The sequence below is a fragment of the Bradysia coprophila genome, unplaced genomic scaffold (assembly GCF_014529535.1).
Source record: "Bradysia coprophila strain Holo2 unplaced genomic scaffold, BU_Bcop_v1 contig_297, whole genome shotgun sequence".
Lineage (NCBI taxonomy): Eukaryota > Metazoa > Arthropoda > Insecta > Diptera > Sciaridae > Bradysia > Bradysia coprophila.
In genome coordinates this window covers 7809274-7877038 of record NW_023503555.1, presented here as the reverse complement: position 1 = coordinate 7877038, position 67765 = coordinate 7809274, and the positions used below count along the sequence as shown (strand labels likewise).

The following is a 67765-nucleotide window of genomic DNA, read 5'->3' as shown; positions in this document are numbered from 1 at the left end:
GTATGTGACATTTTAGGCTATACCGATCCATTATTAGGCGATCCGAAAAATGCCTCGCTGGACGCTGGGCTTTTTCAAGTTCCTAATACCGTTCGACAGCCGGAAATGGATTTTAACAGAATGACTAGTGATTACTCCAGGGGAAACTCTGAACAAAGCCCTTGGAGTGGTTACGAAAGGGGTTTCGGTACAAAAAAAAATGTGTTGGGACCGAGTAGGGAGCTGCAATTATTGAACAATCAAGCCGAGCAACAACGGCTGATGATTTTAGATTTACAGAAGCAGTTGCATAAGTTTACTGTGATTCAACAGCAACAGTATCGACAGAAATTGCTCGAAAAAGAGAAGCGGGAAATGCAGATGGAAGCACAGGTGAGTTCAGATTTTTATACTCTGCGTCACACTCCAATGTGTGGTTCACTCTTAAGTCTTACAGTTTTAACCGCAGCACTGCTACTAGCACGAACATAGAAAATATTCGGAGGCTGATGAAATAATAGTAGGCACTGCGTTTATGTTAACAGATAGATGACTTGTTTTGACAAACAATCCTAAGCGGTAGCTCGTATCACTAAGGCCTCCAAATTTGACACTTGTTAATTCAGTGTTGCAGTGCTGTGTTTTAACACAATTCGTTTTCGTAGATAGCGCAAGATGTAGCAGCCAAAGAAGCAGAACGCATCCGAATGCAGTCAGAAAATGTCGAAACTGAAATTGTTTCAACGGATAATCTACCGCCACTTTGTGTCTTGAATCGACCAAACTCCCTTGACAGGTGTGTGAGTCAATGTTCGTCACTGCAATCGATTCGAATTGAAAATGACAAATCGATTTCAGACTCGAGAGCATGCAGGCACGTTCGCGACAGTGTCATCAGAAACGCACGATTACGCGGTCGAATGACAAAGTTGTGGTCGATACCGAGCAGACTCGTCAATCGAAAAAATTGTCGCGAACTCCAGGTCAGACTGATCGAGTAGATAGATCCGAAGGTTCATTACGGAAGAAGAAGCAGGTAAATTTCGACGGAATCAATTTCCGTTCAGAGTTTTTGTCTTAAGACTTAAGTCTAATTAACAACAGCCACTGCAGCTGGTCCAGACATATAACCTCACTGTTTCTTGGGTGTTTATTCGGTTTTACCACTACCACGCCGACCTATGCCTATTGAACTGTTGTAAACACGTATAATGAACAGAAGTTGTATGAGTGGACCAGCGGTCAGATGCAACAAATTGTGACACTTTGGTTGGAGTTAACTGTATCTTTCGAATAGATTAGATTTCAGTTCTCAGCTTGAAATAACTTTACCATTTTACACGTTTTTGAAATTTGCATTAGATACCTTTCTCCGAGATGTTTGATTCGTTTTTTGAAAATTTGTCGTCTCTCAATTCAGGTACGTGCAAATATACGCGTGAAAAGGGGTAATGTAGCTGCTGAAAAGGATCCCATCGTTCGTGGAAGTAAGTTCTCATTCCGAATAAGTTTTCAGCTGAAATGCAAGTCAATAAAGTCGAGAATCTTGTCCTCATTTCAAAGAATCGACAACGTACGCATGTCCAGAGTGTGACAGAGAATTTAATTTCAAATGTCATCTGATCGAACATTTAAGGATCCACAGTGGTAAGCTCATTCACCAGAGGAGTCTGTGCGTTAAAATTTAAAAACTTTAAATCTGGTTTGTAGGTGAGAAGCCATTTAAGTGTGGGGAATGTGGCAGTTCTTTCAGTCAAAAAATCAGTTTAACTGTTCACAAGAGAATTCACACAGGTGAGTAAAAATACAGAAATTTTGTCCCGTTCTGATAGAGAACCTCTGCGATAAAATTCAAACTTTAAATCTGGTCTGTAGGTGAGAAGCCATTTAAGTGTGGGGAGTGTGGCAGTTCTTTCTGTCTCAAAGGTAATTTGACTGTTCACCAGAGAATTCATACAGGTGAGTGGTGAAAAGACAGAAATTTTTTCCACGTCTGATAGAGAACCTCTGCAAAGAAATTGAATTTACAAAATTTGTTTCGTAGGTGCGAAGCCGTTCGAATGTCGAATTTGCAACGTAGCTTTCTGTCAAAAATCCAATTTATCTCACCATTTATTGATACACACGAGTAAGTTGCTGACATAAATTTTCACTCAAATCAATTTGCGATCCGAAATCGTTCACCGACAAAATTTCCACTTCAGATGAAAGGCCATTCAGTTGTGACATCTGCAAACAATCATTTCGGCGGAAGGAAGCTTTATCGGATCACATGAACATTCACAGTGGTAAGTTCATAACTCTCCGAAATTGGAGTTCCTGAAATGAATCCGAAATTTCGATTGCAGGTAATCGGCCGCATAAATGCAACGTGTGCCAAAAAACGTTTCGGCAAAGACAAGGTTTATCCAAGCATCGAAAAGTCCACGCCGCGCCGAGGAAGAAGAGTAGCCGACCGATACACAATTTCTGAAAGAAGTCCAAAATTTCAGATTTATTCAGCGAGAATATCGAAACGGGGTTTCAAACGAAGAAGCCGGCTTTTTGAAGATTTTTCTTTCGTCTTGAATTTTTTTAAACTTTGTTTTGTGTTTGTTTTTAATGTTTAACTTGAAGTACCTATTCGCAGACTGTGCCTAGCAGGTACATTTGCTTTGTTAAGAACAAAATTTCTGAATAAAAAAGTGTTTTTACTACGTAATTCCCATCTGTGTTCTCAACACACTTCGAACATAATTCGTTGTATGTTTCAACTCATATAATGAATACAAGTCATCTGTCTCTACAGGGAGCACTGTGCTGTGGTTAACCCTTTTGTTAAAAATGTCTGGAAGGAACGAACTCGAGTCTGCCGATTCTGTCAAGAACGTATCATCGGTGCGTACAAAAACGATAGACATAATGATGATATATATTTAAGGCTCGGTGTCACAATATCCCAGTACCACTCTTTACTCTCGGCTCCTTCATAGACCAAATAAAAGTTAAGGTTCTTAAAAACCAAGGGAAAGAGGCGCATAGCCATAGACTGGCAAAGGGTAGCATTTCTATCTTCCCGAAGTTATACTATCATTTTCTGTCTATTAACAGGAAGAACAGCATTACGAGACTGATTGGATTTGGACGTAGCACAATGTATTTGAACCTGACCTGAACTCAGAATATAGAATTATCACTTTAAAAGTCACAATTAGCCAATTCGTCAGCCAAATTTTCAATTTATTGAAATAAGCTATCTCCGATATTATTGAGTTATAGCTCATTCGATTCGTCGTTCAATTCTAGCGAACAGGAGTGTAATGGGTGTAATGTGTGTACATGTCATTATGATGTCAAGGGGTGGTGAATACACTTTTTTTAGCAATATCTTGAGGAAGGAGGAACCCAAAAAATTAAAACTTTGTTTGATTGTTGGCCTGTCCACGGGCGACAATTTGAGCCCACCCTGACTTCCGCCCTACCACCCATGGCCGGCCATCGGTGAAAGTATGGTCAACTTTCAAAGAGTGCTGTATTTCTGCAACATCATTGTTCTGAGGGGCCAACTACATATTATGGTAGCTGACCTCAGCCACCATCACATATCAATATTTGACCTCAGAAGTTTTGTGTTGCAGGATTTGCGGACCATTTGAAAAAAAGTTGACCTTTACGGCTGGAATAAAAGAGTAAATTTGAATCAACTCCTCGTCCAAAATAGTTTTTTTTTTATTAGTAGAGTGTCTGGGAGACGTTTCTAGTCCACAACTGATCAATTTTGAGGGACTCTTTTTGAAAAAACTCCTTTTTTTACATTTTGCTCATAGTCGGGAAGCCTCTTTGACTGTAGGGATGCAGAGTGAACGTAGTCTATCTTTAAAATGCTTGACTTGTATAGAAAGTCAAGGTCTATGTCATTCATGTCATTGGAGTTTACAGAGCGACAGTCAATTTTGAAGCAAATGGAATCTTTCTAATCTAAAGCGATCAGCGTGCGTGACCTCCTCATGTTTACAGCCTTGTCTTATCTAACATTTGACCTTAACTTCAAGATATCGTGGACAAATTTCGTGCCAAAAATTTGTAAATCTCGTCCAATCGCATATATCTTTCAAAACTAAACGTTACAAATTTGTGTGGCCTGTATTGACAATGTGTATGGGTTATATCAGAAGTCTTCTAAAAATCATCAAAATTGATTTCCGGTTGTGCTCCAATTATGTTGAACGAATGCCAATGAAGCACAATCGGCTAAAAGTCCGTTAAAAAGTTACTAAAAACGCGAAACTCAAACACATACCAACCGCCAGTGGCGCCGAGTATAGGGGGGCGAGGGGGGCGATTGCCCCCATGACAATGCAAAAATTCTTTAAATTCCTAGGGTTTTCAACCATTTTTTATCATTTTGTGCTCTTTGCCCCCCATGAGCCCCCCATGAACGAATTTAAAGTCGGCGCCTCTGCCAACCGCGTGAATCTAGTACATTCGTACAGTTTCATCCAGCAACGTTTGCTGTTTTTTGATAACCTAAAAATATCTGTTTTGACAGTGCACTTTTGTTGTACACTATCGGTCGAGATAAGTCCTCTAAAAACCCTCCAAAAATAGTTCTCATTTTCGGTTAAATTAATTTGTTGTGACAAATAAAATTGTTGAATGCACAAGCGCTTGTCTAGTGGTCAACAGTTTAACCAGCCAGCATTCAAGGTACGTTAGTTGCGTCACATTTTTAATAATTTTGTTTCGTGTGAATCTATGTCACGGCAAAGCAGATGGTTTTTAACTCGTTTTCGATACAATTTTTTTCCGCTTCACACAACGAAATCGATTTTGCAAATAAATTTGCATGGAATGCAACTCAATTGATTTGAATAAATTATCGATTTCGATTAGCCGTTCTATCATTTCGACTGGACGTGTCAATGCAATCCACAGTAACCGTAGTGCGAGCAAAATAGCGAGCTACAAATATGTTGATAAACATTGATATTTTTGGCTTGGTTACTGAACTGAACAGTGCGGTGACATTGATCTTCACTTCACACTGTTTTCAATCTGATTTCTGAGCGAGAAAAACATTTTCGTTCGTCAAAGAGGCACTGCTTGATTTAAAATCCTCCTTCTAAGACTAACTTTCCGCAGAGTAACTTTCTACCCCAATCCCATCAAATGCTTTGACTTCGGCTGCGGGACTACAGGGACCATAGGGACTAGTAAAACACAACATAAATCCATCTCAAAATCAACACTTAATCCGAATGTATTTCAGCATTTAGTTTCGCCGCAGCACCAACACTATCTCGTGCCTTCTGTCGGCGACAAGACCATTCAACAATGCAAAAGCATGCCGTTCCAATAATCCCGGTCACTATCAAAATGCCCATTTGTACGCTCAGGCCAATGTGTGATGAGTAAATGAAACTGGCTGCAGCAGCCACTGACTGTAACAAGAATGGGAGTTGTTAATATCGACCACTCTTATTACGAATTACGAGTCCATTGGCTGATTGATTTACCTGAGTAAACTTGAATAGAGCGAAGGCTGCCGCTGTATTCTTAGCGAACTCTCCGCCAAGCATGGCATAAATTTGGGTATTGAAACATGCGTCACCGAAACCTAGTAGGAACGAACACAGTAGGGCCAGTGATGCTATTGGTGGATTCAGGAAGGCGGTTTCTTTTGTATCACCGAACGGTGCCGAATCCGGTAGATTGAGGAAAATCAGAATGAAACTGACTATATGAACAACGAATCCGGCAATGACAATTGCATCACGGCCGAACTTGTTTGTCTTTGATCCCAACAATCCGAACAAAACTCCTCCGGACACTTCACCAATTCCAATGCATATGCCCGACAGTCCAACCAATTGTTTCGATGATTCGCCCAATGATAATGTGAATCCAATGCTTGGACTGTACACTCCGCTGAAGAATGAAAGTTCTAGTCCTGTGCGAAAATGTTAGGAAAAGTGAGGTGGATTAAGTTTGCACTTGTATAACGAGGAATCACTTCCAGTTTACCTGTGTAAATGAAAGTCAAGCTGAGTAGCAGCATACGAGACGTAAAAAATAGATTTATCGCCTTCTTGAACGCGTCGGTAATTCCATCTTGTTCACCGCCGTCATGGATTTCCTCTTTCCGAATATTCTCTATTGATCTGTGCACCGATGTGCTGCTTTTTCTGAGTGTGGCAAGGAAAATAATTCCGATGACAGCGACACCAATCAGTACACCGAACACTAATTGACGCGTTTCCAAGTCGATGTGAGTTTTCCCTTGGAATTGAAAGTAAACGAACAGGTTGCCCAGGAACATACTGAAATCAGCCAATTTACAATTCGTACAGTCATGGTCGTTATGACTGGGTAGAAATAGGTTTACCTTGCCTGAAGCATAGCCCAAAATACTCCAGAATTTCTGGAAATGGTTGTGCTATCACTGCAGTTCGACAAATATGTACCTTGGCCAGTCCTTCGGAATTGATTTGTCGATGAAAAAAGATTTGTTTTTCGTTGAAACTAAATTTAATTACCAAATCAAAGCAGCACCAACTCCCAACACTCCACTGGCTGCATATAGTAACCAAGTCTGTGGCCACAGGAACGACACCATAAACAAGCTACATGTTCAAATCAAACTTTAGTTTCCTTCCTTACGCCGTGTTTCTTTTAGAGTTTACCAATATGTTATCGAACCGATGAACATAGCGCCTCGGGGACCACATATTGATAACGCTGACGGTGCTAGCCAATTGCAAATTGCAAGCACACCGTAAATAACAGCTAGCGATGTGTAACCATCGCCTTTGAATGTGGGATCGTCGGCGGCAATACTGTCCAATATTGTTTTCTGGGAAAGGGAGAAATTGCGGTGAGAATGACGGTAAAAGTGGCGGAACTAAAGTTGATGGAAGAAAAGTGAATCGAAGTAAGGGACTAGTCTTAAAGGGCATCGGGATTTTTAACATTGCATGTCACACTTGGAAAGACTCCTTCCCCCTCCATGGACGTGATGGAAAGTGAAGCAAAACTCACTGTAACTCTAGCGATGGAGACCTGATTAAAATTTGAATCAGGTCTCCTTCGCGTGTCACTATGCGTGGCTAGAGCGAGTCATTTGTAAGAATAGAAAAAGAATTCCGGGTTGAACAATTCATTTCCGACATAATAATACGACTTAACCAGATCAGTGCTACTGATTATAGAAAGGGTGTTTTTAGTGAACAAACCCATAAATTGCTAAATTCAAAGTCCAAACAATTTTGTTGTTTATTGGTGTCGTTATCTGCATGCAACTGTGCTGTGGTGTGCAATGCAAATACGTATCGAAAACAAAAGTCTTTTTCGAGTTTATAATCTTGAATCAATGTGTTGCGAGTTAACACTCTCATTTCTTTGGCACAATACGAAGTACCGTGGACTTTTAGGACGAAATTGTACAAAGTTTGAAGATGGAAATGGTTTTTAGATCTTTCACTAGACTCGTAAGCAAACATCAAGGGTAATGATGACACCATGAAACCTTTCACAGATGTGAAACAGGTCAACCGTTTCAAAACAAATTCAATGAACGTCTTGGCAGTACTAAAAAATTCAATGCCCTTGGAAGTAGAGGAACAGTCGATCAAGACTTTAACACTAATATGCGTGAAGTGGTTGATAAGTCTTTGGCTCGCTTTGGCTTCTCATAGAACTTGTGGTTTAACTCTTTTTAGCACCGTACGAAGTGCTGGGAGCTTATAGAGCCGCTATGCCGTTTGTGGCATGTGGAGTTCGAAGCAGATGGTAAGGACAAAGCTTTTACCTTTGGTTATAGATGACGAATCTGCGAAAAGGAAAAAATTGTCTGTCTCTCTAAGGGGTCTTAGAGTGAGCACCTGACATGACTAACATGACCTGACCTGTCAGGTATTTGATTATTTAGGAAAAAAATTCCATTTTGTACTGGAAAAAAATTCGAATTCAGGTTAGGTCATTTCTTACAATAAATCAGGTCAGGTTCAGGACATTAAAAAAAAATCAGATCATTTCGTGTTTAGGTCAGGTCAAGTCCTGCCTGCTTCAAGATTTCCAAATTGCACTGTCGTCACTACTTTTAGCTAGTCGATTTCACGATCCTAGAAAACCTCCGGTTTTTTTCAATCGAATTTTTTCTCGTTTCGTAAGAGACTTTCCGTAACCGACGCTTGTTTTGCATTATTTCAACAATTAATGAACCGAACAGATAGTGTGCATAATGAGGCGATATGACTAAAAATACTCTGCATAGATAGATAATAAGCATATCATTGCAAATAGACGGCGCTATTATTATCGTTTCGTTAGTCATACGAATGTAACATTACTCTGTCAAACTTGGTACACACACAAATATTTTCGTTGGGCAAAGAAAAACATTTTTTCATTATAAATACAGAAATCAAGTTTCTGACGTAGTTCACTTAGTGCTACGTGATCCGGTCGAGTGGAGGCAGCGAAACCCGTAAAAATATGTTTCATGTTCACATTATAACAGTTGGTTTGTCGCCGATGGCTTTTCCATTGGTTTATTGTACTAATCATAGTCCCTAGAACACGACATTCTTGTTATGCCACCATTAGATTGTTGATTGACATTTACTGATTTACGCACTAAGACTGAGAGTTTTTTGACTCAATTACAGCTAAACATTCTCAGGTCCGGACTGGTCCTATGGGCATTCAAGCGATGCCCGAAAGGTAAGAGCCTTTCAATTTTTTGTATGTATACGAAGTACGAAGGGCACTTGCAAATTGATTCTTGTCATTCAACGCCCCAAGTACTTTTGAGTAGCCAATTCGGTCCTGATACATTCTCTTTATCTATCGATAATGTTACCTTATATGAGAAATTGCTGCCACAGTTTCACACCATCTATTATAACCAGCACACCGCGAGAAATTTTACATTATCTCAACACTTACTACAGGTCAAATTTCCGTCTCTTCGTCAGTGCTAACAGTCTCAAAACTGTCTTGCAATTGATTTTCTGCTAATCAATGTTATGTCCTCTCCAATCTCTATTTGAATTCACAGTGACGTCCAGATTCCAAACCCGAATCTGAATAACGAAATAGTTTTGTGTGTTATGGTCAAGAGCAACATTCGCGTTGATAAGATAACACGTGAATGAAGTCCTCCAAAATGTTGTTTTACTCAACAAATTGAAGCTCTCGTTACAGTACGTACTAGTGTACACTCATAACACAGACTCTGCTCAAATTTTTATTGTTATGTGAATTGGGTTATCGCTTCGGACAGTGGAAAAAAAAAGTTAGATTGACGGGTAATGCCATCATTATGGAATGATCGAAATAGCGCGACAATGAAGTTATTCAACGACTATAAAATTCCATTGGAGATTTTTTTCTACTCTTGTTATCGCAAGTTTTTATTTCAATTTCATCTGAGTTGTGACTAACTGACCAACGGTTGTCTGCCTTAGAATTTAGTTATTTCTGACCCGTATGGTATCATACATACCGTTCTTCATTGCAATTGCTATTATACCAATGAAACGTTGAAAATAAATCAAACAATTTGACTGTAGACCCTTCCTATCAATAGGAAGTACCATTTAAAGACTTGATACTGTGTAAACAAAGGCATATTAATGAGAATGAGAAAGTATCACGTCTTTACATGTCGTAAGGGAACAATGGACTTGATAATTCTATAAGAAATCTGTTGTCGTTGTGGCGAGTCATTTACAGTTTTTCTTTGTTAGCAGACTGATTCATCAATTCGTTTCTGGTACAAGTTCCAAGTGATTATTTAGTCGTAACACGTAATAGGGTGGACCAGGGAAAGGATATGAACTAAAATAATCCAGGCCCTTTTGTCGATAAAGAAGTTGTAGGCACCCTAGTCCATCCTCATTTATCTATTTTCGCTCGGGGTAACATAATTCTATGTTTTTATGAAGGTTATGAAAGTTTTTGGTCGGTAAATCTAATGGAATGTAAGTCAATTTCAACGAAAAAAAATCTTGTTCCGCTACAGTGATCCTCACTTTAAGCTAGCACTCTATTGAACATGATAGTTGTAAGAATCAAGTAAAATAACTGGAAGCAATTACTTAGTTGTATAGAGACTGTTTATCCAATTCTCAACATAAAATATGATGAAATTCGAACGCAACAAACGCGTCATATGATGCAAATGTGATGTTATAGTGTGCAATGCATTGCATATTTGTTGATGTTGCAGATAGCGTGCTCAACAAAAATCGAGCATTCGGTTAACAAATATTTAATCCTATAACGATTCCCCATTTTCGTCCCTTGCACCGTAGTAATGAATCAATTCACATAAAAATCAATTAATTTGACCGATATCTTACAGAATATTTGTGGATTTCGCATGAAACAATGTCGCATCGCTGGGGATAAAATAATTTCCCATCGTTTGAGATTAAATAATGTTGGGCATGAAATAATGTCCCAACGTTTGAGATGAAATAATGTCCCAACGTTGGACATGAAATAATGTCCCAACGTTTGAGATGAAATAACATCCCAACGTTGCTCATGAAATAATGTCCCAACGTTGGTCATGAAATAATGTCCCAACGTTGGTCATGAAATAATGTCCCAACGTTGGTCATGAAATAATGTCCCAACGTTGGTCATGAAATAATGTTCCAACGTTGGTCATGAAATAATGTCCCAACGTTGGTCATGAAATAATGTCCCAACGTTGGTCATGAAATAATGTCCCAACGTTGCTCATGAAATAACATCCCAACGTTGGGCATGAAATAACATCCCAACGTTGGGCATGAAATAATGTCCCAACGTTGGGCATGAAATAATGTCCCAACGTTGCTCATGAAATAACATCCCAACGTTGGGCATGAAATAACATCCCAACGTTGGGCATGAAATAATGTCCCAACGTTGGGCATGAAATAATGTCCCAACGTTGGGCATGAAAGAATGTCCCAACGTTGGGCATGAAAGAATGTCCCAACGTTGGTCATGAAATAATGTCCCAACGTTTGTCATGAAATAACATACCAACGTTAATCAAATGAAATAATTTCCCATCGTTTGAGATGAAATATTGTCTCAACGTTGGGCTTGAAATAATTTCCCAATATTGGTCATAAAATAATCTCCAATCGTTGGGCATGATATAATTGAGAAAATTCTTGAAAATATTTTCAAGGATTCTGGGAATTTTCGAGAATTTTAGAAATGTCAGCATTTGTAAGAATTTTCAGGAATAGCTAGAATATCCTTCTGATAACTTTTGTCTAAAAAATAAAAACACAAATCCTCCAAACCGATCCACCCTAATTTCTTAAACAACTGTTACTCAACGCCACACAATTCATCACCGTTTAACATTTAAACCGCTGGTTGGTAAAGACATCAAATACAGTGCAATCACTTTCTCAAAATTTATTTACGAAATCCATCAACAATAATAAACACGATCAACTCGAAATCAATAATAACCCGTTTTGTTCGAGCCTTTATTGTCGTATATTTATGTGTGTGTCAAAAAGACCGTTTTTCAAAAATAATAAAAATTTTAAAAAAAATATATTTTTTGGAAGAACTGGTTGGTTGATGTTAATGTCTCTCTTTTTGGGGAAATCAAGAACTTACTTCAATATTGCCCATTGTCTGGAATGCGGTAAATAGAAACATAAATCCAAATCCTAATGCTATAACATTCACAAAATTCCGTTCCATGTTTGACGTTGGTTCGGTCGTTCTTTTTATAGTTAAAAAATTAATTTAAATTTAATTCTAAAAAGGTGGTAATGTCGACTCGAAATTAATTCACTTTCGAATCGATATGCAAAAGCACTTGTTTATATCGTCAAAAATGTTGGTGTGTAAAATACAAATTTTTTTTTTTTCAACCAGCACACTTGTTGATTCAATTAATAAAAACCTCTCGCACAATCCGCAATACACGTTGTAGTGCTAGTATACACGTCTGAATTTCTGTATATTATAACTATCGACTGTGATAGTGGCCGTATCGTTACTCTCGTCAAACTCGTATTTGGTTGATCATTCACATTTGACTGACTTGTCGAAAATATATAGATTCCGATTAAGGTTTCTTTCCTTCTTAAAAAAAAAATTGAAAAATAATTTCCCTCTCAATGCGATTTATGGTGAGAGTTCCACTCAAAAATCAAGTTTGAACTGATCGTAACACTCCCACTAAAAACTCTAATTGCCACTGAGAGGTATTAAAAAGCATTGTTTCGGGGATATAATGTGCTCGTTTGATATGCAGCGCATTATTATCACTAAACGTTATTCATTTTGTTGTTGCGAATAACACTATGATGAACCGAACTCTCTGCACATGTCAATAAGTTATTGTTTGAATTGATTATGAGCTCGGTTTCCAACGACTTTTTCGACTTAATTGCAAAAGAGATTCGTGTGTCGATATTAAGTAAATAAATTATTTGGTTGTTCTCTTTGCGCGTTCGGCGTATTTCGATTAAAATAAATTTATTTTTCTGGTAACATATAGATACCTACTGTTGTACGGCTAGATCCAATCTTTTTGTTGTAGCAACAGCATTATCAGACCATTTGAACGTTACTATTCAATTAACTTTTGACTTTTTCTGGGCAAATTATACTTGGAGAAAATAGATAAGAGCATATAACGCCAATTAATTGCGCTGTTGTAGGTCGATCGTCGATCGGAAGTTTTTGCGAAAGTTGTGGAGTTGTGGGCAAATTGGTTGGTTAAGTATTTTCGATTGATTAAGATATTGTGTGGGTGTAGAAGAGTCGGGATTGGACTATTTTTTAATAATGAGTAAAACGCCTGACTTGTTTAGTGGGCCAGTAGTTGAACAACCCATTCTTCTTCATTGATATATAGTTATTTGTTTACCGAATGAAGAAAATAGGAAATTCCAATAAGATCGAAGTTTTACGGTTAGAGCGAAGTGAGTGCCGCAAATCGCTCGAGTTGGAATTTCCGATATTTCGCAACGTTTCTCGTAAGTGCGAGGTGTGATTCCGTTTCTGTCCACGAAACCAACACATCAATTTGTTAAACCAAATTTCAAAACAAAAGTGACTGTTCGGGGTAGAAAGTGTCCATTTCTCTCCTGTCAGAACAAGAAGGGAGAAAATAGAAATTTTTTCCCTGAACTGTCATCAGACGAATTGTCAAAAAAACATCATTTTCTCATGTCCTTTTGAGAGGAGAAAAAAATTTGTCCTACAGCTAATCTATGCGCCCATCCTATTTCTTGTATTTTTCCCACCATCTCAAAGTATTCGTTAGTGAATTTTCTGAATAAAGCTCAGCAATGCACTTCAACAGAAGAAATTCCTCCATTAGCTTCTTACATCATTGAGCCTAACATAAATAGACTATCAAGCCAGTCCAACAAGTGGATCAATCTAATCATATCCGTTTTTATTGACTTATCTCAGTTTTAATTCTTTGTGAATGTATTTTGATTTTGATGAATCTTGATTTACACTCGAGTGCTGATAAATTGGTTGAAAAATGTGATTTATTGCGAATGTATATTGGGGAATAAAATATGGGCAATATGGACTGTACGGCGTACGCAACGAGTCACTTAATCTTTTTTCTCGAATAACTAGGGTTTTACTAGCTCAAATTATAACCCCACTAAAATTTTGACTTTGTCCAACAAGTAAGGCCACTAACGTGGCACTCCCGTTTCTCAATTTTATCGATCTGTTGTAAGGGGTTGTGGGCAAACAAACCCTTTTTTGGATCAGCCGTAGACATATATCGTAAATATTTGTAATTAATCAATAGAGATAAGCTCATCATCGGACAAATAAATAAGATAATATTTGAAAAATATTTACAAGATTCATTTTCGATTTTCTTACAACTTGATTTGTGACAATTCATCAGATTATACAATCCTAAAAAGATTTTAATTCATTGGAAATTACAATTGACGATTTCATAGTATAGACCGAGGGAGACGTTTGGGGCTGTTTTCAAAGAAAAGCATCGGATATCCTACGGCTGAATCCTAAAAAAATGGTCTTGAAGGTCTTATCGGCTAAGCTGTGGGAGGCCGTTTTCGAAAATAGGCCTTGCAGGTCTTGTCGACTGACTTCTGGGAGACCGTTTTCGAAAATAGGCCTTGTAGGTCTTGTCGACTGACTCCTGGGAGACCGTTTTCGAAAATTGGCCTCGTAGGTCCTGTTGACTAAAATCTGAAAAGCTATTTTCGAAAATTGGCCTCGTATGTTTTGTTGACTGACTACTGTGAGGCCGCTTTCGAAAATAGGCCTTGTAGGTCTTGTCGACTGATTCCTGGGAGACCGTTTTCGAAAATTGGCCTTGTAGGTCATGTTGACTGACATCTGGGAAGCTGTTTTTGAAAAATGGCCTCCGACGCCCTGCCAGCAGACCCCTGGGAGGCCACTTTTGAAAAATGGCCTCCGACGTCCTGCCGGCAGACCCTTGGGAGGCCACTTTAGAAAAATTGCCTCCGACGTCCCGCCGGCAGACCCCTGGGAGGCCACTTTTGAAAAATGGCATCCGACGTCCTGCCGGCAGACCCCTGCGAGGCCACTTTTGAGGCCTGCGGACAAACAAACTCAAAAAATATTTTTTGGACCAGGCCCAGACACATAATAGATAATCGATAATAGAAAATAAATATCTGATAGATAATAGATAGATAGATGGATAGATGGATAGATAGATAGATATATGGATAGATAGATAGATAGATAGATAATAGGATAGTTAATCGTAAGATAGGTAATAGTTAGATAGAGAGATATATAATACATAAACAGGTAGTAGATAGATTGTATTGATAGTATAATGTTGGGCTGCGGACAAACAAACGCATTTTTTTTTTTTGAAGACCCGTTTCTCTATCGAGAAACGGGAATAACAGACAAAATAAATTGAGGTAGTACCTTGAACGTCTAAAGGACGTCTGTATGTTCGGACACTTTTCTGAACCCCTTCCCATGGCCACAGTTTTGCAATACCTACAATACAACATGATGTATCCGCTTTTTCTAAGTCCCTTCCCCCTACAAATTTTTAAAGTTTCAGAACTGGCTTTGGGGTGTATGTACACAACACCAACACCAACACCAACACCAACACTGACAACACTGCAGCCAATGCTACATTGTAGGTTCGATAAGTCTTTTTACAGCATTTTTACAACTTCTTCAGGATTTGGGCTATAAAATTGAAGTAGTGACAAAAGCAGCTGTAACAAGAAACGTATATAGCCAACAATCAAGTCTTGCCTACAGTCAGTGTTGCCAGACTACGTTTCTTACAACTGCTTGGAGAGGCCGTTAAAAGCATGTAAATAATGCGGTAAATGGCTCATTACTTCATTAACGACAGCTTTAAAGCTCTTCTCCCGGGGGCTTAGTGAGTAATAGTATATTACTTCCGAGGTTCCAAGTTGTAAATTTGATAAGTGGGGTGTTACAGCCCGACCCGAAGGGGAGGGCTGTATTCCCCGCTTGTCAAATAACAACTTGGAACCTCGTAAGTACAATGCTTTACGTGATTAGGCAATGTAAATGAAAATGAAACATGCCGTAACACGTAAAATGATTGTTTGTAACGTTTTATTTTGCCTTGTGTGGTGTTTGCAGCTCGAGCTGCAACAAAATGTTCCAAATAAGGACATAATCTATTGTATGCCACTGTGTCCTCCTTCAATAAAAGTTCTTTCCAAAACGAAATTTACTTCTATTTGAGTTACAGTCGAGGTTATAGTGCCGTTTGTTGCTGCAACCCGAATTTTGCTCAATTCATCATTAAATTAATGAGAAATTCTTATTATTATTTAACCGATAAAATTTGACATGATAACAAAGTGATATGATAATAAAACTTTCGAACAAAAAACAACGCGTCGTGTATTATACCTATGTTGCACAATTCGGTGTGTGTACCATTAAATTATATGAAACATGAATAAGATGTATGAGGTTAGATTATGTTTGAATATAAAATGCGCGGCGCATATTATTCTCTCTGTAAGTAACAATTAAGACAGGAATTGCGTGAGATATAAAATTCAAATGTCAACAGGTAGGTAGGTAAGAGATACAGATTCGGATAAAATTGAGTTCATGATGTAAATTTTGTCGTCAATTGTGTTCAACTGAAATATAATTTAAGTATTTATCCAAAATGAAATATGAAAAAATGAAAAATCGTAAAGACGACAAGTAAAATGCGAGAATATTAAAAATGAATTTCGGTTAATTTTATGGGAAAAGAAACTGTTTATGGCGCATGCACCATTCACAATTTTATTTAAATATTAACCCAAAAAAAATTGAAAATCGTTTCATGTGAATTGCACAATCGTTCGTTTTGGTATATAATCAAATTATCGCGACGCGACGATTAAATTGGTAATTTGTGAGTTTTTATTGGTTCCTCTTCGTCTTGCAGCTTTGGCGAAACTTTATTTTGCAAATTTGCTAATTTGATTTGATATTATAAAACACACCTCCTACCAATGCATGAACTTAACAAAAGACATTTCCACTATAAGTTCAATGCGGTTCAACGACATTTTTTTTCGGAAACAAACATTTTGCTAAAATCTCTTTCTCAAATTCGAGGATGTTTAGTGGCGGTGCATAGCGGCGGATACTTGTAAATTTAGTTGATAAAGGATTTTCGAAAAGAAAATCCTCTGCGAATTTCGAAGGATTTTCTGAAGATTTTGTGATTTTAACAGGATTTTCCTTACCGTTTTTGTTCGATTTTAAAGAATTTAGGACTTTTCTTTGTTTTCCATTGATATTTTTTAGTTTTCGCAGTATTTTCGGAGGATTTTCTAGTTTTTTAAAGATTTTTTTTTTTCGGTTGACAGATGATTTTCTAGTTTATCCCCACGTCGGTGCATATGGTCTCGTCGTGAAACCATACCATCTTCAACAAAACAAGCGAACACACGAAATTCCTAGGCCACTTCGTGGAAAATTCATATTGATGTCAAAATGAAAGGTCCCAAAATTAAATAAAAACCTTCTTGGAAGGGCCTGTCTTAAAACGCAAATGGACGGTATGGCTAAGTGCCTACATAATCCGGGTTCGATTCCTGTGTCAGACACTTGCTCGTGGAATTTTTCTTCTCGTGAAGTCCTAAAGTTCACTCAAACTTACAATTTGGTAGTTAGTGTGCTTGGTGGATGTAATGATGGTACACGAATGACTCGTATGACGTAACCAAAATACGATGAATTTGTGTTCATAGGTCTTAGCGTACATTTAGGCGAAATATCAATTGATCACCTAAGTTTCCTCCGAGCATACATCTAGGCGCTAGTGTAAAAGTCCAAAATAATCATAAAAACTCCCACTTCAAATTAGTAGTCGCCTTCGTCAAGTGCAAACGTGCGCTTTAAGGCGTGGCTCGGAAGACACGTTAAGAAAGGCAGAATTCGCCTCCAAACAAATCAAGATTAAAAGTTGTCTAATCCTAAAACCTTTTCAATTACAGATAAATCTACGGTGAACACATAATGACGACAGTAACTGTGAAGCTAAGCGACATTGCCGGTTTGGACGGTCCAAATTGCCGGATCAAAGATCCAAAAGTAGTGGAACACAAACTCAGTCAATTAGCTGGTGGTGGCGTTGACCGGTTGCAAATTGTAGCCGATTTCGATTTTACCATTACAAAGCGTAAACTGGAAAACGGCGAACGAGTGCTGAGCAGTTTCGGTTTACTGGAACAATGTCCGTCGTTGCCGGAAAGTTTTCGCAAACAATCGATTGCACTCAAAGACAAATTCATTCCCATCGAAATCGATCCGCACATGGACAAATCGAAGAAAATCGAAGCGATGGTCGAGTGGTGGACATTGTCGTGTAATTTACTTAAGTATGTAGAACGTAGGACTCGTTCGGGTGAGAGGCTGATCATCGAAATTGTTTCGTATTTTACAGGGGATTTCCGTTGACCCAAGAAGAAATCGAATCAATAGCCCAGCGATACAAGGACGCGACAAGGGATGGAGCAAAAGATTTATTTGACAAACTTTACCAAGCAAACGTTCCGATATTGATCTTTTCCGCCGGTCTTGGCGATTCGGTCAGAGCGATGCTCAAAAATTTCAACATGCTGCTGCCGAATGTAAAGGTATACATCGTGATACATATATCTTACAGGTTCGGACTGACCATGCTGTTGAATTTGGGTAATTTCGGGTCTTTTGGATTTTTCAATGAAAATTTTTAATTGTTTGAGCTCTTTTGCGAATCACTTGTTCGAGCCAGTCCGGCCTGGTCTGGTATACACAGCATACAACGATCTTTAAATACAAAATCATTTGTCTTTTGTTATTCGTTCGTGCAGGTTGTTTCAAATTTCCTGAAGTACAAAGACGGACAATTGGATGGCTTCGATACGCACAATATGATTCACGTTTTTAACAAAAACGAAAGTGCACTTAAGGGCTCTAAAGACTTTGACCTGCTCCATGACCGTAATAATATCATTGTGATGGGCGATTCGCTCGGCGATGCGGGTATGGGTGATGGTTGTGTTAGTGGAAAGGATGCTCATATATTGAAAATTGGTTTCCTCAACGATCACGTGAGTATTGACGATAGAAATAGAGTCGTCTTGCGTCGAGGGCAGCAATGGAACCGAGGTGAATTTCCTTTATCATTTTCAGATCGAAGCCAATCTACCCGCCTACTTGGACGCCTTTGATATTGTGTTGATGGACGATCAAACAATGAACGTTCCCAGAAAGATTGTCGATGCCATAACTGCCTAGCAGTAGCGGACGAGGTTCTATTTTCCTTTTTTTTTATTAAAAAATAATTTGCATTGATTGCGAAGTAAATGAAGATTTGACAGAAGAAAAACAAAATTGTTTTTCCATTTTTATTGGTTGTAGTGGATGACATCCTCCATCACCAAAACAAGTATTGTAAGTTACTTAGTATGACATCATTACATCATTGTAAAGCACTCATTGACGCGTCGCGTCAGGATTATCAGGATTATAATACGTGAATGCCACACAATTTTTTATAAGGAAACGTCATCAAGTTTACAGGCTCAATAGCTCAACACCTAGAGACAATGTGCCAGTTTTGGTGCATTGAGTGTTTTTGAACAAGTTTTGTGCATGATCATACCGAGATGGTCTGACTTAGTTAGGTATTTGGTTGACCCAGCTGTTCGCTTAAGAGCTGGCTACGGCCCTGGTTTTAATTATCTCATCCTTTCGAGCTTTAGCTGTCATTTCGCTCAAAAGCAGCTTCAGGTTGGAGCACAAAATAAAAGTTCGTTTTTAAACATTTTTGATTTATTGGCATAGCATTTAAGAGTTGAACAGGTATCCCCTATACCTAAAATAGATATTCACATCACATGTAGCAACGCACTTCAAGCAAAAGTGCCTTGAGTGACAGCTGACAAATTAGAGTACCATTTTGTATGAAAAATGTTTCCAGATTTTCTTACAGTGCCAAAATTTGTTCGATACACTGTCCCGTTTCAGTACTCTATTCAGTGCTGCATTGAGGGAAACACGAAATTTCTGAATAAGTGGGAATTCGTGTACCGGAAGAATTATTTATTTAGAATAGTTAGCCCTGGAGGCAACACATGGATGGATCTAGGGTGATTCAAAAAGCACTTTGTTCGACTTTTTTGGGTAACCATAGAAATTCTGAAAGGGTAGGGCCAGAAACTAAGATTGACACAAAAAATCGGTCGCTTTTTGGGTTAGCGCAAAATCAAAATGTGAAAAAGGTGCTAAATGTAGACCTGTCAAATTGTCATTTAATTGAATTTTTGTTCTTGAATGGTCTTAATGTATTCACTTGAGTCCAAAGTATGCAACAAGCGGTCGGTTATTGATTTTTGTGTCTGTCAATCTTAGTTTCTGGCCATGGCCTTTCAGAATTCCTATGATTACTGAAAAAGTCGATACAAAAATTTGAACCACCCTAAATTAGGGTCCCTAATGTAGGGTTCCTATTCGTCCTCTTTTTAGAGGACATATCCTCTTTTTTCGTCTCGTTCTTCTTTTTTACAAAAATTCTAAGAACATCACTTTTTTGAAGAAGACGTCCTCTTTGTCCTCTTTTTTTCATGTCTTCTTCTTTTTTAAGTAAATTTGATGCAGCTCATACCTAAAGAAGAAAAATTTTCGTTGGGCGGCATTAACTAATAATCTTCTTTGTCGTATAATATCTGAAAGGTAATACAACGAACTCTTCATCACAAAAAATTTTTTAGCTCGCTCCACTCGCATTCTTTACCATACATTAAATTAAAAGTTAGTCATTTTACAAGGACACTGTAGCATTGTGTGAGATACCAAAGATCACGCAAGGATAAGGTAAAACGAAGTCTGTTTTCAGGTAATATGAAGTGGATGCTATCACTGAGAAGGAATCCAAAAGAATATCAGGAAGATTTCAATGCATATTGCACAAAGCATTTTTGATTTTTTTGTTTTCAGCATGAACTGTGGTGTAAATTACACAATAGTTGCACAAAGTGCATGTACAGTCGCTGTAATTCCGCGTCAGAAATTCACTTTTCGTCCTCTTTTTTGAATGTGAAGGCGTCCTCTTTTTGTCCTCTTTTTTGATTTTGATTTTTTTGATTTCAAAAATGAAAAATCGGAACCCTACCCTAATGGATACGTAAGCAAAAATAATTCTCTCGATGTATGAATTCCAACACACTGGAATTGAGTGGTTCTTCCTGTGATGTAGAAAATTGTATTTTCATGCTTCTGCACCGAAAACCGTTCGTTTTCGGTGCCCTCAGCATGTATAACATTGTACGTAACTCGGCTTCGCCTCGGATCAACTTCACTCAAAAACGTGCCTTTTCGACTTTTCCTTGTGATGTAAATATCTATTACGCGTGTTATGATAGGAAAGAGACAAAACAAAAAAGCAAAAAGATATTTAGCTCCGCCTTCGTATCCATTGAAGAGCAAAAGATCGTTTTCGTGGCTTGGAATGTTTGCAAGTAGTATATCGGCCAATTCCCCTCCTAGAAAAACAATGGTTTCGCATAATTTCATGTGTTGCCATATCAGAAACGGTACATAGCCAATTATAAGAAAAATGAAATTTCGTTTCGAATAGTCTGACTGTGTCAATAGTGGTTTTTTGACAGACGTCCCACATGTCCGATTTGTCCGACTTTTTCAACATTTGTCCGACCTTGTACGATTTGTCCGACTTGTCCGACTTTTTCATAAAAAATTGTCCAACTTTGTCCGACTTCTCTTCAAAAATAAAAATTTATGAAACTTTTTCTTCAAGATAAAATTCGTTAGTAACATTAAATGCTTCTGATGCAAACTCGAAAAAATTCGCTCGCTCCGCTCGCATTTAGTTGTTTACAAATTGTCACATTGTACATGTAACTATAAAATTAAGGCAGTAAATATATTACTGTATTGACTTGTTATGTTGACCACATAGAGGTACCATGGAGGTTTACTCACATATTTACAATTTTGTATAAGTTAACTTACAATCAACAGACAATCGAATTTATAAGTTATTTATATTCCTTCTGACTTGTTACATCTAAGTTATAAGTTGTAGGTAGACAGGGAGGTTGTTGAACCATGATTGAGTAATAAGACTTCAGGAAGTGACATGCATCTGTTAAAATGTCCATAAAGTTCAGACAGAAATCCAAAATAGTCTTTAAAAAGCCTGCGATATAGACCCGAAGCAGGATCTAATGAAGAGTTTTTGCAGCGAAGCAAACTCGCTAGAGGTGTTTTTTATCTTTTAGATGAGCTTCATTCCTGACGCCTCTAAATTCAATTTATAAGTACGATTTATCCAAAGTATATAAACATACTGAAGGTAATGCAAATACACAAAAACTCACGGAACCCTTCTTTCGGGTGAATATAATTTTTATAATGTTGGCCCTAGGCTGCATCTTTATACTCAACACAAAAACTCCAAACATCACGCAAGCAACATAACGCGTCTTATATTCACCCGAAACTTAGGTTCCGTAAAATGTGTGATCCGCTGAGCATTTGCATTACCTTCAGTATGTTTATATGTATACTTTGCGATTTATCGACGAGAAATTGTCCGATTTTGTACTTTATTGAAAAAATACAGGTACTTTTCCTTAGAAAATGTCCGATTTAGTCCGACTTTTTAGCGAAAATATGTCCGATTTTGTCCGACTTTTTCAAGAAAAATGTCCGACTTGTTTTATGTTGGACACCCCGAAAATCAGTGGGACGTCTGTTTTTTGATACTTTAGAACAAAGAAACGTCGTCAGCCTATTGAAAATGTAGCTAAATCAACGCAATTTCATTTTTCTTATAATTCGTTATAATTGGACATGTCTTATTTCTGTATATAGAAATACTCATTCATATTCTTCAAATGGCAGTCTGTTACTAGCGCCTTGCGTTTTGCACATTAATAGCATTAGTAGCGTGAACAGTTAAAGATAATGTTACAGTGAGAGGTGTCCGTGTGTCGTTTTAGCATTCATCACTCCGTCCTTCGTCGTATGTGAGATAAGTTAGGTTTGCTGCTCCAAGTGAGGCTTCATAGTTATTGTTATTTTCAAACTTTCTTTCAACTCGTCACGTTGTTGTAACGTTTCCGTTTTCCTTTGTCGTCGATTCCAGCACGGTCGAAGCGCAACGAAATACAATATTTCACTGACACTAAGAAACGATGCACCCATAAATAAACTCAAAATGCCCGCACAGCCAGCGTAAAAAGTGAGCGGTCCATAAATTTCCGATCGCCTCATGAACAAGTACTGATGATCATCGAAAAAGATTGCAATTTTAACCAGTCTTCCATCTGCTGAGCTGATATTTTCATTGTGTGTAATCATTGTGGCATCGTAAGTAAACGAATTACAAGCTGGCAGGCATTCGGCGGATCCATGGACGAAACTTTGGTCAACCGACGACCAACAATCACGATGCGATTCCCAGTTACACAGTTCTGTCTCGTTCCATCGTGGCATCCAAAAAAATGCGCATCTACAGTCCGAAATCAATCGGCGCACAAACTTTTCGTAGTAACAATTCTTTTGCGAATATTTGCGGAAAAATGTTAGGTTCGTCTCCATTGGGTCGTTGATGTTGACGCATTTCCGTTCCTCTTTCGACAGTGCATTTATCAAATTTTGATCGGTTGTGATTTTATTCGGTCGTAAATTTACGCGTGATATATGGTCCAACGGTACGGATATTTCCTTGGACGCATCCTGATCTTCGGCCGGATGAATGAATAGAAGAAGATCTCTCGGATAGAGGTTACAGCTGGGATCGTTGTCTGTTTGAAATATTCGTAGGTCGAAAATGATGTCCGGATTGTCGTGGAAATTCGTGAACTTCTTATGCGGCCACGTCGAGTTAGACTTTTCGATTAAATTTTTCTTAAATTTTGGAAAATCATCGGCCAGCTCTTTTTCATGATAAACCTCCTCTGAACTCAAATGGTTGAATGTGTAACACGTTCCGTAAAATGTTAGGACCTTGGTGAAGAGGTCAGGACAATAAATATCTCTTCGCGACAATTTACACTCACGCATTCCTATTCCGGGAGATATTTGTTTTAAGTATGGCCAAATGTCCCGGTCAATCGTTTCATTATTCCGTTTTATGTATTCGCGTATCGTTGTGCCATTGCGGCAAAATAAGCTTGCCGAATACATTTGCTGAATCACCTTCCGGCTCAACGAATTCGTGTAGTTCGAATCCAAAATCTGTTGATTTATGCCGGAATAGTTGAGAACTCCAGTGTCCACCGTAAACGGATTACAAATGGTTACAGTTGGAAACGGGATCTCGGATATTGGCGTGTAATTGTCATCGAAAGTGATGGTGGTCGGTGTTATTTTCAGATACATTTTGTTTATGCACGAAATGCATATCACTGCCGCAATGGCAAAGGAAAGTATCCACCAAATTCGTTCGGACCAATGCACATTTTTCCTTCCCAGATATTTTACGCCATGGATGGTGCTGTTTTCGCAATACCGGGCAAATTCATGCCATACCTCACTGAGAAGACCGATCTTATTGTCGTCCTGTTTTATATTGGAATTGTCGCCCATTTCTAAGTTTTCAATTTGATTTGGTTTAGCATTCACTTTTTGCGGAAATTGTTTACCATATCCGGTCACTCCGTCACAAAAAGACTTCATTTTCCAACTTTTTTTTAACTTTCACAAATGGTATGAGTCGAACGGATAATAGTAAGCATATGATGCTAGTGCATCCTTTGAATGCTCTGTGAGAACTGAATATAATTGTATTCGAACATTATAAATACCTTCATTGGATATACATACAGTCGGTGCAATGATACTGTAACTACTTAACATACCCTGTTTCAAGGACGAGACGAAGTAGGGTGGCAATATATCAAACAGCAAAGAAGCTTGCGTTTAATATGTTAAAACGGAAACGGATATGAGGGGTTCAACCATTAAACATTTCTACATTATGGAGACACTTCGCGGAACTGTCAACTTCTGGGATACTTGGTATATCAAGTACAAGAAAATTTACCGTGGAAGACATGCAAATCTTTTTGAATTCAAGTTTTTTGGAGGAGATTTAGACCCACTCCCATCTGTCACGAAAATTCAACGAGGCGACACGAGTATCGGAGAAGAAACGGTGAATTCAAATTCTTAGGGAAGTCCGAACTCACCGTTATCTAAGAAAGTTGTTTTTTTGATCGCAGTTTACCTTTACCTCTTTCTTTAACATTACTGTTAAATGGTCATTTGTTTACCAAGTATAAAAAATAGTAAATTTCAATAAGAGCCTTGCTCTGGCCTCAATTCGCTTGAGCTGGCATTTTCAATTTCTTCCCGAGATGAACACATCATTTTTCATCCGTTCACCGTTCGTGATGTGAATAACCACAGCACTGCTACTAGCATGAACACTGAATTGACAAGTGTCAAATTTGGAGGCTTTAGTGATACGAGCTACCGCTTACAATGAAAGCAAGTCATCTATCTGTACAACAGAAACACAGTGCCCACTGTGATTTCATCAGCCTCCGAATATTTTCTATGTTCATGCTAGAAGCAGGGCTGTGTAATAACCGATTTTATCCACGGAACAAACACATCAATTTGTTTTACCATTTTCAAAATCAAAACAAATTGACAGTTACAAAGACAAAAAAAAGTCTTATTCACCCCATGGAGGGGATAAAACAAAAATTTTCTCACCAGCACTATCATCTGAGAGAGCACCAAGAAAACACCATCTTCTTATCGCACTTGAGTTGTTAAAAAATGTTTTTCCCGATGTACGGCCGAAAAAGTAGTTTTTCATATGTGCGGAGTGACCTTATTTTTTCTCCTGAATAGATCATAAGAAAATTGCGTCTTATTGACGATCGGTCGAATGACATTTCTAGTGAGAAAAGTGCAGCACTTTCTTTCCTGTCAGGAGAACTTGAACTGTAACTAAGCTTTCCAAAAATGGTATGGTTAATTGATGTTTTTGTTTCGTGGAGAAAAACGGTAAATCTCACCTCACACACATGGAAAACGGTGTCTTCACCTCGCCACAAACATCGTTCTTGTTGAAATTATCTAGTTTCTCCACTCTGTAAACAAATAACTATTCTTATATTAGCTGTTGACAGTCGACACTTCCTAAAGAAATGGTAGGTTTCTGAAAAAATGTTGAGTTTCAGAAGAATTGGTGTGTTCCTGAAGAAATTGTGAGTTCCCAAGAAATTATGAGTTCCTGACTACGCGTCATTTCTTGAGGAAAACTCCGTTTCTTCAGAAAGTCGCTGCCATGTCGTCGTCCGTCAACAGCTACGATCAGTTTCCGCTCATTGAAGCAAGGCTGTAAACTTTGGGCCCCAAAGTTTACAGCCTTGCATTGAACAAGAAATGACGATTTAAAGACGATGTACTTGTACATGCATAAAAAGATGAATTTTTGAATCACCAGTTTTTACTACGACCAACCGATGATGGGACCGACCAACTTTTACGGGAAAATCTTAGTGGCCGCCGTATTTTATTAGTAGTACTTTTGATATCGTTCCTTTGCGCGTGGTCTTACATATTGAAAGATGGAACATGCAACAACAGCATATAATACAAAAAATGAGATGTTCAACTGGTGGAACTTCGTGGGGTTATTTTTTGTAAAGTAAGCATATTCAGTAATCCAAATGGGAAATCTACAAAACGACAACATTATATGACCTGTTCATATAATTTATGGTTTGAAAGAGCGTTTAAAGAAATGACAAAATTAATGTAACGATTTTTGCATCCGTTCTCAATGTCGAAGGAGTGATTAAAATTTTGTTAATTTCGCAACGCAACAATTTGAAAGTTTACTTATGTATAACAAAGAAATGTTTTAAGATAAATAATGTGCAACTCCACAGCAGTGCTCCTATTTTCTACGTTCAAGCTAGAAGCAGTGCTGTGGCAGCTCCCAAGTACATTAGAACTTCTTTTATTAGGAAAAAATAGCTTCGACCCAACAAATTTGAAGTTTAACTAACGCACTCCAAGCAAAAGTGATCATCGACAGCTACCAAATAGAGCACTGTTTTATATGAAATTTTACCTATACACTGTCCAGTTTCAGCACTCTATTAAGTGTACCATGCTTGAAGTGGGTTGGTTTAACGAAAAAACCAACAAACATAAAAATGAACCTTATTCCTTAGAAGTGGCCACATAGCTGTCCACAGAATTTTCTTTCGATCAACAGATTTTTCAACGATTCATCATCACTTCCACAATTGAATTTAATGGTAAAAAAAGATTCATAATTTCTCCAACAACAAAAAACGCAGACAATATCATAGCACTACCTCGTAGCATTAACACTCGTATGTCAGACGTCGAAAAGTCCCTAAATTGTGACACATGTATGTGCGTACTCGAAAGTTTGTTTTGGGTCCCATTGGAAAAGTGGCGTATTTTGTGTCCCTGCAAAACTGGTTTGTTGACGACCTTCATGCGCCATAATTGAAGCGTCAAAACATAATTGAAGCTAACTGCAATATGAAAGTCCTACGGAGAAAAATGACAAACGCCAAAAAAGAAATCTTCAAATTACGAGACAAAACAGGAACGATCCAAATGGATCGAAATGCGATATTAAACATTGCAACAGAATTTTATGAGAATTTGTTTTCTTCAGCAAGACAGAGCCCAACGGAAGAAACCAATAATAAGAAACGTGGGATCGGAGGATATGCCCGACATAACTGTTGATGAAGTCAAAGCTGCAGTAGCCGAGATGAAAAACAAAAAGTCTCCCGGAGAAGATGGTGTTCCAGTGGAAGCCATTAAACTAGGTGGAGACTCATTATTAAAGGCAATCACGGCTTTGTTTAATCAATGTCTCCAATGGGAAGAAGTACCAGAAGCCTGGGAAAATGCGGTAATTACATTGCTGCATAAAAAAGGAGACATAACAAAGCTGGAAAATTACCGACCGATAAGCCTATTTTCAACACTCTACAAGTTGTTTATGAAAATCATTACGAAGAGGAACACTAACAAGTTCGACTTCTACCAACCTGTTGAACAAGCTGCTTTCAGATCTGGTTTCAGCACAAACGACCATTTGCAGGTGATGAGAACGCTTATTGAGAAGTGTCGTGAATACAACATCGACATAGTCTTGCTATTCATAGACTTCGAAAAAGCTTTCGATTCAGTGGAAACATGGTCGATATTGGACGCATTAGACGAATGTAGAGTAGACTCAAGGTACTCCAACACAATTCGATATGTGTACAAAAATGCTACTTCATGTATAAAACTTCATAAGAGCACGGAGAAATTCAGAATTGGCCGAGGTGTAAGGCAGGGTGACACCATTTCACCGAAATTATTCACGGCGATTCTGCAGAGTATTTTTAGAAAGTTAAACTGGAGTAAAATGGGAATAAAGATAAATGGAGAGTACCTGAGCAATCTCCGCTTCGCTGATGACATTGTACCGATAGCAGCGAATCTAGGTCAGGCTCAGCTTATGCTACAACAGTTAAGTGAAGAGGCGAGCAAAGTTGGCCTCAAGATGAACTTATCGAAAACAAAAGTCATGACCAACATCGGGGACGATAGAGAAATCAAAATTGGTGACACTGTCATTGAACGAGTCGACAGCTATGTATATCTAGGACATAAACTGAAGTTAGGTCTGGACAACCAAACTGCAGAAATTAGACGTAGGATTGGTCTTGCATGGGCAGCGTTCGGAAAACTCAGACTAATTTTCAAAAGCAAAATGAATAATAGTCTGAAACGCAAAGTTTTCGACACTTGTGTCCTTCCAGTGCTCACTTATGGAGCGGAAACGTTAACTTTAACAAAAGCATCCGAAGATAAATTGAGAGTGACACAAAGAGCCATGGAACGGAGTATGCTCGGAATAACACTCAGAGACAGAATGACGAATCAATGGATTCGACAACAAACCAGGGTCGTTGATGTCATGGAAAGAATAGCATCTCTGAAATGGAGCTGGGCGGGACATATTGCAAGAAGGACAGACGAACGTTGGACCAAAAAGATCATGAACTGGCGACCATATAAAAGACGAGCTATAGGTAGACCACCAGAGAGATGGACAAACGGAATTAAGAATATTGCAGGTACAAACTGGCAGCAAATGGCAATGGATCGTACGAAATGGAAAGAAGTTGGAGAGGCCTACATCCAGCAGTGGATAGAAACAGGCTGAAAAAGAAGAAGAAGAAGAATGCGCCATTCCATTCTGGTCATATGTCATTTTCGCAATAATCACGCATTTGTACAGAGTTAATTTGAGCTGAATCGAAGGACTGGATCGACTGCAGAGTAGGTGGTTTTATTTCCTCTCTCCTGGACTTTTAAGATTATCGAGGTAAATGATTCCATGGTTCCTAAAATTCCATGATCTACAATTTTTCCAGAGTAAAACTCAAGGATTTTAAGCGATTTATCAAGTTTATGATGGGTTCCCATGGTGGAGCACATTGTTTAATACGGCAACTGTCATGTACACGGAGGCAAAACGGACGACTCTGGCGCCACCGTAAATCAGAAATCAAAGTTCTAATTTTCACGCTGTAATGTATCCGGTTACAGACGGGAATAATAAGACGTGTGATTGGTAAGAGCACTCGTTTAATACTGATGTGAAATAATGCATTGAACAGAGTTGTTAGATATCCTACAATACTCCCTCCTTAACAAAAAAAAATTAATCCAAAAGAAAACTTTCCATACTAAAAAAAACTCAAAAAAATTGTAGCAAAAATCAAAAGGAAAATTTTGAAATTAATTATTGGATTGCAAAACTTTAATTAATTTAATCCGACTGATCTTCAGTGCCCTTCGTATTGATTGACTCCTTCTTGATCGCTGTCTCAACACATGCTTCGAATGTAGCTGTCGGATCCATTTCGAAAACTTTGCTGCGTACTGGGCCTTCCAGTAGACCAACCACGAATTTGTCGCGAAGCACCATCTTGTAACAATCTTCGAATTTACAGTACCGGATACTCTGCTTCAACCTTGTGGCGAATTCTACGACTGTCTCGTCTTGCTTCTGCTTTACATCAAAAAATGTCCGCCGATCATGAAAAATGGATCTGGTCGGTGTGAAACGATTTTTCATAATGCCACAAATTTCCTTGTATGTTTTCGCCTGCGGCTTGTCCGGAAAACACAAATCTGTTAATGTGTCAAATACATCCAATGACAACGTCGATAACAACATTGCTCGCTTCCGGTTATCATCCGTGACTTCGTATGCCAAAAAATGTTGATCCAACTGTGCTGCATACGTTTCCCAATTCTTGTCTGAATCGAACTTTTGCGGTAATGGGGTGAATGTTCCATTGTTCGGCATGTTGAATGCTTACGCTCGCAAACGAATGACCTTGTCGTGTCTTCCAATAATTTTTCTTTTCTCAAACTTATTTCGACCAAATGCTTGTACTCCGTGTACAACGAATGGTGATGTGTACACCTTGTACGTCGATTTACTGACAACGGCTGCAAAAAAAAATTCGTCCGCCGTGGATCTGGAAATGTCTTCCTTTCTTTCAGCCGCCAGTTATCGATGAAAAAAATCGAACGCCGTGTTCGACAACTGATGACACGATGCTTCTTTGTTATGTTATCGTTGTTCTGTTTCATACAACACAACCAAACAATAACTCAATGGATGTTCGCTCACTTCCACGAATTCTACACCGTATTGTCTTTGCTTTTTTTTAGACAGAAAAAAAAATCACAAAAAAAACACTTTGTACGCCGTGTACCACTGTTTGACCGATTACTTATAGCCGAATTTCACCTTAATGTTCGCCGTGAACTGTTTTTAATAAAATTCGCTATGTCGGTTCGTTATAATAACCAACTGCGCCACTGTAATGTATCCGGTTACAGACGGGAATAATAAGACGTGTGATTGGTAAGAGCACTCGTTTAATACTGATGTGAAATAATGCATTGAACAGAGTTGTTAGATATCCTACACACGCCGTAAGTGCGGTCGAAATTCAAAATGGAAAGAACGTAGGTCTTTCTAACGTAGCGTCATTTTCATACAATGAAGCGTTGTAATGTATTTTCCGGTTCACTTTTCATCGAATCGTTCACTTAAAATTCAAATTTGAGGCACACTTACGGCGCGGCGTGAGTTATGAATTTTCTATGTTCATATCACTATGACACTGCCCACAAGGCCAGTTAAATGTAACTGAGCGAAAATCTCTCTCCGTCAACAGTCTATAGAGTGTATAAGGAGAGCAAACACCAGCTAAATTTAACTTGTCTCTGTGGCAAAAGAGTAAGCCCAGTTTAAATTAAATTTTTTGGTGATTCTATCATTTTGACGTGTGACCTGGAGACCATTATGTTATAAACTAGTCAGAAATCGTTCTCCTTAAACAATTATGCTTGATTTCCACCTACAACAAAACCACTCCGTTTAGCTAAGCCACGCCTTTTTAGACCCGTACGAAGTACTGGGGTCTTATAGGTTTACGCATACGTTTGTAACACGTCGAATTGGACTCCCTGAGTAAGGGGAAACCTATTGTGGTTGTCCAGAGATGCCAAATCAGCAAGAAAAAAAAATGTCCGTCTGTCCGTCCGTCCGTCTGTCTGTCTGCACGATAACTTGAGTAAAACGCATCTGATTTTGAAAATTCTTTTTTCCCCGTTTGGTAATGTCAAAAGACAGGCTAAGTTCGAAGATGAGTGATTTTGGATCGACCCCTCCTGAGCTGGGGCCCAATAAGTGCTTTACGGTTTTTCGAAGATATCTCCGGACATTTAAACGCTATACTCGTAAATGATACATCGAATGAAAGATATTTACAATACCGATCGACAAAAAAAAGTTTATGGAAATCGCCTGACCGACTTGTGAATTAGACCCCTTGGTGTGAAACAGGCACAGGGCGGCAAGCAGTTTTTGCTTGTAGGTCGGCCAAATTTGAACATATTTCGTTCGTTTTAGCTTTATTAGATAGGTATTGACCGTACCAATCAGGGAAAAAATGAAATTATGTTCTCCGGAGCGTGAGCTAGGTCTCTTGGAGTGAGCTCTTATCTGGCTACTCGGCCGTACAGTGAACGTGGAGTATTTTGTCAATATCTCGAGTAAATTTTGACCGAATTTCATGAATTTTTTTTTGTTTGAAAGGTATTAACAAATGTAAAGCGTCGGTACTATTTCCGGTCTCCTAACAAAATGGCTGCCGGCGGCCATATTGGATTTTATTAAAAGTGATATAAAGTGGGAAAAATGATGCTTAGAGAGTTTCTGTTAACATGGAAATAATGTGTTAAGTGTGAGTGGTTTCAGGGATTCCATATATGGACATCTATATATACCTATATACAGCTATATTGAGCTATATACAGGCATATAGAGCTATATAATAGCATATTCCTCTGTGAAATGTTTATTTACAGTGAAATATAGGTAAATATAGCGGTATATAGCTGTTAAAATAGGAATTTATGAAATTTGACTTCGTACGGGGCTGTCTATATTTCCTCCGGCAATTTAATTGTATATGATAACAAGGCAAAGAGTGGATAATGTAAGTGATTTAAAAGGAAGAATAGTTTTTCAGCAGAGAAGAAAATGAAGTAAGAGAAATGAAGAGTTTCACATTAAAGGCTTTTGATACGAATAGGTGTTTCGTACGGGTCGGCGTTAGCTATGTTTTCTATTGTTTAATAGGAAACGAAGAGAAAACGGAGTTCTCTCTCGTCACTAGATGCTCGTTTTTTCATAGAGAAATAACGCCCTCCATGGTGCAGCTCATGTGTTGATATTTTCGAAACCGCGAAATGATTTTTTCATGCTTCGGGGCCGAGAATGAGGGCAATTTTTCGAATTTTCTCGGGTTTGCGGCCTTCTCACTTCGTTCGGCCTACAATCCGCGAAATTGCCTAAAATCAATCGTCCAAAACAGGTACACAAATAACCATTATCGAAGAGTTAGTGCCGCATACGGCGGAGCATATAAAAAATAAAAAACGGGGTCGAGGGGTTTATTTCCACCTGGTTTTTCTGTCTGGTCAATTTTCCTGTGTTGACCTGACCAGACTTTATGTGAAACCTCAGGTATTTTGAGTTCATGTTCATGTTAAGGTAAACCTAACCTGTTCCGGATATAGGTGTTTATAAACGACAACTCTCCAAATATCGATTTTACCGATATATTTGCCATACTAAAATCCAAAATGGCGTCTGGAGCCCATTTTGTTAGGTAGCTGCAAACAATACCGCCGCCTCACGGTTTTCGGAACATTTCAATTAAATGTACTCGAAATTGGGGTAAAAAATCCTATCACTCGATCGAGAGCCCTACTAAAAACTGACCTATGGTTTAAACGATGAAAATGCTATCGTTCTTGTCAATTGCGATTCAAAGATCTGTCTGAACAAATTTATTTGCCAAACACATGTTTCTATCTTCAAGCTAAAAAGAGGTTTCCCTATAAGACAAGTAGGAGGTGTGCTAAATTTTTAGACCCGTACGAAGTACTGGGGTCTTATAGGTTTACGCATACGTTTGTAACACGTCGAATTGGACTCCCTGAGTAAGGGGAAACCTATTGTGGTTGTCCAGAGATGCCAAATCAGCAAGAAAAAAATGTCCGTCTGTCCGTCTGTCCGTCCGTCCGTCCGTCTGTCTGTCTGCACGATAACTTGAGTAAAACGCATCCGATTTTGAAAATTCTTTTTTTCCCCGTTTGGTAATGTCAAAAGACAGGCTAAGTTCGAAGATGAGTGATTTTGGATCGACCCCTCCTGAGCTGGGGCCCAATAAGTGCTTTACGGTTTTTCGAAGATATCTCCGGACATTTAAACGCTATACTCGTAAATGATACATCAAATGAAAGATATTTACAATACCGATCGACAAAAAAAAAGTTTATGGAAATCGGATGACCGACTTGTGAGTTAGACCCCTTGGTGTGAAACAGGCACAGGGCGGCAAGCAGTTTTTGCTTGTAGGTCGGCCAAATTTGAACATATTTCGTTCGTTTTAGCTTTATTAGATAGGTATTGACCGTACCAATCAGGGAAAAAAAAGTTTATGAAATTATGTTCTCCGGAGCGTGAGCTAGGTCTCTTGGAGTGAGCTCTTATCTGGCTACTCGGCCGTACAGTGAACGTGGAGTATTTTGTCAATATCTCGAGTAAATTTTGACCGAATTTCATGATATTTTTTTTGTTTGAAAGGTATTAACGAATGTAAAGCGTCGGTACTATTTTCGGTTTCCTAACAAAATGGCTGCCGGCGGCCATATTGGATTTTATTAAAAGTGATATAAAGTGGGAAAAATGATGCTTAGAGAGTTTCTGTTAACATGGAAATAATGTGTTAAGTGTGAGGGGTTTCAGGGATTCCATATAGGGACATATATATATACCTATATACAGCTATATTGAGCTATATAATAGCATATTCCTCTGTGACATGTTTATTTACAGTGAAATATAGGTAAATATAGCGGTATATAGCTGTTTAAATAGGAATTTATGAAATTTGACTTCGTACGGGGCTGTCTATATTGCCTCCGACAATTTAATTGTATATGATAACAAGGCAAAGAGTGGATAATGTAAGTGATTTTAAAGGGAGAATAGTTTTTCAGCAGAGAAGAAAATGAAGTAAGAGAAATGAAGATTTTCACATTAAAGGCTTTTGATACGAATTGGTGTTTCGTACGGGTCGGCGTTAGCTATGTTTTAGCTGGAAATTAAAAAAAAATACTTTCGTCATAAAAGATCGTTAGGAAATGCATCCCGTCTATCTCTCCGTCTACATTTTTGACGGCAGGCAGAGGGTTAATAATAATCCCCACTCTGGACACGAGTAATATTTGGCGGAATGTCTAAATTGACAATTTGTCAGTGTAATAAATTCGTTGCGTAGTCTTCCACGACAATCGCTCGTTTCTGTGTGTTCTTCCAGTCGATAAAAATGTCCCGAAAAATATTTCTAAATCGGACCCGAGCTAAAATTAATTCCGATTCTTTGGAGGAAGAGGTAAAATGTCAAAGAAATTTCGTCAATCCAGCAATTCGTATGGGAACCTTCTCTGTTAAAGGTACAACAAAAGTTTATTGTGCAAGATGACGAAGTCTTCATAAATCGACTGACAGAATTGAATGCTTTATGGAGCGATCTACTTGAGCAGAAGAAGTCTATTTCTAAATTGAGAGAGCAGCTGCAATGCTCAGTAGGAAATCAATTAGGACTCGACGCAACGTTGGATGCAATAGAACAACAACTTCAGCAAGAGGTGAGCTTTGAGCGATGAATTGTCATCACTGACACTCATCAGTTGCATTCCTTGTTTTAAGTTTGACAAAGTATACGCGACCCTCAAGCCAAAGTTTTCGAAAAATGTCGAAATTGGACTGGCTGCAGCAGACAATACAACGGCAGTTAGCGGTTCACCGCACAAACGTGCACGGCAATGTGATGATGAAAGAAGCGATGAAGAAATTCTAAAAGTTTCGTCGGATAATGAACAGAAGCACGAACTACCAGTAGGATTACCACGAGCATCTGAACATGCGATGCAATTGCACAGTTCACCACCAAAGAAGCAGGTAACAGAATAGCTGTACAGAAGTAGGAGGTGACCGTGTCATTCACCGACCAACCGAGTAAATTTCTATCCTCAAAATTTACTCATCCGTTTCGTGTTTACAGGTTCGGCTCGATCGGAAGGGAAAGAATAGCGCTAGTGAATCGAATGGTTCCGAGTATGGACAGAGCTTATGCTCGCAAATCTGTTCAGAGTCGTAATTTCGGGATATTTTCAGATCCGATGTTCACATCATTGAAGTGAATCAGCCAAACAATTCCAAGGAATCGACTGCCAAAGTTGCACTGGAATGTCAGCTGGCGGAAGAAACGTTTCCACAGCTAGCCAATTTTATGAAGCAATCGGGTGATACGTTGGAAAGGAGGAAGCGCCAGGTATGTACGACCCTGTCTCGATATGAGTTATGGCAAACCATTTAAATGGGTGGCGTGAACAGGAAAATTAAAAGGGATGAAAATGCATTTCGTAATCTACTTGCAACGCGTCGCACATTTTTCAATTTCGTTTCTCATTCTCTATTCCAGCCACTTTTCATGCGGAAAAGAAGAGATACCTTTCTTAAGAACACTCAGGATGGTCGTAGCGGTAAGTTCTCCTTCCAAAGATTTTTTTTTTTTTTTTGCTAAACCAGCAAGTCAATAAAGTCCACTGTTGTACTCAATTCAAAGAATCGGCAACGCACTCCTGTGCAGAGTGTAGCAAAACATTCCTTCTAAAGAGTAACCTGTCCCGACATTTGGTAACGCACACTGGTAAGTATACGACGAAGAAGTTTCGCTGATGACTCCCTTTTTGCACGAAACACAATTTCTGCAATAAAATCAAAATTTTGAATTTGGTATGTAGGTGAAAAGCCATACAAGTGTGAAGAATGTGGTGCTGCTTTTACTCGAAATACCAGTTTAACGAGGCATCAAAGGGTCCATTCTGGTGAGAACGAACAAAGCTCACGCTGTGGCGCTCTAAAATCCCAAAAATTTGTTTTGTAGCTCCGACGCGATACGAATGTCAAACCATTCATACCAAAAACCGAAAAATTTATTTAGAAGGTGCGAGGCCGTTCGAATCTCACAGAATTTCAGATGAGAATCCGTTTACGTGTGACGTCTGCAGTCGATCATTTCGGCAGAAGTTTAATTTATTGGAGCACATGTACATTCACAGCGGTTGGTTTATCGACTCCGAAAATGGAGAATGCTAAATAAATCTAAAAATTTAATTGCAGGTCAAAAGCCGTATGAGTGCAAAGTGTGTAATAATACCTTTCGTCAACGGTCCGCGTTACACACGCACCGCAAAGTCCACAGTGACGTAAGGGAGTAGCAAATATCCGTATTTTTAAACGATTCCAAAATTTCGAACAAATCATCGAGCGACTAAGAGCATCATTGGAACGACGTGTACCTGATGCTTTCTATTTAATTTTTTTGTTTTTGTTTATTAGTCTTGTAAGATCGTCGTCAACTTAGTTAATTAAATTTTGAATAAATGTTCGATGTTTTTCTCTGTGCCCTGTACGTTAGAATCCTAGTGTGCTATCACAGCACTGGTTCTAGCATGAACAAAGAAAAGTATTCGGAGGCTGATGAAATCACATTTTGTTTCTCCAGATAGAAGACTTGTATTCCACGGTGTGCCTTAACCAACTTTAAATGGAAGTGTCGCACCACATCGGATTTTTTTTGCTAATTCAATAGGGGGAGGTAGACTGGTTACAAAAATAGCAATAATAAGAAAAACGGCTGGGAGAATTTTTTTTGCGACCACTTTGAAGTCATTTTTCCATACATTTTCATGTATTTTATGAAAATGACAAAAATGTTTTTTTCGCCAAAATACGCATTCACAATTTTTATCATTAAAAAACATTATTTTTAGCAAAAAATTCTTCTACTGTATGCATCTAAACATTGAGATTTCGTTTATACAGCTATTTGGATATATCAAATTCTGCTGGACATGAAAAATAAATTGGGTGTATAAACGAAATCTCAGTGTTTAGAGGCATACTGTAGAAGAATTTTTTGCTAAAAATAATGTTTTTTAATGATAAAAATTGTGAATGCGTATTTTGGCGAAAAAAACATTTTTGTCATTTTCATAAAATACATGAAAATGTATGGAAAAATGACTTCAAAGTGGTCACAAAAAAAATTCTCCCAGCCGTTTTTCTTATTATTGCTATTTTTGTAACCAGACTACCTCCCCCTATTGAATTAGCAAAAAAAAATCCGATGTGGTGCGACACTTCCATTCAAAGTTGGTTAAGGCACAGGGTGTTCGTCGTGTGAGTTAAATACAATACAATAATCCTAAACAGTAGCTCCTATCACTAAAGCCTCCAAATTTGACACTTGTCAATTCAGTGTTCATGCTAGGAGCAGTGCTGTGGTGCGATTTTTGGCAAGATGGAACAATGAAAGAAATTGAACTGGATTTCAATGTAAATTGAAGACCGCTCTGGCTTTAATCAACCGCAAATCCAGATTCAATAATGTATGTTGTGAGAGCTAATAGAGGGTTCCATTTCGGATATAGTTCACTTTTATGCCGTGGGACATCTTACAAAAAATGAGTTACGTGTTCACTTTCGGTATTTTTTATATGACGATGCCGTGGGACAAACTTGAACCATCTCCGAAATGGAACACTCTATACTTGATTTCTGATTTAGTCTCAAACCAAAGCCACCTTTTATTAAAGCAACTTTTATCGCCCAAAAACCACTTACAGTGGAAGTGTGACGCAAGTCCCCTTATCCACTTATAAAACATCTGATATCGATGGAGGTAATGCTTTCAGATTCGACTCGAGACGCAAGAAGAAATGTGTCACAAATAGCAGCTTGTAAATGAGTGAAAACACTCATCGATGTGCGACAAATTTTTCCTGACAACCATACAAATGCTACTTCTGGACAACAGCCTTTGCGCCTGCAGCACCAGCATTTTTATGTGTGCCAAAATAAGGATTTTTAACCGGGAGGGAAATGTCTATAAGGGCCTCTTTTTTCGGCTGCTAGGAATTTTGCGCCGCGCCATTCACAATAATTGACAAAATGACCCATTTCGTATAAGGAAAATGTCACTTTGTGGGTTATTGTGAATCACACGGCGCGAAATTCCTCAACACCCTTTTTTCTGTGAGAAGGGCCCTTTTACCCGTAGCGAAAAAAAATCGGCGTGAAAGTCGAGTTTGACGTTTTAACTGAAATTAGACTTTACGGTTCATCTTCATGAAGATTTTCCTTAATTTCTGAAAAAAAACTCTTAAATTATTAAAGAAAACTTTGAAGAAACTCAGAGGGGTTCAAGAAAATTTCTTAAAAGCAAGCCTCGGGGAGAAGCTAAGAATAATCATGTCCGGAGCGATAGCGGAGGACTTGACGCAGTCTAACTTCCAAAAAAAGAACGAAGAAATTTTTTTGAGACGCGGCAACTATATATAGGCGAGAATTTAAGTTTCTTTCCTTTGGCCTGTATCACCACAAATCCTATTCTATCTTATTCGCGCTTCAAATACGAGCAAAACGAGCTATCACTCGACTATGTAGCTTTAAAATTGCCGGAGATACACCGTTTTGAAGTTGGTCATTTTGATAGAAAATGCACCAAATTAACGTTTTCCAAACAATCAAAATCTTTCAACTTACTCTGTATGTTTCTATCTGTCTATCTGTCTATCTATCGACGGTCGATCTCGGAAACTAGTCAGCCAATCTCCATGAAATTTTGCAGGAACCTCAGGGTGGGCATAAAAATGAAAATGTGATACGCCACTACCCCAGGAAAAACCAGAATTTTGTTTTATTGGCCTCGAAGTGGTTTCTGAGTGTGGTTTTCGAGGGTCGGGAACGCGTTTTCAGCTGTAGCTCAGCTGTATTGAAACCTGCAGGGGCGTGTGACCCATCAAGTGAAAGGTATTCGCCACACGAATCGAACAAAAAAATAATTAGAAAAATTGGTGCAGATTTGGTTGAGCTAGAGTGGTCAGAGTGACCAAATTTTGAGCTACTCGAGCGTAGGATGAAAGGACTAATATTTTTTGGCTTATGAGAGATAGAGATTTACTTTCTTCGGCAAAGTCTCAGAGTTTTACGAGTAGAACACATTGGCATATGTGAAAAATGTCGAAAGTTGGAAATGGGTGGGTCAATTATGTTTTTAGAGGTATTTCTTGAATGGTGGCAGATAGAGAGTTACTTTCTTCGGCAAAGTCTCAGAGTTTTACGAGTAGAAAAGAAGGGCATTTGCGAAAAATGTCGAAAGTTGGAAATGGGTGGGTCAATTGGGGTTTTGGAGATATTTCTTGAATTGGCAGATAGAGAATTACTTTCTTCGTCAAATTTTCGAATTCCGTCAAATTTTCGATTTTCGTTAAATTTCGTCAAATTTTCGAATTTCGTCAAATTTTTTAATTTTCGTCAAATTTTCGAATTTCGTCAAATTTCGTCAAATTTTCGAATTTCGTCAAATTTCGTCAAATTTTCGAATTTCGTCAAATTTTCGATTTTCGTCAAATTTTCGATTTTCTTCAAATTTTCAAATTTCGTCAAATTTTCGAATTTCGTCAAATTTTCAAATTTCGTCAAATTTTCGAATTTCGTCAAATTTTCAAATTTCGTCAAATTTTCGATTTACGTCAAATTTTCGATTTTCGTTAAATTTTAAAATTTCGTCAAATTTTCGAATTTCGTCAAATTTTCAGGTAATAGTCAACATAGCGGTCACTACACAGCTTACATTACAATTCGGAATCAATGACACCTTCTCAATGATACAAACTTAACGACAAAACGTTTGGCTAAAAATGTATATGCTCTCTTCTATGAAAGCGTTTCTACACGTTAAGTTATATAGAATTTAGGTTTTCATATTATTTGCATTTGTAATGTGTGCAACATTTACAACGATTTTAATAAAAATTTGGAATATGACTTCAAATGTTACTCTTACAATGTTCATAAACATATTTCAAGGTTTCATATGAAGTAATGAATAAATTTATAGATGAAACGATATTTATTGATATCTTTTATTTTTGCGTAATTAGTATAAACATTTTTATGCTCAAAATAGCGGCAGAATAAAATCATTTGCATACATAGTCCATAACTTAAAAAATTAACAGTGTCACATCTTCACAAGAAGACGTAATATTGCACCAACTTTTTTACTTCAAAGTAAAATATGGTTTCATTGAGCGGCGTCTTACAACTAATATTGGTATCCTATGGATATAGATCGTAAGTGCGCTAGGTTAGAATGGTCCGGAGCACTGAGTATGAGTATACTAGATGCGGCACTGCACATTACGCATTTTATGCAAAGATTACTGTGTAGAGGTAGACTTTACTATTGCGAATTTTGACAACATGCACATACTTGAAACATTTCAAATCAAAGATGTGCAAAATTAGCGTAACAAAAAGACTTTTGAAATTTTTGCATATCCTAAAGTGTATAAAAAGAGACAAAATGTGGAGCCTTGATTATCAACACTATTTTTGTTCACAATTATGGACCATTTCATCATTGGTACGTATTAGCGTGTTACTAAAACAACTTTATGCAACTCAGCATCACAATGTTATCAGCTGAGTTCTTTCGAAGTTTGACACTAAGTCAATGTGCCGTTCTGAAATAATTTAGCCGCCGCCGATCCCTTACCAGTCGGCGCACCGCCGCCGACTATTTTAAAACCGGCACACACCTCTAATTTTCGTCAACTTCCGACTTAACTTCTAAAACGACTGATATCCCGGCAAAAACTCTGTCAGAGCAAAGTTGGACGCAGTCTACAGTCTATATGTGTGATAACTTCTAAAACAAGTGATATCGCTAGAGGTGACGCTGTCAGCGTCGTTACGCAAAATTGAATTTCACAGCCAATTAATTGAAATTAGCTGATCTAGTTTTCCAAACCATTCGCCAATTTTTTTTTTCAGAAAAAATTTTAACCAACAGAATTTTGACTGAAAAATTTTCAACAAAAAATTCTGCGTCGCAAAGTGGCAGATGCTCACGGACAAGTCTAAGAGAACATTTAATCTGGCACATGCGACGCAGAATTTTTTGTTGAAAATTTTTCAGTCAAAATTCTGTTGGTTAAAATTTTTTCTGAAAAAAAAAAATTGGCGAATGGTTTGGAAAACTAGATCAGCTAATTTCAATTAATTGGCTGTGAAATTCAATTTTGCGTAACGACGCTGACAGCGTCACCTCTAGCGATATCACTTGTTTTAGAAGTTATCACACATATAGACTGTAGACTGCGTCCAACTTTGCTCTGAAAGAGTTTTTGCCGGGATTGATATTTGAGACTAAAATTGAACTGAAAATGCAGAAGAAATTAAAGAAACACCCAAGAAGTTAAAGAAACTTTAGGAAATTGATAACCGTAATTTCTTGAAAAAAGGACTAGTTCATTTTAGATCATGTAATGTACCTTCATCTTGAGTTGTCATTATCAAAAAATTTAAGGATCTACTATTTGCGTTTCTAACGGGGAAGTGCAACCGAGCCAAGATCTCTATCCATAAAAGTAAGAAACATTCATAGTCGAAGAGTGCTCGGTGTTTGTTCAGACGAAAATTAAACTGGAAACAACGATACAATTTAGGTCAGTATGCAGCGTTAATTTTAGATGAAGGAATATCTCTGCAATATCATTTTTACGAGCTGATGTTTTTTTTTACTCATGATCAGAATGTAGCGTTTTACAAGGCGTTTTTTTATTTGAGGGCCTGGGGGTATGTTCCATCTAGAATTGAACCCTGATTACAAAACAAAAGACTTAAAAAATACAAAGTTCAAACTGTCAGTGCACACACCTAAAAGAGTAAACATAATTACTTTTTCATGCTTCGGGGCCGAAAATAAGGGCAATTTTTCGAATTTTCTCGGGTTTCCGGCCCTCTGCATGAAAACTTACATGTGCACCTGTTTGGGACGGTTGATTTAAGGCACTTTCGCTTGTAAGCCTCACTTCGTTCGGCCTACAATCCGCGAAATTGCCTAAAATCAATCGTCCAAAACAGGTACACAAATAACCATTAGGCACTTACATGAAAATCGAGTTTTCGATACAGAGAAGCATTTTCGGATTTTTCTTCCTCCTACGCGTGTAAATGCGAAATTACGAAGCATGATCACTACTCCTTGAGACTGAATATTTGGAATACTTTACAGTTTTCGTTTTTTGAGGCTCACAGATGTGACATCATAAATAAATATTTTATCGCTAGTTTTTTAGAGTATATGTTAAGAGTTGTCCAACGCATACAACACCGTTGAGAAGTTTTTACTGTAACTGGTGTTATTCAATCAAGAAAATGTCCTTTTTCGTAAATTTGCGGAAATGGTTTCCAATTAGTCATATTGTATCCACAATCCATAGACAAGTGTTCCTGGACATCCCACAACGATGTAAGTGGAATTCTAGATACAACATACTCATGATCTAACCATTCGTGTTTTTAACGCTAGCGCATCACAATCGGAAACGGTTAGACCGTTCCGCAAAGAATGATTTTTTTGTGAAACATTCTGATCAGTGGGATCCAAAGGTTCATTGAGAATCTTCTCTTAGTCGAACATTGAGCAAAAATACGAAAACTTGGTTCAGCTCTGTATTGAGCAATAATTTTTGATTTCGGCCTTCTTCATTAAATCGAGTACACGTTTAGTGAACTTATGGTAAACAACTTAAATTTAGTTAGATTAAAGTTTTGTTTTCAATGATCTTTTTTTTTTTAATATCGGTGCCTTCGAGTCGGTGGGATTTATAAAAAAACCGGGGGGATTTGAGGGGGACTACGGGGGATTTTTCCCACGAGCTGATATGTTACTTTGGGCCCTGTGTGTGAGTGTGATATTGAAATTCAATTGACAAAAGGATTGAGTCCCATAATAAAGACTTGTGGAAGTTGAGTTCTATAAGAAAGATTTTCATTTGATTGTCTACTCTTTTGCCATCCAGTCGACAAACAGCTTATGGGCTGATGAAGAGGTAAAATAGACATTACAAACAATTTTAAGCTGTAGCTGTTATTACTAAAGCCTACAAATTTGACATTTGTCAATTCAGTGTTCATGCCAGGAGCGTGCTTTGGTCTTAGCCATAACATTTCGGCAAAATTAATCTTCCAATTTAAAAATTCAATTTTTCGCGCAAAAAAGCAATCGATTTAATCGACACATTATACCAATAAAATATATGCAGCCGATACAGCCGAGCCGCAAACTATGATTAATTATTATGGTACTGTAGTTACATCGGGTACATCACTTTGACATTATGCGTCGAACAATACTACATTGTCTAACATTTGTTTATAATCACCAAACGAAAACATTTCTGTCGTAATGAGGGTGGTGTAGCTGCCCTAGATTGTTAGGGTCGAAATTAAATTAAATTTTGACCAAAATGTCGTGTGTCTTATTTAAGTACTACGTTGCCATCGTTGTTACGATTTTTGTCCGTTTTCCCATTGAAATCGGATGCTGTTCGATGACCACAAGTGCCATGATCGATCTAATGCACCAAAACCCGAACTATGAATCAGACCCTTGCTACATAAAATGGAAAGCTGCTCAGGATGCAGATCTGGCTCAGTTGTGGGCACGACAAGACGATTTACAAAAGAGGGCGCACGATTACAATCGAAGGCGAATGGAGAATGAGGCAATAGAACGAGCAAATAGGCAAGACAGCTATTCTCAAACATTTAACGTGGCTCAAACCAAAAGGTCAGTATGCAGCTTCCCTTGCTGTTGAGAGAGTATTATGTTGTGGTACCGTTTAGGAAGGAATCATCCATTTGGAAAATACTGGGAGGTTTAATTGGTGGGATAGTGGGATTGTGTTGTTGTATAGCTTGTGTTACAGCCGTGTGTGACAGTGATGATGCAACGACGACTACAACCACCAATGTCACTCAAAGTGGTAAAATGAATAAACGAAAATTCGGAGAATTTACTTATACTCATCGGTTTCAGCACCGCTTCAAGCGCAATTAACGACAGTTGTATCGAGCGATCCATTGGGACCTATGTACAACGCCAATTTTAGTAATCTCACTGAATCGTCTTCGCAGGAAGACACTCATGCCAATGTACCACTTATGATGCCAAAGAGACAAAATTCGCTTCCAAGTTACGAGGATGCCGTAAAAATGCCAACAGCTCCGCCGATAGAATAAGTTACACAAAATGCAACAAAAGACACTCAGACCTCAAACGCTTATTTTTCAAAGACATTCACATTTAAAGTCGCTTTTTTCGGCAATATTATATTGAACTACTGTTAAAGTCGGTCGTTTTTTTAAAGAAGAAAGTTGGGAGGATGAAGCAGGAAGAAAGATGAAATGGATGAAAAGCGATAAAAGCGTAGAATAATAGAAAGCGTAGAAAAATAATAATTGACGAATCAATATGCTCGCCATGTGAGTTGACCTGTAACCACACTATCTGATTGTCTAAGCCTCACACTATCTCCCTATCCAGAGCACTATTGTTGTCAATTATTTTACAGTTACTAGTGATTGTAGAGTACTTTATGGTCAGAGGTAAGGTAAGTACTATAATCACAGTCCAAGGCCTGATGTAAAGAGTTTGCTATGGAAGGTGATATCACAGCAGACACAACTAACCGGGCGTTGATGTGACAAAAATCGTATAAAATCCATATATGGCAACATACTCTGACTGAACCAATATGACAAGTACCTACAATCTAAATACAGTTCTTGCTCGAAGAATGACCGAAAATAAGTCCAATCCAATGTTTGCTCACATTTCCGTCGACTTTTTTTTTTGCTCGGGATATCCATATATGGATATAAGTGCGATGTCAGCACTATGATCTAATCTAATCTAATCTAATTTATTTAATTGGCTTTGATAATTATTTTTTTTTGAAATCTATTCAATTTTTGCTGTATATTGTAAATACTTCACACAGCACACAAGCATATAGATAAGTTAAGTCGTCATTCGCCGTGTATGTGTCATGTTTAGTAGAGGTATTTGTGCTTTCGCTGAAACAAAGATTAACTTCGAATGAGTCTAACTTGCATTATAAAGTATGCTTCAGTGCTTTAAAGGGGTAATTTTATAGTGTAACCAGTGCAACTAAGGAAAGTAGACGAAGAGACACTTGTGTGCTAATTTTCAGTTTTGAATAAAAGTAAAAACGCGGTATTGTCAAAGGAAAAATATTGTAAAAGATACGCACCAACACAATCAAACATCTCGCATCAAAATGTTGTTACTATTGTTGTTGTTGGCTGTACCTCTTGTTTTTTATGCTCTCAACAAATGGAGCAAAAACAAAAGAAATTACTTCGAACAACGCAACGTTAAGTATTTCAGTCCGTCGTCGTTGTTTGGAGTATTTTTTAATAAATTTGCGCCGGCTGATTTCGTTCAGTTGCTCTACCAAGGATTCCCAGATGAACCGTGAGTAAATTGTTATATCATTCGAATTGTAGGTTTTAATAGTGTGCTCTGTCTGTCCACTCAGTATTTACGGAATATCTTCATTTAATGCACCCCAATATCTCATTCGAGAGCCCGAGCTGATTAAACGAATCGGAGTGAAGGATTTCGATTATTTTGAGGATCACAATTCGTTCGCCAGTGATAAGCACGATCGGCTGTGGGGTAACAATTTGGTAACTTGTTTGAAGGAAATTAGTGATATCGAACTGCTGATGACTTTAATTTCCCTGTTACAGTTCTTTACTAAAGGGGCAAAATGGCGTAACAATCGGGCCATGGTCAGTCCAGCCTTTACTGGCAGTAAAATGAGACAGATGTTCGAACTGGTGGCTGATTCCACGGAGCATGTTGTAGAATACTTCTTGAAGAGAGTTGAAAATGGCGAAAAAATCGATGTAGAAATGAAGGATTTCTTCTCGCGTACACTACTTGATTCGATTGCCAGTTGCGCATTCGGATTGAAAGTGGATTCGTTCGCGAAACCGGAAAATGAATTTTTTCTTAACAGCAAAATTGCCGTTAATTTGTCCACTGCAAAGCAATTTTTCAAAATTGTGCTCATGAGTAATCTACCGTCGGTGGCTAGTGCGTTTGGCATTTCGCTAATGGATAAAGAAGTAGAAAGTTCCTTTCAAAACACTGTTCTGGATACAATGAAAATTCGGAAAGAGAAAAATATCGTCCGACCGGACATGATAAATATGATGATGGAGTTGCGTAAAGGCACATTGAATGAGCCATCAGATGAAGTCAAAGACACTGAAGGCTTTGCCGCAGTACAAGAGATCGAAGTCGAAAAAACGACCGTCAATCGCACATTAAACGACGACGAGATCACCGCTCAGTGTTTTATCTTTCTAGCGGGTGGATTTGAAGCTACATCAAATGTCTTGATGTTCGCATCGTATGAACTAATGACGAATCCAGATCTACAACAGAGATTGTATGAAGAAATTGTCGAAATGAATCAGCAGCTCGGTGGTAAGCGTATCAATTATGATGAACTTCAAAAAATGAAATATTTGGATCAGGTCGTATCCGAGACACTACGAAAGTGGCCACCAGCGAGTTCCGTCGACCGGGTTTGTGGTAGAGATTATGTGCTTCGTGTGAACGATAGCTTGTCCGTAAATATCGAAAAGGGTTCAATTTGCCTCTTACCGATCTACGGAATTCATTATGATCCGAAATACTTCCCCGAACCGGAAAAATTCGATCCGGAGAGATTTAGCAATGAAAATAAACGGAACATTGTGTCTGGCAGCTTCATACCGTTTGGTACCGGTCCGCGCAACTGTATCGGTATGTACGACTTAATGTAATCAACCAATTCAAATTATCGAACTAGAATTTCGCGTGTTTCCACTTGCAGGCTCTCGCTTCGCTCTGATGGAAGTCAAAGCAGTTTTGTATTATTTACTGCTAAAGTTCTCATTCGAACCGAATGAAAAAACGGAAATTCCACTGCAACTGAAAAAAGTGTTGACAGCAATGATGCCCGAAAATGGTTTACATTTGGAGCTGAAGCCACGTAAAAATTGAACAAAGAATTGCGGTGCATGCATGCAGCTGTATTGAATAAAATGGACGGCAATTGCTATTCATGAAAGATTTTCTGATAAATCGTATCAATAAGTGTTTGATTGAAAGTCAATAAAAATAACTCGTAACGTTATGACATAATCGACGAACGTCTCGTCTCGGCTTTTATCAAAGTCATCACTTGACATTACGACACTTAGTATAATATAACATCACTACCACTACTATAATCATGGCCCTACGTTAGTGAAGGGCCGTGACGCAAGTCCGTTCACACTGAAAAATTTGACAAAAAAATTTTTCCGCAGGACTGAGGAACATATATACACGAACTTTTTGACTTTTCCCCCTTTGCTCCTACTACCCCCAAAGTATTTTATTCGAAATTCATTTTCATACATTTTGAAATTGATGAATTTTACCAACCTTTGTCACTCTGTCACTTTGTCACTCTGAATTTACAGGCGGATTTGGCTGAAATTTTCAGGGTATGTTAAGGACGTAATTCTAAGAAACTAATTTGAAGGAATTTTTATAAAAGCTTATAATTTCGTAGTTATGAGCGTGTTAAGCTATTGAGCTATGGAACCTATAACTCGGAAAATATGGCAGATAGACAGTTCGTTTAAAAGACAAATTTATAGTTTCAGATTTCAGTCGACACGTGTTTCATGGTTTTCCTAAAAAGTCGCTTATTTTGGAGATATGGGCGTTTTAAGTGCGAGCTATGTCAGCCATAACTCGGAAAATACAGCAGATGGAAACTTCGTGTAAAAGACAAAGTTATAGAGTTTTAGATTCTAGTCGATGCATGTTTCATGGTTTCCCTAAAAAGTAGCTTATTTTGGAGATATGGGCGTTTTAAGTGCGAGCTATGTCAGCCATAACTCGGAAAATACAGCAGATGGAAACTTCGTGTAAAAGACAAAGTTATAGAGTTTTAGATTCTAGTCGATGCTTGTTTCATGGTTTCCCTAAAAAGTCGCTTATTTTGGAGATATGGGCGTTTTAAGTGCGAGCTATGTCAGCCATAACTCGGAAAATACAGCAGATGGAAACTTCGTGTAAAACACAAAGTTATAGAGTTTTAGATTCTAGTCGATGCGTGCTTCATGGTTTCCCTAAAAAGTCGCTTATTTTGGAGATATGGGCGTTTTAAGTGCGAGCTATGTCAGCCATAACTCGGAAAATACAGCAGATGGAAACTTCGTGTAAAAGGCAAAGTTATAGAGTTTTAGATTCTAGTCGATGCGTGCTTCATGGCTTCCCTAAAAAGTCGCTTATTTTGGAGATATGGGCGTTTTAAGTGCGAGCTATGTCAGCCATAACTCGGAAAATACTGCAGATAGAAAGTTCGTTTAAAAGACAAATTGATAGAGTTTTACATTCTAGTCGACATGGTGTCATGGTTTTCTTAAAAAGTCGCTTATTTGGGAGCTATGAGCGTTTTAAGTGCCTCAAATTTTCGATTTTGGTCGAATTTTCGATATTCGTGAATTTTTCGATTTTAGACTTTTCGACTTTCATCAGATTTGTGAATTCCGTAAAATTTTCGATTTTCGTGAAAGTTATACAGTTTTCTAAGAAGAGTATTTTCGTTCAAACTGCATAGTATAATTGTATATTATCTTCGACCCAATTCTAAAAAATCACAACTTACAAAGGAGCTGATATCGCCCAAAACCACTTGCAGTGGAGGTGTGACGCAAGTCCTGTTATCCACTTACAAAAGAACTGATATCGGTGTAGGTGACGCTTACAGATTCTACACGCAAAAAGATATGCGTCATAAATGGCAGCTGATGAGCAAAGTACGCGAAAGTTTTATCAACAAAAATCTTACCAGAAAAATTTTAGGAAGAAAATTATAATAAAAAAGTTTGCGTCACAAGTGGCAGATGTTGAGGAAGGAAAATTTTTATAATTGTGAAATATATTCCTTTAATGAATGGAATTCAAACGGAAGAAAGCCGAATCATCTGCCACTTTTTGACGCAAACTTTTTTATTATAATTTTCTTCCTAAAATTTTTCTGGTAAGATTTTTGTTGATTAAACTTTCGCGTACTTTGCTCATCAGCTGCCATTTGTGGCGCATATCTTTTTGCGTGTAGAATCTGTAAGCGTCATCTACACCGATATCAGTTCTTTTGTAAGTGGATAACAGGACTTGCGTCACACCTCCACTGCAAGTGGTTTTGGGCGATCGTACATACCACATAAATCATATAGCAAATGCTGACGCATTCTATAAATGACTCCTTGTCCCAATCCCTTATTCCATGTCCTCATCTCTTATTCCATGTCCCAATCTCTTTCTCCTTGCCCCAATCCCATTCTCCTTGTCCCAATGCCTCCCAAGTAAAAAGAAAAATCGAATTGAGATGTCTCAAATCCTCACGTATTTTATTATGGGAGTGAGATATCTGATTTCGACAGATATAGACATGTTTGACACATTTTTAGCGCAGAGAGCTCGTAAGACATCGTGATACCTTGAGATGTTTGTGAGATATTTAGGATGTTGTGATACTTTTGTGAGATATTGAGGACGCTGTGCGACTTATATGAAACTTTTGTGAGAAATTGAGGACTATTTTAGACATCTAGGCTTTCGTGAAACCATGAGGACATTGTGAAATATTGAGACATTGTGAAACATTGAAGACTTCGTGAGACATTGAGGGTATTGTGAGATTTTTGTGAGTTATTGAGGACTTTGTTAGACATAAGTCTCTAACTCAGATTTCCTGTATGCATCTAATGTTTTATTCTCATTAAGACTTCACCCTCACCGAGACTTCATTCCCCCATTTATCACTTTCACTGAGTTTTTTGCGTTCGATGATCTTCATATTTTATGCAGAGATGGCAGCACTCTTCATAATTTGCCAATCTGAACTTAGAAATTTGTATTTTTTTTATTTGAAAGTTATACCTTATTCTGATGATTTTTCCGGTCACCCATCTAAGTACAAACCGCGCCGATTGATGCTTAACCTGGATGTTCGACCGCCAACTGGTTAACGCGTGTTGCTCAATCCTCAAAATTTAAATTTTTCTAACATCTCTCCAATCCTCAGCCAATATTTGAGACTTTGAGATAGCTCAAACCGTTCTCAATTGAGATTTTATTTTTACTCGGGCTTTCTCCGTGTTCCGATCCCTTTCTCCATCCTTAAGATTTCTTGCAAGTGGACGACGCGGGCGTGTCGTTCACCGTTAAGCGACACTGCCTTCTTTGCGTGAAGCCAATTGAACTGATACTAACGATATGATAGAAAAATAAGTATCATGTTTGCAAGAGCATTTTATCAAGTAATACACAGGCTTTCCCGTTAAGTCTATATTCACAGTTGTCCGTTTGTCTCTTCGTTTACGTGACATTTCTACTGTTTCAATGACTTTTGCATAGTTTGAATTCAAACTGTCAACGGAGGCACAACGGCTGGAAAACGGACGACAGTGATGTCACCTTAAATTCGTTTAGTAAGATTCAGTGATAAAAATTCTAATTGAATTTTTTGCGCGTAAAAGCTATCGACATTACACGAATGTCTCCAGAACAGACACACGCACTAGTCGGCGCTGACATACCCGTGCACTGATCATACATTGATCGTGTCGATGGTATTGATCATTAATTTATGATGTTATTTTGACATTAATGTAAGTGTGCACATAAAATCGACTTGAATGTTTACATTTAAAACACAGAAACAGGGTCTACACGTCTAGCTGTGCTGATCTAGCCTAAAAACATTTTATATTTTTAAGGAAAATGACATTACACAACAATGACATCAAGTATTACATTGCAATTGTTACCATTCTGTTTCGACTTCCGATTGAAATCGAGTGCTGCTCCCTGACCACAGATTACATCGTCAACCTTATATATGACAAGGAAAATTATCTTCAGGATCCATGCTACATTGAATGGAAAGCTACTCAGGATGCAAAACTGGCCGGCCCACAGAAACCGACAGTTGAAAGAGCACTGATTGAATTTGACCGATGGCGGATACAGGAAGCAATTGATGGTCAATTGAATCTACAGAAAAGTTATTCTTCATCGTCGCTTACCTTACCCGCGCTTGTAATGTAGGTAGAGCCTATTTAGTTATTAAGTTATTGGTATCGACAAAAACGAATTGTGTTAAATTACAGAAAGGAATCAGCTTTTCCAATATCACTTGTCTTGACTATTATCGTGGTAATAATTTGTTGTTGTGTAATGTGTTTTGTTATACGTAACGAAGACGATTCGACAACAGACACAGCGATCGAAATTACCCAAAGAGACGTTGTAATGTCAAGTGGTGAGACGAACTGACAAATGAATTTCTGGTTGTTTTTATTATATGCCACCACTCTCGGTTTCAGAATCTCTGAATGTGCTGCAACCAACGTCAGGGGTAGCTAACGATTCATTGATACACGGAGGCGTGCCTGCCATAGCTATTGGTAATAGCAACTTCAATAATGTTGCTACTTCGTCGTCGCTGCAACATTCTCGTGTCAATCTACCACCTATGGCAGCAAGACAAAATTCACTTCCAAGTTACGACGAAGCTGTAAAAATGGCTTCACCTCCTCCTGCACAATAACTTACACAAAATGCAACAAAATACATTCGGACCTCAAACGCTTATTTTAAAAATTAATTTTGTTAGTCACATTTATTTTGCAACAAAGACGCATTGGAGTCACAATTTTCAGTTTTTTTTTAATTGTCTTTGGAAATCCCTTCGTTGGACACGTTTATCAAGCGAAGAAGACAATGTTAATTCTGAAATGTCGAAGCAAAAAGATGACCTAAATGACAGTGATGAATGTACACATTTGTATTGTAGCTCTGCATCGAGTCTACAAGGCCTGTTGAATTATCTGTATTTGTTATATAGGCGTTCATTGATAGGTCGTTCCTGTCTGGTCATGGTAGGATTGCTCAGGCAATCAATGAAAACTTTCCAGTGACTTGCACACGGAAACATTAGCTGCGTTCCTAAAAAGGGTTAGCGAAGCGCTGCCGAAAGACAACCAAGTGCAGAAAATTTGCATATGTTCCGATAGCGAATCTATGAGTAAGGCGCTTGTATCGCCTGTTGTGATCAATAAGCCAACAGCATAAGGAATGCCTAAACGAGATGGGTCGGAGTAATCAGATTGTACTTTTGTGGGTACCTGGACATTCTGGTGTTTAAGGTAATCAAAACGTTTATAAAATGACCGGCAATCTACAAATACCAATCCCTCAACAACTATGCGTGTGAGCGCTGAAGGATTAGGTGAAGGTTAAGCACACCGAGCGATGGAGAGACTATGAAAGAGGAAAACGCATAAAATTCCAGACCCTTTCCCCATGTCCCGATCACTTTCTCCGTGTCTCTTCGCCCTCATCCCATTCGCTCTCTTCTCGTCCCAATCACTTTGTTCATATCCCAATCCCTTTATCCTAGTCCTTCTCTTCCAATCTCTTTTTTTATGTTTAAGATTTCTTGCAAGTGTCACGGTCACATATTTCCGTTAAGTGTAAAACCGGCTTGCCCCTTAAGAGTCATATCGCCAAGACTTCAGGTGATTGGGGAACAAGCCGACTCCAATTTTAATGAGTGATAGCTCGTTGGATTCGTCTTTCAATTCTAGGAAACACGTATCTTTAACTTTTTCTAAAAAAAAATTGTTTTCTGTGAAAAGTGTTCAAAAGTGATCACATGTCAGAGGGTACCGAAAACAGTTTTTCGGCAATAACTCAAGAAAAAATTATTTTAAATTGTTGTAATGTTGTACGATTGTCGGCCTTGGAAAGACCTACAGATAGAGTATACGCACCGCTTGGTGCTAGTTGATCCACGAGAGCTATGACTTAAAATATAGTGAATGTTCGGAGAGTACTGCTTCTCTGCAGCTTCGTTGTTCCACGGAACTAAGTATGGGGTGTTGTAGCTGGCCTCACCCACTATCGTTCCACACATAAATGAGCCCAGTACTTTTGTGCTGCAAGCCTACAGAAGTGTTGGAAAAAAAGTTGGTGCCAAAATGCAGATTTTTTTCTTCTTTCCGGGGGCTCTACAGCTGGAACAGCATCTGGAACGGTACTATGGCAGTCATTCTTTATCGTCTACTATTCTTTTACCTTATCAATAGAAAAACGCTTCGATATGTCACGAATATATCAGATCCAATGTTAGTAATATCAAGAGAAAAATTATAAAAATTTTCTCGGAGGATTTTAGTCGAATAAAGTGTTAGCGTATAGCAAATGACCTCAGGACTCCGGAACAGTAATCAGTTTTTCAATCGAACCAATATTTGCTACGTGACAGGAGTTTGGCAAACCGTTTGCTCCCACTTGATCGTATCGTTTTTCCAAACATCTGTCGCGTAGCAAATATTGGTCCGATTGAAAAACTGATTACTGTTCCGGAGTCCTGAGGTCATTTGCTATACGCTAACACTTTATTCGACTAAAATCCTCCGAGAAAATTTTTATAATTTTTCTCTTGATATTACTAACATTGGATCTGATATATTCGTGACATATCGAAGCGTTTTTCTATTGATAAGGTAAAAGAATAGTAGACGATAAAGAATGACTGCCATAGTACCGTTCCAGATGCTGTTCCAGCTGTAGAGCCCCCGGAAAGAAGAAAAAAATCTGCATTTTGGCACCAACTTTTTTTCCAACACTTCTGTAGGCTTGCAGCACAAAAGTACTGGGCTCATTTATGTGTGGAACGATAGTGGGTGAGGCCAGCTACAACACCCCATACTTAGTTCCGTGGAACAACGAAGCTGCAGAGAAGCAGTACTCTCCGAACATTCACTATATTTTAAGTCATAGCTCTCGTGGATCAACTAGCACCAAGCGGTGCGTATACTCTATCTGTAGGTCTTTCCAAGGCCGACAATCGTACAACATTACAACAATTTAAAATAATTTTTTCTTGAGTTATTGCCGAAAAACTGTTTTCGGTACCCTCTGACATGTGATCACTTTTGAACACTTTTCACAGAAAACAAATTTTTTTTAGAAAAAGTTAAAGATACGTGTTTCCTAGAATTGAAAGACGAATCCAACGAGCTATCACTCATTAAAATCGGAGTCGGCTTGTTCCCAAAGTTAAAAAAATCACCTGAAGTCTTGGCGATATGACTCTTAAATTCGTTTAGTTAGATTCAGTGATCAAATTTCAAATTGAATTTATGCGCGCAAAAGCTATCGACATCAGACCAATGTCTACAGAACCGACAGATGCACTGATCATATTGATCGTGTCGATGGTATTGATCATTTATGGTATCATTTTGACATTAATGTAAGTGTGCATATAAAATCGACTTGAATGTTTACGTTTAAAACACAGAAACAGGGTCTGCACGTCTAGCTGTGCTAGATAGTTTGGACTAAAAACATTTTCCATTTTTAAGGATGTCATTACACAACAACGGCATCAATTACTACATTGCCATAGTTACCATTCTGTTTCATCTACCGATTGAAATCGAGTGCTGCTCCTTGACCACAGATTACATCGTCAACCTCATATATGACAAGGAAAATTTTCTGCAGGATCCATGCTATATTCAATGGAAAGCTACTCAGGATGCAAAACTGGCCGGCCCACAGAAACCCACTGTCGAAAAAGCACTGATTGAATTTGACAGATTGCGAGTACAGGAGGCAATCGATGATCGTTTGAACCGACAGAAAATGTATTCTTCATCGTCGTTTACCTTACCCGCTCTTGCAATGTAGGTAGAAACTATTTTGTTATTCGTATCGACAAAAACGAATTGTGGTAAATTACAGAAAGGAATCGGCAGTGCCAATATCACTAGTCTTTACTCTTGTCGTGGTACTAATTTGTTGTTGTACAATTTGCGTTGTTATATGTAACGAAGACGATGCAACAGACACAGCGACCGAAAGTCCCCAAAGAGACGTCTTATCAAGAGGTAAGGCGAACTGAGAAAATAATTCTGGTAATTTTTTTTGTATGTCCCTCACCATTCTTGATTACAGAATCTCTAAATGTTCTTGTGCAAATGACGTCGGAAGCAGCTAACGATCCATTGATACATGAAGCCATGTCTACCATAGCTATTGCTCATAGCAACTTCAATAATGGCATTATTTCGTCGTCGCGGCAATATTCTCGTGTTAATGTACCACCTATGGCAGGAAGACAAAATTCGCTTCCAAGCTACGATGAAGCTGTAAAAATGGCTTCAGCTCCTCCAACCGAATAATTTACACAGAATGCAACAGAAAACACACGGACCTCAAACGCTTATTTTTTGAATATTTATTTTGTTAGTCACTTTTTTTTCGCAACAAAGACGCCATGTAGTCACAATTAATAGTTTTTTGTTAAAAAATTATCATTTGTTCCAAATAAGGAAGGCACACCGAGTGATTTTAGGCTTCCAAATTTTGTAAACAATCGCTATGATATTGCCTTGCTGTAAACACGAATTTTCGCTGACCGAACAAACACGATTTCATCACAGAGATCGGTTTTCAGAGGCTATGTCTCTATCGATAAAATTTGAAAGTAATTTGACAATTCGTATGGTTAGGACAGACCTATTGAATCAGGGATATTGTTATTAGGTGCCTCGCTGCTGAGCGTATACGAACACTTCTCTGTCGAGTCAGGTTTGATTCGTTCAGTTGTTAGATTGAATTTGACTTCGTTCCATAGAAACTGCCTCTAGCATTACCACTCGAACGTCAGACGTCAAAAATCCTCCAAATGTTTCACACATTACGTGTTTTATCTAGTCTGATACGTCTACAGATAGTTTCCATGTTAATCCTAGAAGCAGTGCTATGCTAATCCACATTCCACAAGTACCAACACCTCAATCGCTATGCGTCAAGGATTGGATGAAGGTTAAGCACCCCGAGCGATGGAAGAACTGCGAAGGAGGAAAGCACACAAGATTCTTCCTTTTCCAACCAAAGGTAAATTTTCTGATCGGCCTGGATCATAAGATTTCTAGAGTGATAGGAGCGATAGTCGGGTACTGCGGCTGGAACAGTTTGACCTTAGGATTATGGGACTCTCTAATACTTCTGAGTGTACCTGCAGGTTGGAGAATGAAACGGGCGTCTTAAGATCCGGTTCGCCCGATCGTCCCAAACTGATATATCTAAAACAAGAGTCCATCGACAAGAGCAAACACTACTTTGAAGTGACTTGCTGTATCAACTGAAAATACGTTGAAAAGCGGCAGATATTAATCGTTTCATGTATTTGTTGCTCAATAAAGCAATTAAGAAGCAATGTACAGTAAATAAGCGCACGGAATCTGAGTAAATTTCTTGGTTTGTGTAAAAAGTAACTTAATCTATTGGACGGGCCATTTTTACAGCATCCTCATAGCTCGGAAGCGAATCCTGTCTTCTTGGCGTAAGTGGTAGATCGGAACGAGAATCCTGTTGCAAGGGCGATGCAGCGAGATTACTAAAATTGTTATTGGCATTCGGGGTGAATGTAGATTGGCTTCCCATATGGTTGCTAGATACCACCGAGGTTATCTGAACTTGTGGTGATGCTGAAACCGAATCGGGTTAGAAAATTGACCGAATTGATTTTTAACCTTTAATTCTTCAATTTACCAGTAAAAGGGACAGTAACCGCTCTGTTTATCGGTGGAACATTGTTATTACTCTGTAAAGCGGCAACACAAGCCACACAACAACAAATTCCAACTATGGCACCAACACAGATTCCTAACAGTTTCCACACTCCTGATTCCTTCCGAGGGACAGTTGTCGAAGTATAACTTCTCTGCCGATTCTCTCGTTCTATTCTCTCATTTTCTCTTCGTCGTTCATTGTATTCATGCATACTCCTTTCTAACTGGTCTCTTTGTTTCCATAGTCCAGCCAATTTTGCATCTTGTTCAGCTTGCCACTGAATATAGCAAGGGTCCTGTTTATAATTTTCGTTGTAACTCATGAGGCTGATGATGTCATTTGTGCTCAAAGAACAACATTTGATTTCAATGGTAAAATAAAGTAGAATCGTGGCAATGGAAATATACAACAGTAAGGCACACGACATTTTTTTTTGTACGGTTGAACACTAATGCAGATAAACCACTATCATTCTGTACGTCGCCTAGTTTTTTGGTTTTAATATGTCCAGAATAAAGATGTAAACAAGTACGTCGATTCTCATTATAAGTTATCTGAAATGTCAAAGTGATACCACATCCACATATGTACTACTGAAGCCACTGAAGCACCGCACAATACCACTGTAAACGCGTATAATATTCTTCCCACTACATTTTAACGGCTGAGTGTTTATTTTTAGTGGCGCATGAGTGACTTCAACGATACAGCACACCCATATCGATACTTTTTTCGTGCGCTAAATTGAATATCTCGAACAATAGATGAAGAATGAAAACCAGTTAAATTTAAGTATTCTGTGGGTCAGCTGTCCAAAAGTGTATGTAATTTCTATCGTAATCACGGCAGAGTATAATTAACTGTACTGGACGGTAACACAATCAAAATTTGAATCGGTCTACGCCTGGGTGGCAAAATATGCCACAAACCCACATGTCGTTGTGAATCAGAAGTGCGTGACGATGGCACACACGGTCTCAGTTGTATGCTCAACATCTCAAAGTATCAAAGTATCCACTCCGAATTGTACAGCATCATGCACCTAGCCCTTTCTTCTATCAATGTACCATACCATCCACATTAGTACCACCGGGCATTTTCAGAAACGACGGCAAGCCACCGGACGGATTGACTTTAATACCTTCAAAAAGCAAACCTTTATTATGGGACGCTACTTGTCTGGACACTTTGGCCAATTCATACATTATCAAGACATCGAAACGTGCATGTGCCGTAGCCGAGCATGGTAGCCAACTGAAACACAAGAAATACTCCGAACTGAAATCATTAAATTACATCTTCGTCCCGGTCGCATTTAAAACGCTCGGACCATGGGCAAAGAGGCAAAAGATTTCATCGGCACTATTGGCTCCAAGCTAAACGAACTGACAGGATCAAATGTCGCGAGTAATTTTCTCAACCAACGAATTTCACTGGCCATCCAACGCTACAATGCATCGCGTGTAATGGAAACGCTGCCACCCGCAGCTCGGTTGGATGACGTTTTTGAAGTGAGTGTCAACGCAAAACTATATATTTTTGATTATAACTTCGTATCCGCGTCCGTCTGGAAACGATAAATGTTTGTGCTGGTGTAATCTACTGCGAGAAAACGCAATAATTCACGAAAATTGACACAAATTCTGAGTTTTCTAATCTACATCACCACAAACAAGGTTTATCATTGCTACTCAAGGGGATGTACAGGACTCAAGTAGATAATAAATAAAAAGTTACCTGAGGGGAAAATCTTATTTACTCAAATGTGGCATCAACAAACATTTTATTTCAGAAGTTGAGATCGAATGAAGTACTAGATTCGATACTATTATACATGATTATGCTTGTCGTATGGTTAAAACCTTCGCTCACCTTAAATTGGCGTATACAATTTTGCCAAATTTTCATTATCACAGATCGGAACTTGCTCCTCGATATACGTTCCAGTGACGTGCAATTCAATATCAATATCCAACTCTCTGAACTGAGCTATTGCGTCTAAGAGTGGAACGCTTTTATCGTTTTCAACTAACTGAAGCTCCCACAAAGTAAACGGACTGAGGATGGGATAATTATTTCGCAATTTATCGGTGACGTCATTGCGAGACTCTTGAGTTCGATCTTCGGCGAAACGCGAAATTAGAAATGTTGGCTTGCTGTCTATTTGATAGAAATTGGTGTTGCATCGAAATGATGAACGGCCGGTGTGATTCAAGTTCAACTGGAATGAGCTTAGTACCTTCTTCAACCGATCGTTAACTGTTTGTTCGGACGATCGGAACACTACGTCGATTGTATTGAATTTAAACGCGTTGAATCGACTTGTCCTTACATCGGCTAGCAATGTGACCTTCCTCCCTGTGAATAATTGCCGTATCTCGTTTCGAACATCTGCATTCCTCCATATATAGAGGGCGTTTTGTGGATCGGTTAAGTAAGTATGGTTGAGGTTCAACATAATTCCGGAGTTGTTCCAATCGATGTTCTTAATGTCCTGACTTAATGTGTTTAGATGTGAGGTCGTCATTGACACAATGGCATTCAAATCGGCATAAGCCGACGGTGATGCAGGTAGACGATAATTTTCTAAATAACTAGCAGCGAAAGGGAAGTAAATGAAACGGAACCATTCGATGGCCTGATGGTATTGGTCGAGGAAAGAATTTTGGTGTACGTTGTACAGCAGTTGGTTCAGATTAGTTTGCGACTCTGCATCATTTACGTCCTTAATTGGTGAGACCAAACGATATGCTAATTCAATTCTGGAGGCCACGGTTTTGGTGAATTGTTCCAGATTCACAAAGAGTGTGGTATCGGACAATGCTCTCATGTCATCCAATTTTAAGTATAAAATGAATCGGAGATGCGTTAGTGATCGTTCGTCGTCTTTGTTTGCATGTTTTAGCATCACACGTTCGACTCGATGCAGTAAACGTTCGTACAGTGACGTTACATCAATAGAACTTTCGAGCTCAAAGTAAATTTTCTCCAATTCCACCGCCTCCATCAACAGTCCATTTAACGAATTTTCGTAATTTATTCTGTTATCGATGTCCATGGCTTTATATGTCTCCTGGACGATGGCCGCTTGGGACGCATCGTCATTTTTCATATTTTTAAGCAAAAATCGCTTAAACCGAAGAATCGCAGAGGAAAAATCGATTTCATTGGGTTCGCTTGGATCTGATGAGAATGTTGTTAGGTACAACGGTTCACATCTCGAACTACTGGTGTGATTAAGGATAGTAACTTGGCTTGAGAAGGAGTGATGCAGGGGAACAAAAATGAAAATAGCTTTTTGCAGCTTAGCGTCAATGCGAATGTTGAGGGCTAGACTTTCGCAAGTTCTGCCATCCTTGCCCTGCTTCCCAATGTTTCCATCATATGCTACGAGCCTGGGTGTCGATTGCGATTTGTTGTTGCCAATATGATAGAAACGCAACTCGCCTCTTCGACCGCCGAGTCCTCCTGTTAAGGAAAATGATAGGTGTGAAGACAAAGAATTTTTTTTAAAATCAATTTTTGAAGAACTAACGGCTGATTGACATACTGAAGAGCGAACCCTTAACTGAAAGCTTCATCCCTTACCTACTCCCCCGATTCCAGTCGATCCGCAACATTTTTTCGGATGCAATTCAACGGTGAAATTAATATTTCGATTATGCACAAAGACCGCATAGAGAGATGTGTGATCGTCAACGTCACTAATTTCTGCGTCGTATCCTCTATCACTAAAATACTTTTTGTAATAACTCAATATATCGCCGCTACTAAACCAACCACTTTCGCCGCTGCCATCATCGACATTTAACAAAACATAAACGTCATCACTTCCGGAACCATTTTGACCAGCAGCACCGTTTCCACCGTTTGATCTAACCGTTAAATAGTCGCCGTTGATTATTTCCCCTGTCAGTCCGAAAAAATTACCGCCCGCCGTTCCATCATTGCCGGCATAGCCTGCCGATCCGTTGACTGCTGATTCCTGCTGACTCGCACCATCCGTGCCACTTAAGTCGAATGTCACGGGCATCGTTATATTCCATAGATTGGCGAAGATTTGAATTTCTTCGATTCCATTCAACTCCAAATTAGCATCGACATGAAATGTGTCCGTAAGGTAGACGTAAATTTTCGTTATATTTCGGTCGGCTAGCAGAAGCTTAATATGCGAACTGTGAATGGTACGACCTTCTATCACCATTACGTCATCATTGGACAACGGTTCGGCGGTAATGACTCTTTGCAAAGGTCCATATAACACAATACACCACACAAGCGAAACAAAATTAATTTTATTGCGAAGCATCTCGCTGGTATAACGTGCACAATTCGAGAATTTATTTTCAACTAATCTCTGTTGTTTGTTGTGCAAGCGATTAGAGCTACTCGAATGAGATTATACGTTGATTGCATCCAAAGATTCTGTGTGGCCTTCGAAACTGTTAATTGTGGGTTCATTGGGTCAAATTTTAAAAATGGAGCCGCTGATAAAGTGGGTTAAAATTAGCGATCGACATACTTGGCAGTCTTTCTAATCGAAGAGTTTCGACACACGAGTATTGAGTCAAGATTAAACAAAACAGTTTCGGAGGGAAGGTGTTACACATTTTGTCTGCTGCCAGTTGACACATACACGGAGCCGAAAACCAATTTTGATTCAACCATTTATTTATCCTTCAACCTCAGTTTAATACCACCAGTGGGCTTCAAAACAATTACCGGCTTTAGACCTAATTTAAAACCCGGCTCAACTTCAATTTCGAAATTCATCAGAACTTTCGATACAAGACTTTTCATCTCAAGCATGGCGTATTTTTGTCCAATACAGTTCCTCTGTCCAGCACTAAACGACATAAAACTGAATGGGCTCAATGTCGACATATTATCCAATTCAAAGCGTTCTGGTATGAACGAAAGAGGATCCTTCCAGATCGATGAATTTTGTCCCATCAGCAGCGGAGCTATCACGACATCTGCTCCATTGGGTAACAATTTCCCATCTGAAACGGGTAATTTGTGAATGGATATTTGAGGGAAGTGTGGTCGGTTCGAAGATCACTTACTCACAACAGTATCCTTTTTGAGTTTCCTTCCAATGAAAGGTACTGGTGGGAGAATCCGTAATGATTCCTTGATTACTAGCTCCATGTACCGCAGCTCGTTAAGATCTTTCAGAGTATGCGGTCGTTGCTTATCATCTCCAAAAACTTGACACAATTCCTCAAACAATTTTCTCTGAATTTCTGCATTTCTGGCAATATTGTACAGGGTAAAAGAGATGGCGCTGCTAACGGTATCATGACCAGCAAACATGAATGTATCGACTTCCTCTCGAATATCGAGATTGCTGAGCGGTTTGCCATCGATCGAAGACTTAAGTAAAATATCAATGAGGCTGCTTTTGACGTTCGTGCCACTGTTGTTGATATTTTTGATAATCTCATCACGTCGTGCAATTATTACACTGTCAGTGAATCCATGCAATGTTTTCAGCAGTTTCTTTTGCTTTGCTTGGAAACCGGTGATTTTAAACACGAAATCATTTCGCAATGGTAAAATGAGGTGGCGCCTTGTGATCAGCTTGGTTATCCTATTGTAAGGAAAAAAAGGATTTAGATGCTGTCAGGGATGTTAGGCATGTTAGTGCTCCCAATATCATACACCCAATTTGATCGTACATTGATAGAGAGACTGAGCGATCAAGAAATTTCGAGATATTTGCACAATCTCTCTAATAGACCGATGCAAAGAGAGCTATTTTCGTAAGGATGAATGGGTGTTTGCCGATGTACGGTAAAAATAATATGAGTGGTATCTCATCGATATAATATAGTGTAGATAAGTAATGTCAAAGCAACTTTATGCGGAAAGACCACATCACATGGATGTATGTGTAACGTAACTTACGTTTTGAGAAAGCGTGCGAAATAATTTCATACAAATATTTGAAAATCATTGAAACTCTGCATTTCTCAATTTCCTTTTTCTCTTCGTTTTGTGTAGTGATTCGTATTTTTTGCGAAATTTCCGAAATTTCGTTGTTCGTGTCTCATTATCTACAGTATATTATATCGATGGTGTATTTCATTCTTTCCCATTGTGTCCATTGTGTTCACTGAAAGTTTAAACAATACCGTATAGCGACAAAAATTAAATATACAGCGGAACTGAGCGAATCCTCTCTTTGCATCGATCTATTTGACATGACTGTTTGTACATATATATGAACATTTTTGTTTTAGTTTTCCCTTTTTATTTAGAATCTTACTCTTCTACAGCTTTTACATAGTCCGAATTCAAATTTGATTGAGCTTTGATTTTCGTACCCATTGCAGATTCTAAAAAAAAGAGAAAAGAAATGAAGTTCCGGATTTCACAAAGAATCAACAATAGTATTTTGCGTGTCTGTCATGGTCAACGGGTTTCAGACTTTTTCGCCAAGCCAGATAAGCACAACGTTTTTCATGGAAGTAGTGGCTGAAAACCCCAGAAAAAATGTATGCAAAATCCCTGTTTTCTGCACCGGCACATAAAAAAAAGTGTTTCTAACTGTCATAACAAAGGTCGAGAGTGTTTTTCAGCCGAAAATATTTTTAAATTCTCATTTCTTGTATGAATGCCTAAATGATTTATTGAATATCCATGCTATGTTAACAATAGATAACATTTTTGCCCACCAACGCAGCAGCGTCAGTAACTGGAACACCACATTTGATGTGTAATTTGTACTTCTCAGTAACGAGATTTTTATCTCTGTTGCAAATTGCTAATGATGATGTTGATGTTTAGAAACTAACTCTAGCTTTGTTCTCTAGTCAAGTTTGACAGTATAACAAGAGAAAAATTTGAATTAGGTCTCTTTCGCGTCCCTTATAACCAAGGTAAATATAGTTCGATGCCAATGACATATTTTTTTTAAATGGTTGACTACGGTTTACTTGTATTTCACAAAAATATTATCGCTATCTCACAACAGATGGCCGACTTTCTATTCCATTTTTTGCTTTCAACGAAGAGATGAGATGGCGTTTGTATCGAACTTTCGTGCCACCGCACATCTGATTCGGTTATATATGGCAGTACCTCCTCACTATATTTACCTTGCTTATAACCCCGTCTCTTATAACATTAGAGGTCGTCGGCCAATAAAGATGGTTCAAACAATAACAATAATTTCCAACAATAATGTCCTGTCAGAAACATTCTCCACAAGCACACGTTGGAAGATGTCATTTTTGAATTGTTCAATAACGCATTAAAAAGTTAATAAAACTTTTCCGGCTCACTGCTGCTGGCTTCCTACAAGTTAGATTTACTAATTGCATAATTTCTAACTGCTATAACATCATTTGGCATGTTATCGATTGCAACTACAAAACTATGCGACGATCATTGGCTAACACCGTTCTACAGTAAAAAGTATGTGAAAACTAATGAGGTGGTAGATTTCGTATGAATCTGTTGAGAATACTTAAGTAGAGGTGGATAGAAGGAAGAGACCCAATGATTACAACGGTGGTATGCTGTATGCTGACCGCAAGGCCCATCTCAATGGAACAAAATGACAAATGAAAATGAAAAATCATCTCTTGAATGTGTGTGTGTCGTTTTCGTGTACAGTTATCTACGTAACTTGAATTTGACATAATTCAAGTTACCTTATTTATGCGCGAAGGTTTTGAAAGTTGCAGTAAATGTTTGACGTTTGCTTAATAAAATCATTTGAATTGGATGATTTGCAGTCAAAATTGGTGCATTGAATTATGTTATAGTATTTTCGACGCATTTTAAGACATCAAAACAATAGATTTAATTAAATATTTCACACATAAAATGTCACTGGAGCAAGTACGATTGTCATGTTTAAAAAAAAAGGAAAAAAAAGACATTTTTGTCGATGGTGTGTGTGAGATGATTTTTCATTGAATTTCGCCTCATAAATACTCTAGGTACCTCTATGGCGTGCCGCCTTTCACATTTTTTTGGGGTTATGGTATTTGTCATAGAATCTTCAATCATCAGCACAGCGACTGGCGACCAAAAAGCTCACCAGGCGATGTATATGCAAAAAAAAAATCGAAAGTCCCCAAAAACTGAAACTTTCTTGTATGACCTTGTCGAGCCTGATCATTACAATAGGAAATAATGTACAGAATTCATCGCACCCTACTTTCAATGATAAGTAAAAGAATGTTACGGTAACATTGTTACCATACGATTAATAATAATAATAATAATCAATGATAAGTAGTTAAGTGCCCACTCCACTCAACAAAAAGTGCTCCGTGAGAGAGCAAGCTCTCAAATAAACAAAGCAAAAATTGAAAAAATTCAATTTTGTCTCTCACACGGAGTACTTTTTTGGAAACTAAGCATTAAGCATTAAAATGTTTTAACTTTACTGAATTGGATTTTTCAAGGACAATGTAAAAAGATGTTATTTACGACATCGAGTGCAATAGTATGTTGTGTTACAAGTATTGTAATGTTGATTTTTTCAGCACTAGACTCAAGTTTTCCTCTCACACGGAGTACTTTTTTGGAAACTAAGCATTAAGCATTAAAATGTTTTAACTTTACTGAATTGGATTTTTCAAGGACAATGTAAAAAGATGTTATTTGCGACATCGAGTGCAATAGTATGTTGTGTTACAAGTATTGTAATGTTGATTTTTTCAGCACTAGACTCAAGTTTTCCTTGAAGGAAAATTGGGTCGTGTGCTGAAAAAATCTCATTACAATACGTGTAACACATCATGCTTTGTGCCAACCGAGAATTGAAATAGACAAGAGCACAAAAAATCATAGTTTTCATTGTAAACAATCACTCTTCAAATTTGATCGATCACATTGCTTTGCATTTTCTCAAACGAATGCTGTAACAACTCATCCAAATTCCATATCCACACTGCTTTAAGTGTTGTAATATCACATCAAACGGGTGCTGAAATAAGTCACTTTACAACACTAAAATGAGTGCTGAAAAGAGTCGTATTTCAATTCCCGGTAGCACAAAGTACTTTATTATGCTCTAGATGTGTAATTATGACACGATGCCTCGAGGTCATAGGTAACCAATTGTACACTGTTTTGTACAAAGCCGGTTTTTGTAGCACATTTCGGTACAAGTGCGGGAAAGTATGTCAAATAATTTGGCGTTGCCCTAGATTGTGGCACTAGCGAAAACTGAACAGAAAACAGAGAGATGCTAATATGACGACTGGGTCGTTTCGACGGAAATCATTCGACATATCCCATCTATCCGTCGAAACGACCCAGTCGTCATATTAGCATCTCTCTGACAGAAAAATCTCACTTATCGACAATGCTGATATATATAACATCACAATCTGTGAAATTGAAGTACAGTTATCAATCGCATTGATTGTTTTTCCAGTGCAATCAATAATCACCGTACTATTTGTTTCTTCTTCTGCGATTACTTCTTATCTTACCACAAATATTATCCAGCGCATACAGTACGACAAACGGAAAAATGTCAATCGATTGTCGATTTTTCAATTTCTCCACGAAAATATCCCCATTACAATCGAATGTGTCGACAAACGATTGTAAAATACCGAAATGAAATGCGGGCGTAATGATTTTTCTCCGCGAAAACCACTTCTGACCAGTCGATGTAATTAGTCCCTCGCCGATCCAGTCTTTCGTGTATTCATATTCTTCGGACTTTTCCATCGTTTTACCGTCCACTAAAAACGATTCAATGTCTTCGGGAGTCGACATAACAATGATGATCTTCGGTCCGAGTAGTATGCGAATGAAGTGACCGTATTTCTCGATCATTTCTTCGCCCATCGTTACCAAATCACTAGGAGTCTTTCCGATAAACTTTAGCGCGTTTCCGACAAACGGAAGTATCGGTGGTCCCGGAATATGTTTCACCGACTCAACTATTTTCATGTACTTTCTGTAGTAGTAGATGATAGCAACGAGTATCGCTGTGGCTAAATAATAATAATCCATTTCGGCGACAACAATTCTCGGTTGTGCTATGATGTAATGCGTTTAAAGGTACAGCGAACACTGATTAGCCGAATTTTTAATTCGCTTTTTTTGATAATTTCTTCTTTTTTTTTTTATCAAGGTCACGTCCAATCACTAGTTGATAAATGTCTAGTTCCGTACCGTTTCTGTCGAATTTGGGTTTTAAATCGAATACCAGTTTCGCTTAACCCGTTTTTTTTTCTTCATATTTCTATGTAAATAGAGAACTTTAGCAAATCAGATAATAACGACAAGACCAATAATTTCTAACACAATAACAAAAACGATATTGACACGGAAAAATTTTATCATTGTGAATAGGTTTGTTCCAAGTAACTGTAAACACGAACTTTGACAACCCGAACAACGACAATTTCATCCATAGCAACGTCGCTTACGTGATATTTCATACAAATCGAGCAACGTCGCCTACGCGATTTACACAGAGATTTATTGAGGTTATGGTTCTATGGATGAAATTTGCCAATTCATATGATTCATATGGCCTTGAAACAAACCTCATAGGCGAGATGGATAAATATGTTCACAATTCATGGTGTGTTATTTGGTGGTAGAATTCAAATTTCTTTTAAAGGTACTTTAACAGATATTAAATTGAAACAGAAGATTATAATTTTTCGGGCTGATATTTTCTAAATTATATAAATTTTTTCTTGTCGTTATTGCGTGATTCGCTAAAGTTCTCTAATACCACGTGTTACAGACACATCATCGTCGCGAATTTTTCATTCATCTTTTCCATCTTTCTGATAATATGCATAATTTACTCGGTGATGGTTTCGTGCGGTATGCGCTGTGTATTCGTTATCACGTCACGAAATCGTATCTACGAGATAGTACGATAACCGGTTGATGTAGGTGTCAACTTACCTTGAACACTTACTTATATGAACGATAGAGATTCTGTGATATGAATGATTCACGGACTA

At 38.3% G+C, this 67765-nt stretch overlaps 12 protein-coding genes and 2 long non-coding RNA genes across 19 annotated transcripts in view; 8 read left to right on the top strand and 6 right to left on the bottom strand.

Annotated features, from left to right (window-relative positions):
* The window catches only part of LOC119079138, an 11055-nt gene extending 11053 nt beyond the window's left edge, over positions 1-2 (bottom strand). Inside the window, exon 1 of the long non-coding RNA XR_005088104.1 lies at positions 1-2. This exon is cut by the window's left edge and continues 75 nt beyond it. This is a non-coding gene — a long non-coding RNA (uncharacterized LOC119079138).
* LOC119079061 (zinc finger protein 568-like) overlaps positions 1-2680 on the top strand; it is a 3386-nt gene extending 706 nt beyond the window's left edge. Inside the window, exons 2-11 of one of the 4 annotated variants that reach the window (XM_037186867.1) lie at positions 1-372; positions 645-775; positions 838-1015; positions 1400-1466; positions 1543-1626; positions 1690-1773; positions 1855-1938; positions 2024-2107; positions 2184-2267; positions 2328-2680. The exon at positions 1-372 is cut by the window's left edge and continues 249 nt beyond it. In XM_037186867.1, the coding sequence (XP_037042762.1) occupies positions 1-372; positions 645-775; positions 838-1015; positions 1400-1466; positions 1543-1626; positions 1690-1773; positions 1855-1938; positions 2024-2107; positions 2184-2267; positions 2328-2452 (1293 nt within the window). In that variant the 3' untranslated portion in view covers positions 2453-2680. The remainder of the gene's footprint in view (positions 373-644; positions 776-837; positions 1016-1399; positions 1467-1542; positions 1627-1689; positions 1774-1854; positions 1939-2023; positions 2108-2183; positions 2268-2327) is intronic. The other 3 variants (XM_037186870.1, XM_037186869.1, XM_037186868.1) reach the window with 3 other exon arrangements.
* LOC119079076 (zinc finger protein 3-like) overlaps positions 1-2682 on the top strand; it is a 14220-nt gene extending 11538 nt beyond the window's left edge. Inside the window, exon 12 of the transcript XR_005088099.1 lies at positions 2514-2682. The gene's annotated coding sequence lies outside the window, so the exon portion shown is untranslated. The remainder of the gene's footprint in view (positions 1-2513) is intronic.
* Positions 2683-4499: 1817 nt separating this feature from the next.
* Positions 4500-18852, top strand: LOC119079101 (7-methylguanosine phosphate-specific 5'-nucleotidase). Its single transcript, XM_037186919.1, has 5 exons — positions 4500-4665; positions 17472-17855; positions 17921-18113; positions 18330-18569; positions 18652-18852. Exons 2-5 carry the CDS (start codon positions 17494-17496, stop codon positions 18754-18756), a joined length of 900 nt encoding a protein of 299 aa, XP_037042814.1. The 5' UTR covers positions 4500-4665; positions 17472-17493; the 3' UTR covers positions 18757-18852.
* On the bottom strand, positions 5189-12215 carry LOC119079074 (UNC93-like protein MFSD11). The gene is made up of 7 exons (XM_037186884.1): positions 11596-12215; positions 6642-6811; positions 6495-6581; positions 6344-6433; positions 5983-6278; positions 5475-5908; positions 5189-5399 (listed from the first exon to the last, which is right to left on the bottom strand). The coding sequence occupies exons 1-7, from the start codon at positions 11680-11682 to the stop codon at positions 5208-5210; spliced, it is 1356 nt and encodes a 451-aa protein (XP_037042779.1). The 5' UTR covers positions 11683-12215; the 3' UTR covers positions 5189-5207.
* Positions 18853-22496: 3644 nt separating the features above from the next.
* Positions 22497-24165, bottom strand: LOC119078637 (pickpocket protein 28-like). Its single transcript, XM_037186232.1, has one exon. The coding sequence runs from the start codon at positions 24163-24165 to the stop codon at positions 22522-22524; it is 1644 nt and encodes a 547-aa protein (XP_037042127.1). The 3' UTR covers positions 22497-22521.
* Positions 24166-34394: 10229 nt separating this feature from the next.
* Positions 34395-36593, top strand: LOC119079081 (zinc finger protein 354A-like). The gene is made up of 10 exons (XM_037186891.1): positions 34395-34541; positions 34603-34797; positions 34859-35110; positions 35214-35266; positions 35327-35483; positions 35634-35694; positions 35778-35861; positions 35956-36039; positions 36099-36275; positions 36335-36593. The coding sequence occupies exons 1-10, from the start codon at positions 34476-34478 to the stop codon at positions 36430-36432; spliced, it is 1227 nt and encodes a 408-aa protein (XP_037042786.1). The 5' UTR covers positions 34395-34475; the 3' UTR covers positions 36433-36593.
* A 6802-nt stretch (positions 36594-43395) lies between these two features.
* Positions 43396-44420, top strand: LOC119079118. 2 transcript variants are annotated; one of them, XM_037186943.1, is made up of 3 exons: positions 43396-43859; positions 43916-44055; positions 44109-44420. In XM_037186943.1, exons 1-3 carry the CDS (start codon positions 43537-43539, stop codon positions 44309-44311), a joined length of 666 nt encoding a protein of 221 aa, XP_037042838.1. In that variant the 5' UTR covers positions 43396-43536; the 3' UTR covers positions 44312-44420. The 2 variants fall into 2 exon arrangements, with proteins under 2 accessions (XP_037042838.1, XP_037042837.1); XM_037186942.1 differs by having other exon boundaries at positions 43397-43859; positions 44106-44420.
* A 639-nt stretch (positions 44421-45059) lies between these two features.
* On the top strand, positions 45060-47298 carry LOC119079059 (probable cytochrome P450 9f2). Its single transcript, XM_037186865.1, has 5 exons — positions 45060-45255; positions 45319-45569; positions 45634-45784; positions 45848-46913; positions 46984-47298. Exons 2-5 carry the CDS (start codon positions 45373-45375, stop codon positions 47151-47153), a joined length of 1584 nt encoding a protein of 527 aa, XP_037042760.1. The 5' UTR covers positions 45060-45255; positions 45319-45372; the 3' UTR covers positions 47154-47298.
* Positions 47299-50738: 3440 nt separating this feature from the next.
* Positions 50739-51787, top strand: LOC119079114. 2 transcript variants are annotated; one of them, XM_037186938.1, is made up of 4 exons: positions 50739-50821; positions 50930-51256; positions 51323-51474; positions 51539-51787. In XM_037186938.1, coding segments are annotated over exons 1-4 (705 nt in total). In that variant the 5' UTR covers positions 50739-50819; the 3' UTR covers positions 51763-51787. The 2 variants fall into 2 exon arrangements, with proteins under 2 accessions (XP_037042833.1, XP_037042834.1); XM_037186939.1 differs by lacking the exon at positions 50739-50821 and having other exon boundaries at positions 50844-51256.
* A 2604-nt stretch (positions 51788-54391) lies between these two features.
* On the top strand, positions 54392-55515 carry LOC119078636. The gene is made up of 4 exons (XM_037186231.1): positions 54392-54474; positions 54587-54910; positions 54969-55114; positions 55182-55515. The coding sequence occupies exons 1-4, from the start codon at positions 54392-54394 to the stop codon at positions 55406-55408; spliced, it is 780 nt and encodes a 259-aa protein (XP_037042126.1). The 3' UTR covers positions 55409-55515.
* An 882-nt stretch (positions 55516-56397) lies between these two features.
* Positions 56398-57385, bottom strand: LOC119079136. Its single transcript, XR_005088102.1, has 2 exons — positions 56784-57385; positions 56398-56719 (listed from the first exon to the last, which is right to left on the bottom strand). It is a non-coding gene; the product is annotated as an uncharacterized LOC119079136 (long non-coding RNA).
* A 1166-nt stretch (positions 57386-58551) lies between these two features.
* LOC119079030 lies at positions 58552-61172 on the bottom strand. Its single transcript, XM_037186814.1, has 2 exons — positions 60393-61172; positions 58552-60272 (listed from the first exon to the last, which is right to left on the bottom strand). The coding sequence occupies exons 1-2, from the start codon at positions 61111-61113 to the stop codon at positions 58678-58680; spliced, it is 2316 nt and encodes a 771-aa protein (XP_037042709.1). The 5' UTR covers positions 61114-61172; the 3' UTR covers positions 58552-58677.
* Positions 61173-61443: 271 nt separating this feature from the next.
* LOC119079068 (cytochrome P450 4d1-like) lies at positions 61444-67118 on the bottom strand. The gene is made up of 4 exons (XM_037186877.1): positions 66263-67118; positions 63076-63145; positions 61871-62397; positions 61444-61807 (listed from the first exon to the last, which is right to left on the bottom strand). The coding sequence occupies exons 1-4, from the start codon at positions 66792-66794 to the stop codon at positions 61473-61475; spliced, it is 1464 nt and encodes a 487-aa protein (XP_037042772.1). The 5' UTR covers positions 66795-67118; the 3' UTR covers positions 61444-61472.
* Positions 67119-67765: the final 647 nt, after the last annotated feature.

Bases quoted from the DNA above. Each gene is read 5' to 3' on its own strand.
- LOC119079101 (XM_037186919.1), top strand. From the start codon at position 17,494: ATGACGACAGTAACTGTGAAGCTAAGCGACATTGCCGGTTTGGACGGT. The intron at 17,856-17,920 runs GTATGTAGAACG...CGTATTTTACAG, and splicing joins TTGTCGTGTAATTTACTTAA to GGGATTTCCGTTGACCCAAG. The intron at 18,114-18,329 runs GTATACATCGTG...TCGTTCGTGCAG, and splicing joins TGCTGCTGCCGAATGTAAAG to GTTGTTTCAAATTTCCTGAA.
- LOC119079074 (XM_037186884.1), bottom strand. From the start codon at position 11,682: ATGGAACGGAATTTTGTGAATGTTATAGCATTAGGATTTGGATTTATG. The intron at 6,812-11,595 runs GTAAGTTCTTGA...TCCCTTTCCCAG, and splicing joins AGACAATGGGCAATATTGAA to AAAACAATATTGGACAGTAT. The intron at 6,434-6,494 runs GTAATTAAATTT...TCAATTCCGAAG, and splicing joins GTTGGTGCTGCTTTGATTTG to GACTGGCCAAGGTACATATT.
- LOC119079059 (XM_037186865.1), top strand. From the start codon at position 45,373: ATGTTGTTACTATTGTTGTTGTTGGCTGTACCTCTTGTTTTTTATGCT. The intron at 45,785-45,847 runs GTAACTTGTTTG...TCCCTGTTACAG, and splicing joins GGCTGTGGGGTAACAATTTG to TTCTTTACTAAAGGGGCAAA. The intron at 46,914-46,983 runs GTATGTACGACT...TTCCACTTGCAG, and splicing joins CGGTCCGCGCAACTGTATCG to GCTCTCGCTTCGCTCTGATG.
- LOC119079081 (XM_037186891.1), top strand. From the start codon at position 34,476: ATGTCCCGAAAAATATTTCTAAATCGGACCCGAGCTAAAATTAATTCC. The intron at 35,484-35,633 runs GTATGTACGACC...TCTCTATTCCAG, and splicing joins TGGAAAGGAGGAAGCGCCAG to CCACTTTTCATGCGGAAAAG. The intron at 36,040-36,098 runs GTGAGAACGAAC...TTTGTTTTGTAG, and splicing joins GCATCAAAGGGTCCATTCTG to CTCCGACGCGATACGAATGT.
- LOC119079030 (XM_037186814.1), bottom strand. From the start codon at position 61,113: ATGCTTCGCAATAAAATTAATTTTGTTTCGCTTGTGTGGTGTATTGTG. The intron at 60,273-60,392 runs GTAAGGGATGAA...TTTCCTTAACAG, and splicing joins GACTGGAATCGGGGGAGTAG to GAGGACTCGGCGGTCGAAGA.
- LOC119079068 (XM_037186877.1), bottom strand. From the start codon at position 66,794: ATGGATTATTATTATTTAGCCACAGCGATACTCGTTGCTATCATCTAC. The intron at 63,146-66,262 runs GTAAGATAAGAA...TCTTTTTTTTAG, and splicing joins TGCGCTGGATAATATTTGTG to AATCTGCAATGGGTACGAAA. The intron at 61,808-61,870 runs GTAAGTGATCTT...TACCCGTTTCAG, and splicing joins CAAAAAGGATACTGTTGTGA to ATGGGAAATTGTTACCCAAT.
- LOC119079118 (XM_037186942.1), top strand. From the start codon at position 43,537: ATGTCGTGTGTCTTATTTAAGTACTACGTTGCCATCGTTGTTACGATT. The intron at 43,860-43,915 runs GTCAGTATGCAG...GGTACCGTTTAG, and splicing joins AACGTGGCTCAAACCAAAAG to GAAGGAATCATCCATTTGGA. The intron at 44,056-44,105 runs GTAAAATGAATA...ACTCATCGGTTT, and splicing joins CACCAATGTCACTCAAAGTG to CAGCACCGCTTCAAGCGCAA.
- LOC119078636 (XM_037186231.1), top strand. From the start codon at position 54,392: ATGTCTACAGAACCGACAGATGCACTGATCATATTGATCGTGTCGATG. The intron at 54,475-54,586 runs GTAAGTGTGCAT...TCCATTTTTAAG, and splicing joins GGTATCATTTTGACATTAAT to GATGTCATTACACAACAACG. The intron at 54,911-54,968 runs GTAGGTAGAAAC...GGTAAATTACAG, and splicing joins ACCTTACCCGCTCTTGCAAT to AAAGGAATCGGCAGTGCCAA.
- LOC119078637 (XM_037186232.1), bottom strand. From the start codon at position 24,165: ATGAAGTCTTTTTGTGACGGAGTGACCGGATATGGTAAACAATTTCCG.
- LOC119079114 (XM_037186938.1), top strand. The intron at 51,257-51,322 runs GTAGGTAGAGCC...GTTAAATTACAG, and splicing joins ACCTTACCCGCGCTTGTAAT to AAAGGAATCAGCTTTTCCAA. The intron at 51,475-51,538 runs GTGAGACGAACT...TCTCGGTTTCAG, and splicing joins AGACGTTGTAATGTCAAGTG to AATCTCTGAATGTGCTGCAA.